The sequence below is a fragment of the Lygodium microphyllum genome, chromosome 17 (genome assembly GCF_053477565.2).
Source record: "Lygodium microphyllum isolate KBCC chromosome 17, Lygodium_microphyllum_v1.1.10, whole genome shotgun sequence".
NCBI lineage: Eukaryota > Viridiplantae > Streptophyta > Polypodiopsida > Schizaeales > Lygodiaceae > Lygodium > Lygodium microphyllum.
Genome location: NC_141151.1, coordinates 59868907 through 59940995, shown reverse-complemented (window position 1 = coordinate 59940995; position 72089 = coordinate 59868907). Strand labels below are relative to the sequence as shown.

At 40.4% G+C, this 72089-nt stretch overlaps 2 pseudogenes; both read left to right on the top strand.

Annotated features, from left to right (window-relative positions):
* The first annotated feature begins 37230 nt into the window (after positions 1-37230).
* Positions 37231-38505, top strand: LOC148021939 (uncharacterized; annotated as a pseudogene).
* A 522-nt stretch (positions 38506-39027) lies between these two features.
* On the top strand, positions 39028-53890 carry LOC148021938 (uncharacterized; annotated as a pseudogene).
* The last annotated feature ends 18199 nt before the right edge of the window (positions 53891-72089 follow it).

Genomic DNA, 72089 nt, shown 5'->3' with positions numbered 1-72089 from the left:
GCTGCAGTGGGAGTCCTGTTCATTATGTAGACTGCTGTAGCAACTGCTTCAGCCCAATAAAAATCTGGCAAGTCTTTTTCATTGAGCATGGCACGAGATACCTCTTGAATATGCCTGTTTTTCCTTTCTGCAATTCCATTTTGTTGTGGGGTATGACTGCATGAATATTGCTTCTTTATGCCATGCTCCTGCAGGAACCTTGCAAACTCATTTGAGAGGTACTCTCCCCCTCCATCTGACCTTAGGCATTTTATCTGTAGGCCTGTTTCTTTTTCAACCATCGCTTTAAGAGTTTTGAAATGCCCAAAAACTTCACTTTTCTTTTTCATAAAATACACCCAAACTTTTCTACTATAGTCATCAATAAAACTGACAAAATAATGATAGCCTCCAAGAGATGCAGCTTTAGTTATCCACATATCAGAGTGGATTAATTCCAATGGCTTCTTACTCTCTTGAACATGTCTAGGAAATGGTTTCCTTGCCTGTTTTCCAAATTGACAGGCTTCACATACCTTATGCATTTCTGCAACCTTGAATTTCGGCAAACCTGCAACAATATTTTGGGCCTGCATTGATTTAAGTCGTTGTACATTAACATGACCAATGCGTTTATGCCAGATATCAATATCTGCAACTACACCGGTCCCATGTGCAAACATTGCTGCACTCAATTCAGATATGTCTGCATCCAATGTAAACATTCTGCCATTCTTCTTTCCTTTTGCTATCAAGCGACCTTTATTTTTCATATCCTCAACAAAGCATCCATGAGGATTAAATCTGACCTGCAAGCCCTGTTCAACCATTTGACCAACAGAAACCAGATTCTTGGTGATATTCGGGACATGAAATACATCGGACAGGTATTTCTTTTTCCCATCCTGCATAGACAAAGGAATTTTTACAATCTGCACAATAGGATGTGCAGTATCATCACCAGTCTCCACAAATCCTAGTTTTTACATTTTCCTTGCATCCTCCATCCATTCTGCATGACCTGTCATATGGTTTGATGCACCTGAGTCAACATACCATACATCGTTGCTTTCTTCTGCACTTGTCACAGAATTGTTCATGTGCTGCACCCTAAACAAATGCTCATTTCTGTCATCACCCTGTCTACTAGAAGATGCATAGTTCCCTTGTTGCAGTTTTCCATTCATGATGTCATTCTGCTTTTTATAGCAGTCTTTAGCCATATGACCCATTTTACCACAGTAATAGCATTCAACATTACTGTTTGCATTTTGGCCTCTTTGCCATCCACCACGACCTCTTTGGCTCCCCCTGCCTCTAGAGTTACCATGTCCTCCTCCATAGGACTGGTTTTCTTGAGTTTGCTGCATATTTTGATTTCTGCCACGGCCTCCAAATCGGCCTCCTCTACCTCTGCCTCTACCTCTTCCAGCATTTGAGTAGAAGACAGCTTCTTTTGAAGTTCCTCCTGAAGAAGATGCACCACCATTTCTTTGCTCCTTAGAAATTAGAAGAGCAATCAGCTCCTCAAAATCAGGAAATCTTTCACGAACTGAAATGGATGTCCGAAACTGTGCATAATCCTTTCCTAGACCATTCAAGGTCACAGAAACTAAATCATCATCTTCCACTGGTGACCCAATGGAAGCAAGTGCATCTGCAATCTTCTTCACCTTCATGTGGTAGTCGTTGATGCTCATATTTTCTCTTTGCACATTGTGCAACTCTTGCTTGAGCTGCATTTTCCTGGCTTGCGTATTTGTGCTATACATTTTTGACAAAGTATCCCATGCCTCCTTTGGCGTACTTGCATCCTGAATATGCACAATCATAGAGTCTGAAATGCTGATAGACAGCCAATACATAACTTTCTTGGCTCTCTCATGCCATGCTTTAAATGCCTGCATTTGCTGTTGATTGGGAACATCAGGAAGAACTGGTTCTTCTTCATTTCCTGCAACAAATTCCCAATATCCTTTTCCCATAAGGAAATTCGTCATTCTAAACTTCCATGCTTGGAAGTTGTTCTTGTCAAGCTTTTCAGTGACAATCTGTGAAAGAGAATCAGATGCCATTACAGAAGACTGCAAAAAATTCTGTCACTGCAAAAAACACAGCTTCACCCTCACAAGGGAAAATCTGCAAAACTGGTAAAAGTGGTATTTGACCACACAGTCACTTCCTAGTGACGATTTTGCATCAACAGGCAACAGGGATGATTCTGTAACTCCCAATGTCTCTGCGCACAAGCATACGATGCAATTTCTACAGTAACTTTTCACCGACCTGTAAAACAGTGGCTGCACAGCATAAAACTGGGCCTTTTTCTGAGTGCGTGCAGAAAACTTCTGCCTCCAAAACAGGCCCCGAAATGGCCTCAAATCAAAAAAACAAGGTCGCCGAGAGCTAAAGCCATCACCCGCAGCATATACTGCCCTCTTGCTTCACCGCGAAGGGCGTCTCAACCTGAGACAATGCACTCCTGCACTTTCCGGCTGTGCTACCTGCAGAGATCTGCTCCCAAAATAGAAAATGAAAGCAACACTGCTCCTCTTACCAGAACACTGCGAGCTTGGCTTGCTTTCTTGAGCTCCTTACCATGAACAAGGCTCTGATACCATGTCAAGATTGTGGGAGAGAAGGAAGGAGTCTCGCTTGAATCTTTCTTGCTTGCACAATGGGGGAAGATACACAAGGGTGGAGGCTGAAAACAGTTTTCCTCTTCTTAGTTGTGTAAGCCAAAAAAAAACTCTAGTACAAAGAAATAGAAGAACCCTCTATATGGGTCTCAAACCAAACTCAACTAACTAAGGTGGCATACTAACTGAGCCACGAACTAGAGTAGATAAGGATAGCTATCATGTAGCTATTATTCATAGGCGGTGTACCAACCGCGCCTGCAACTGACAAGTCGGTGACATAAATACACAACGGTCACCCTGGCGTATCACGAGTGGAGCTCGATATCTCAATATTCATAACCTTCTTCTTCTATATCATCTCCATCTTCTTCTGTCTCTGTCTCTGTCTCTGTCTCTGTCTCTGTAGGAGCTCTGTAAGAGAAGAACAGGTTCTCTGTTTCATCTGCTACCTCTGTCTCTGGCTCTGCTATGGCCATGTAACAGGGAGAGCAGTACATCCATGCTTCTATTTCACTGTCAGAAGTGATTTCGGAAATCATTCCTGGTTCAGGCAGGAAGTATTGACCCATTGTCAGGGACTTTGCATCTTGAGGGAGTTGGCTTACAGTATCCACTGTTAATGAACGTGCCATTGTTTTCTTGGGAAGGATCTGTTTGACAACATCTTCGTGTGCTGATGTTCCATTTGTAGCCTCGTTGGGGGAGTCAGAGGTCCTCTACCCAAGGTCAAGGTTCCTTTGAACCAATCCGTCCTTGCTCTGGCTTCAAAAAGCCATGGTCTGCCCAGTAAAACTGAGGGTAGGATGTACCATAAGAGTTTGGCTTCACCACCAGATAGGTTAGCCAATAATCTTTTCCAGCCACTGTAGTCTTCACATATGGGAGAATGCCCGAAGGCTTGATTCTACTCTGATCCACCAGTCTGATGAGCCATTGGGTTGGTCGCACACCTTGTAGGCCTAGATCCTTCATTGTCACATCCGTCATAATGTTCACTGATGAACCACCATCAATCAGTGTATTTGCAATGAAGCAGCCTTCTATCCACACGCCAGTCTCCAGGATCTAGGAAGGCGTTAGCCACATCCACTTCTTTGACAGGCTCTGGAGCTTTGTTGGACTTTGTTGCTGTTGAGGGAGCAATCCTTAAGCCACGTCTTATTGTCAGTATACTTTTGAACCTTTTTCGGCAACTGGGAGACAACACCAATAATTGTCGGAATGTGAGGTTTGGTTTAAAGGTATCTAGATCTCTGACCAGATCGTATTCCTTAATAGGATCCACTGGCTTCTCTAACCGGTTAGGGAATGGGGCAACACCCATTTTCATTTTCCTTGTTTCTTCCAACAGGGGCATCATGGGACATTCTTCTGTCACTTGGGGCACTTCCTCCTCTTCTATCTCCCGGACCTCTGGTCCTGTCTCTGGAATTGTCTCTGTGACTCTCTATGGCACTGTGGTGCTCTGTACGGCACTGTGCCAAGAGAAAAGGAGAGTTAGGTATTTGCCTGGAAGCAAATGACCAATCAATAAATTGAAGCGACATGGTCGCCAGGACTTACTATTAATAAAACCTAAGGTATTGGTTAAGTTGGGTTAACAGGGTATGGCCCTAACCCAAGGACAAAAGATGAACAAACAAACCCTTGGGGATCTTGCCAAGTCGCAATTTGATCCCAGATCGAATGCTGGATGCATTCGGAGAGAAGATTCACTTTTTAACAGTTGGCCAAATAAACGACCACTGAAATTGATTGTGCTTGTAATAGTTTAGAAAGCATTGTTTGCATTGTCTGCTCAAGGAACTAAAGGATGAAAAGATATCTAAATGCTTCAGGTTGAAGGCCTGAAGGGAGAGGCAGCTTCAGTTACCCCCGACTGCCTGCCTGACCCTAACCAAGGGGGTTGTTGACCGCGCCGGGAACGTGGACCGAACCCGCCGCGAGAGGTTTCTCCGTTGAGCTCTACTTGGAGCAGGAGGACGCTTGGGTGCCAGGGGGGGCTCTGGCCGTAAATCCCTCGCCTTCCGGGTCCTGCACAAGAGGCTAACGTGACTCGGGATTGGATTTCGAGGCCCGCATACTAGTCTACGGGCAGAAGCTTGGAATAGTGATCCCTGGCGGATTACTGGATAGTCTTCGGGCAGATTATGGACAAGCCTACGGGCGAAACTCCTTGTATTTCAAAGATAAAATGATGAAATGCTAATAAAGAAGTTGTTTGATACTGTTTTTCTATGTCACGTGATAAAATTATGTGAAGGAACCAGTACCTAACAGGGTTAATTAAAGAAGCTGATTGTTATATGTCAAATTAATTTGTTAGATAATTACATAACTAAAACAAACCGAGGAAAGTGCGAGGATGGACCATGGGTCCATCCCACGGATGGGTGGTCCTGGTTAGCCGGGAACTTTTCTCAAAAATCTCGAAGAACAGCGGGATGATCATCATTACCAAAGCGAATAATGAGAGCAATAACCTAGAGTTACGTCTTACCCGATTTACGCTGTTTTAGGGGAACGGAATGGGACTATGCCTTATGGCAGAGAGGTTGAGCCTTGCATCCCTCTCGTTTCCCATTCTCCTTGAACCAAGTGCAGCGTGAATCCGCTTCGGACTTGGCGTTTCTGCGTAAAGTAATTCGCTCGGGTCTGACGCTAGTTCCTGCTAGCTAATGACCAAACAAGAAAACCCAAATTCAGGTCGATCCTAAGTGGGAACGGCCAGGATACTTCCGCTACGGGGCAGACACGGGAAGACCTAGATTGCAAAACCCGTAACATTCCATGGGAGTGCCGTGCGGAGTTTTCTAGACATCCTTTCCGATGGACTGCTAAGACGTGTCCTGGATGATCCTAGTGGACACGTTACAGTTGGTATCAGAGCAAACCAACAAAGGACTTGTTTTTATGAAATTTTAATAAGACGAAGAAAAGCAAATGCCACTGTCCCAAACATTTCCTTACTTTCAATGCTGTCTTGCAGAATTATGAAGCATGGAACAAGTTCTTAGTGTTCCGAGTCATGTTTATGACCGCGATGCATTCCACGGATTATCGAAAAAGGGTTGAGATGATGAACATCCTAGACCGCATTTACAATCCATCGCCTGTGTACGTGGAACGGAGATGGATGGGTGTTACAGGGATCTATTACATAACTGCCTATCAACCTGCGTACCTTCAAATTAACTTGAAGAGAATCAAGTGGATGGAGGATTTGAAGATCGTAAAGCTGTTCGTCTTTGTTGAGGCTCATGCAAACGCGACCCTACAGGTCGGAGGTCGAAGGGTTAACCAGAATAAGTATGTGTACGGGGAAGTGATTTAAAGAATCCTTGCCGACCGAATCAAGGTTTTGGGACGTCATGAGAAGAATGGATATCAAAGGAAAAGATACCCTAATCTTCCAATGAACTATCGATTCCTGAAAATCGATGACCCCAATCCGTACTACTACTCAGTTCCTGTAGCTGAATGCAACAATATCTTATTCTCTTCGAATTAATGTATCAACTTGTTCCATCGCCCCAAGAAATAATTGTACCTCGAAAGGGCTATGTTGATATGAACGGAATAAATTTTTGTTAAAAAAATCAACGATTGTCTTGACTGTGAATATTGATAGAGAAGTAAAGTGATTTGGTCACTTGGCTAAAGGAATATGCGGACGTAGTTCCTGAAGAGTTAACAGAACTCTCGCTTCAAAGTGAAGTAGATCATGAGATCAAGCTAGTAATAGGAGCTGTGCCAATTAAGAAGAGACCCTATAGAATGTCTACATCGGAAGCAATTGAGTTGAAGGAACAACTCAAGCAACTGCTAGATCTGGGCTACATTCATCCTAGCAGTTCACCATGGGAAGCACCAGTACTGTTCCAGAAAAAGAAAGATGGAACACTTCAACTATATATTGATTACAGTGGGTTGAATCAATCAACAGTCAAGAACAAATATCATATTTCTAGAATAGATGAGCTTCTTGATAGTCTTCAGGGTGCCAAAATCTTCTCCAAGATTATCTTAGGTCTGGTTACTATCAGATAAGAATCAAGGAAGAAGATATTCCAAAGACGACCTTCAACACTAGATATGGACACTTTGAGTTCTAGCTATGTCATTAGGGCTTACGAATGTGCCTGCCACATTCAATAGGTTAATGAAGGATATCTTTAGACCATATCTTGATAAAATTTGTGCTTGTCTTCTTTGATGACACTCTAGACTATTCCAAACAGAAGGAGATCATGAACCCCAACTTAGGATTTTCCTTGAGACAAGGAGGTCATAAAAGCTGTATGCTAAGATGACGAAATGTGCATTCCCCAAACATCAAATTGGTTATCTGGGATTCATCATATCGGTAGAAGGAATCTCAGTGGAGCCAGCCTAAGTTAGAAATGTTCTAGGATGGCCAAATACCAACAACTGTCAAAGAAATACTCAGCTTTCTTGGATTGACAAGATGGTATGGGGTCTTCACCAAAAACTATGCTTTGATTGCAGCACCTTTGACAGAATTATGGAAGAAGCAAACGTCCATTGCATGGTCAACTACAGAAAAAACTAGCTTTGATAGGTTGAAGCAAAGTTTGGTATTAGCACCAATCCTAAAACTTCTAGACCACAGTAAGGAATAGAGGTAGTAACTGATACTAGCATGCTTATGTAGAAAAGTCATCCTATAGCATAATCTTCAAGAAATTGAAGAGCCATGAAAAGAATTATGCTACCCATGATCTTGAACTTTTTAGTTGTCAAGCTTGGAGACACTGCCTGCTCGGTAACAAGATTACACTAGAGACTGATCATAAAAAGTCTCAAGTGGAACTTTACCTAGAACAAGCTAAACATGAGGCAATGTCAGTTGATTGAAGTGCTGGAGGAGTATGACCTTAAGATCAAGTACCGAACTGGAAAGGAGTATGTAGTTGCTGATGCACTCAGTCGCAAGGCATTCCTTAATTCACTAATCTTGCAAAATCCATCAATAGCTAGATCTCTAGCCACAAAGGTATAAATGCCGAACAACCCCATACTTGAGCTAGCTAGAGAGGAAGGATGCCATGATCTAGCCTATCAAAGGATGCCAAGGAAAATCTCTATCGAGGACCAGGAACAAAAGCTAGAGGCTAAGTATCATGAATTCTCTATCAATAGTGGACTTGCCTACTATGGGACGAGAGTATGTATACCAGCAAGCCAGTCACTTAAGTAGAAGATATTGTGGGAAGCTCATGATTCCCCTTTCTCAGGACATCCTGGCTATGCCAAGACTCTCACTACAGTTAGGAAAACCTAAAGTTCATAATGTATTCCCTATCAGTCTATTGAAGAATGAAGTATGTACCTAACCCTAACCATGTACTTGATGACCAACAAATTGTAATATTTAGTCAAGGAGTCCTTGAGCTACGGCCTGATGGGATCTTAGATGCTAGGGGAAAAATGACTAAGATCTAGAACCTTGAAAGAATGCCTCGTCCAGTGGAAAGATTATCCCGAGGAGGATACCACTTGGGTGGATGATAAGCACTCTCAACCATAAATATCCCCAGTTCATCTCGAGATGAGGACATCTCGATTCCTCCAAGGGGGAGAGAATGTAATATTTCCGTTTGAAATATTACTAGACCAACCTCCCGCACATCGTAAATTTGTGAAAAGGTTATCTCCATTTTCGGTAGCTGATTTATGATCGTACGCGAGAAAAGGAGTACTCCGCATTGGTAAATCGGGACCGAAGAATCATGATCTCTCCACTGGCAAAACAGGACCGAGGGTTAAATAACCCGCATAACCATAGGTAAACAGCCTCTTGGGAAGAGGTCAAGAGGATAAGTTAATTGCAATTTTTTTTTTTTTAAATTACTTCCCCCAGCCAAGCGTGGGTGAGGGAAGGGGATGGACTGAAATAGGGGAAATAGGAGAGGTGGAGGAAGAGGAGCCATGCAGGCATCACTGGGGGAGGGAGACCTTACCCCCCTTCCTATAAATACCCCCCTCTAAGGGGTGAGAAGGGGGGGGGTGGTAGAAAAAGCTGAGAGGCCGCGGAGGGGCCGTGAGGAGGCTGCCGCTGAAGGGCCGTGAGGAGGCTGCCGAGGAGAAGGCCAAAGGCTGCGAGGAGGAAGGAAGGAGAGGGTCGTGCTGCCTAGAGGGAGAGGGAAGTTGAGGATGCCGTGCATGGGAGTAGAGAGTCTGGAGAGTCTGCCGTCCAGCAAGAAGCTGCCGCCACGCTGCAAAAGGGGCCAGCGCCAATCGTGGAGGGTCGCCGCCTGTCAGGAAGAAATGCAATGACGTCATGCTACAGCCGTTGGAAGACGCCACCTCACAGGCTGAAGCCGCCATCGCCAGTCGTCATATTCTTCCCCCTTAATCATCTCGTTGATCCGCATACTCCTGGGAAGTAAAAGATTCCTAAAGCTTTAGAAGCTTCATAGGAGCTTCTTTAGGAAGCTTCTAAGGGGGCTTCCCTAAGCCCCCTTCCCACCAATCACCTATAAGCCTCCTAGGCTCGGGATATTAAGCCCCCTTCCCACTACATTTCCCCCATAACCCCATCCCTATCAACCCCCCCGAGGTCTTCGTAGAGAACAAGAGGGTTCCTTAATGCCCTTTCACACAGATCCTCCATAAGTCCATTTTTTTCCCTGGCTCTGAAGAGGAAGCCTATAAGGGCCTTCCTACCAAATCTCCCATAAGGCCTCTAGGGCCAGATTTAAAGTCTCCACTCCTGCAAGGTCCATCACAAGATCCCTTTCACAAACCCTCTCTTTTTTCGAAAGAAAGAAGGCCCAAGCTCCGAATCCTAAGGCCTTCCATAAGCTCCAAATCCCATATACCCAAATCCTATAGGCCCAGGTCTCACAGGCCGGCCTTTTAAAGATCCGAAGTTCCATGAAGGTATCTCCTGCGTACGAGGGAGAAGGGCAAGATCTTGAGGCTGCATACCAAGGCGAGGAAATTTATAGGCCGCGAAGGCAATCCGGAAGCCAAAATCACGCCTACAATGGGCCCCAAAAAGTCACAAGACGCGCCTGCGGAAGGATCTTCTCCTAGTATTTACGTGGATATTTCCCGGAGTCCACAAGTCCAGGTTTTATCTATTTGGATTCCACACAAAAGTATTGAATTAATCACGATAACTTCATGGATTAGGAAGCACTCATGCATGTTCAAATTCAACTAGTCAAGTTAAATGTAATTGGAAAATGAATTGGCTATTTGAACATTTATTAGAAATAGCTTAAGATATGAAAATTGATCATTGGTACGTTCAATGGAATGAATGAAAAGAGCATAAGGTGTCTATGCATTTGTAGGACCTTATTAGTAAGTTTCCTTTTGTGCATTCAAAAGTGACGAGCCTAGGACGACTGTTACCTCATTACAAGGTTGAAATTATTGAGGTACACCTTTTTACTAGGCATGGAAAGATTAATGGCATGTCACATTTTTAGATAAATCTTCCTTGTAATGATTCATGAGGAAAAGTTAACACCCATAAGATGTTATTCGAAAAGAAATGGAAGAGCACGAAAATGATCTATGGACTTGCAAGTGGCATGTAAAATGGAATAAGTTAACACTAGTTTTAGTTTTGTATGAGCTTCATTGAATACATTGGGCTAGGAGAAAGTTGCGTATTGCATAGTCGTCATGCAGAAATGTCATTCATCAGGAGCCGCATTTAGGAAAGGTTGCATGGTTTATCAAAGCATAAGATTCTAAAGTGTAGACAACAAGGTTGTAGGCATGATTATTTGATGTAAGTCCTAGTAGGACCTAGGAAAGTTAGTGTCCAGATTATCAGGCATTTTTTTACTTTACCAAGGAAAGATAGGGTTATTGTGAACCACGTGATGCGTAGAAGCAATGAATCGCATGTTTTCATATATTGGCGTAGTTGTTACTATTTTTCCCCCTTTAGATCTAGTTTATTATCTCTAGGAAAGGCTCATCCTTGTCGCAAGACAAGTATATTGAATTGTCTAAATCTCCTAACCCACAAGGGATTCATATGGGCATGGTTCAGTCGATATGACAAATATCCCAAGTGCTAACTAGGGTTTAGCGCGATAAGGATTCGACCTAGTTTTACACTTGTTGCCAAGTCAAAACCCTCAAACCCAAAGATCATACCCACATTCACGAAATGTTGAGTCAATTGGATGCTCATGCATAAAATGATCTAAGGTTTCTATCCTAAGGATCACTCGTTCAAATGATGAAACTCCGACTGAGTTGGAAATTCCTAGAACCGTGGCCCAATATAATTAGGAATGGGTTGGGTAAGAAGACACCCTAAACCCTGCTACTCGGCTGAAGGTAATTCCGTGACCAGAAAACGCCATTCAATGGGTGAAATGATCCCGTGGAATAGATGCAACACATGTGCAAAAAGTTGCAGCATCGCATAGACTTGTGATTTGTTCACAAGAGAGTTTTGCCATTTCTTGAAATGAGGTTGGCAAGTTATTACGCAAATTTAACTTACAAGAGGATGAGTAATCATCATGTTTCATCACCTTTCTTGGGGAATAATTGCCAAGAGAAAAGGAGAGTTAGGTATTTGCCTGGAAGCAAATGACCAATCAATAAATTGAAGCGACATGGTCGCCAGGACTTACTATCAATAAAACCTAAGGTATTGGTTAAGTTGGGTTAACAGGGTATGGCCCTAACCCAAGGACAAAAGATGAACAAACAAACCCTTGGGGATCTTGCCAAGTCGCAATTTGATCCCAGATCGAATGCTGGATGCATTCGGAGAGAAGATTCACTTTTTAACAGTTGGCCAAATAAACGACCACTGAAATTGATTGTGCTTGTAATAGTTTAGAAAGCACTGTTTGCATTGTCTGCTCAAGGAACTAAAGGATGAAAAGATATCTAAATGCTTCAGGTTGAAGGCCTGAAGGGAGAGGCAGCTTCAGTTACCCCCGACTGCTTGCCTGACCCTAACCAAGGGGGTTGTTGACCGCGCCGGGAACGTGGACCGAACCCGCCGCGAGAGGTCTCTCCGTTGAGCTCTACTTGGAGCAGGAGGACGCTTGGGTGCCAGGGGGGGCTCTGGCCGTAAATCCCTCACCTTCCGGGTCCTGCACAAGAGGCTAACGTGACTCGGGATTGGATCTCGAGGCCCGCATACTAGTCTACGGGCAGAAGCTTGGAATAGTGATCCCTGGCGGATTACTGGATAGCCTTCGGGCAGATTATGGACAAGCCTACGGGCGGAACTCCTTGTATTTCAAAGATAAAATGATGAAATGCTAATAAAGAAGTTGTTTGATACTGTTTTTCTATGTCACGTGATAAAATTACGTGAAGGAACCAGTACCTAACAGGGTTAATTAAAGAAGCTGATTGTTATATGTCAAATTAATGTGTTAGATAATTACATAACTAAAACAAACCAAGGAAAGTGCGGAGGATGGACCATGGGTCCGTCCCACGGATGGGTGGTCCCGGTTAGTCGGGAACTTTTCTCAAAAATCTCGAAGAACAGCGGGATGATCATCATTACCAAAGCGAATAATGAGAGCAATAACCTAGAGTTACGTCTTACCCGATTTACGCTGTTTTAGGGGAACGGAATGGGACTATGCCTTATGGCAGAGAGGTTGAGCCTTGCATCCCTCTCGTTTCCCATTCTCCTTGAACCAAGTGCAGTGTGAATCCGCTTCGGACTTGGCGTTTCTGCGTAAAGTAATTCGCTCGGGTCTGACGCTAGTTGCTGCTAGCTAATGACCAAACAAGAAAACCCAAATTCAGGTCGATCCTAAGTGGGAACGGCCAGGATACTTCCGCTACGGGGCAGACACGGGAAGACCTAGATTGCAAAACCCGTAACATTCCATGGGAGTGCCGGGCGGAGTTTTCTAGACATCCTTTCCGATGGACTGCGAAGACATGTCCTGGATGATCCTAGTGGACACGTTACATTGACCATGGCCTGTTCCTTAGAAAGACACTTAGCGATGTCCTCCACCAAGCTTGGGACATTGCCTCTTTAAGTGACCGAGTTCGTTGCAGTGGAAACAACGGAGGTTTCGGCCATTACTTTGAGTAGGAACAAAGTTGTTGACCTTATTCGTCCTTGCTTTCTTTCTTTGTCCCTGGTTATGACCTTGAACTCTCTTCACTTGAGGTCTGAATGCTCCTCTGTTCGGGTCATTGTAAGACCAAGCTTTGTTACCCCTTGGTCTAGACTGCACCTCCTGAATTATAGGCGTCACTCGAATGAGTGCATCCTGAAGATCTGATGGACGCATAGATTCGAGACGGGTATTTATTGGTGGATTTAAACCCGCACAAAATTTGGACACCTGCTGTGTCATGTCCATCTGTGGCGCATACTTTAAAAGTGAGACAAATTTAGAGTAGTATGTGTCAAGAGTGAGTCCCAGCTGTTTTAGCTCGTAGAACTCATTCATCTTCTGAGTGCGATATGCAGGTGGCAAGTATCTTCCCTGCACGGCTTTCTTCAGCTTCTCCCAGGTAACAGATCCTTCTGCGGTCCCTTGATCCCTACACCATTGCTTCCACCAAAGTCTGGCTTCGCCGGTGAGCTTTAACTTGGCGAGCATAGCTTGATTGGCGGATGCAGTACCGACTGCTTCGAAGTAATCCTCCATGGATTCAATCCAAATTTCAGCATCAGCTTGGACGAATCTGCCTCTCTCGTCAAACTCGGGTGGCTTAATCTGCTTGAGAAGAAACTTCTTCTCCTGGATTACAGTAGTACTTGATGTAGGAGGTGAATCAGGAACCTGTACCTGGGATTGTGCCTGGATAAAGGTTTCTTAACGTTATTATACGATAATCATTATTGGTTTACATTATATCTTTAATTCAGCTATCTCGTAAACAATGTAGCTACTTAACTTTTTATCAACTCTTATGCACAACTAGACATTGATAAAAATAAGTCTTTATTTGTATTTATATGGGTATAGCCCTTTTGAATACAACGTTTCATGTGATGATAAGCCAACTGCTACATCTAGTTTGGGGAGAACAACGTTGTATTGCATTTATCTATAGGAACTGTGTAATAGTAAGGTTTTGGGTCATGGATCTTCAGGAATCGATAAGTCATTGGAAGTTCAGGATATCCTTTCCGTTGGAATCCATACTTCTCATGGCGGTCCAACACTTTAATCCTGTCGGTGGGGATTACATGGGTTACTTCCTCATATACATATGAGTTCATCTCAACCCTCCGACCCCGAATATGTAAAGTTTAATTTACGTGAGCTTCCACAAAAACGAACAGCTTCACGACTTTCAGGTCTTCCAACCATTTGATCCTCTTTAGGTTGGTTTGTAGATAAGCAAACTGGTGGGCGGCTATATAGTAGATTCCTGAAGCACCCGTCCATCTTCGTTCCATGTATAAAGGTGATGGATTATAGATCTGCTCCAGGATGTTCATCATCCCAATCCTTTGTCTATAAAGCGGAGAATGCATTGCAGTCATAAAAATAACTCAAAATACCAAGAACTTGTTCTATGCTTCGTAATTCTGCAAGACAGCATTGAAGGTAAGGAAATGTTTGGACAGCAACATTTGCTTCACTTCATCTTATTATAATTTCATAAAAACAATTTCGTTGTTGATCTGCTCTGATACCAACTGTAACATGTCCACTAGTATCATCCAGGACACGTCTTAGCAGTCCATCGGAAAGGAAGTCTAGAAAGCTCAGCTCGGCACTCCCATGGAATGTTACGGGATTTGCGATCTAGGGCTTTCCGCGTTTGCCACGTAGCAGAAGTATTCTGGCCGTTCCCACTTAGGATCGACTTGAATTAGAGTTTTCATGATTGGTCATTTTCTAACAGCAACTAGCGTTGGACCCAAGCGAACTACTTTACGTAGAAACGCCAGGTCCCAAGCGGATTCACATTGCACTTGGTTCAAGGAGAATGGGAAACGAGAGGGATGCAAAGCTCAACCTCTCTGCCATAAGGCATAGTCCCATTCCGTTTCCCTAAAACAGCGTAAATCGGGTTAAGACAACTCTAGGTCAACGCTTTTGTTGTTCGTGTCCTTTGACGATCATCCCACTATTCTTCGTGATTTGAGAAAAGTTCCCGGTCAACCAGGACCACCCAACCATAGGACGGACCCATGGCTGATCCTCCTCACTTTCCTTAAGCTGTTTTAGTTATGTAATTATCTAACACATTAGTTAGACATGTAACAACCAGCTTCTTTAATTATCCGTTAAGCACTGGTTCCTTCACGTAATCTTATCACATGACATAGAAAAACAATATCAGACAAGTTATTTATTAATAGATCAACATATTTAACTTTGAAATACAAGAGTTCTGCCTGTAGGTTTATCCACAATCCGCCCGAAGGCTATCCAGCAATCCACAGGGACCACTATTCCATGTTTCCACCCAAAAACTAGTATGGCGGCCTCAAGATCCAATCCCAAGTCACGTTAGCCTCTTGTACAGGACCCGGAAGGCGAGGGATTTATGGCTAGAGCCCCCCCTAGCACCCAAGCGTCCTCCTGCTCCAAGTAGCGCTCAACGAAGAGACCTCTCACGCCGGGTTCAATCCATGTTCCCGGCGCGATCAACAACCCCCTTGGTTAGGGTCAGGCAGGCAGTCGAGGGTAACTGAAACTACCTCTCCCTTCAGGCCTTCAACCTGAAGTATAGATATTCATTTATTTTGTAATTCATTGGTCAAACAGTGCTCTAAAATATCTAGCAAGCACAAACAATTCCATTGATCGTTTTTGTTGTTGGCAAAGTGCTAAGGAAGGAATCCTTCCTTTCGAATGCATCCAGCACTCGATCCGGGGTGTCTTGCAACTTGGCAAGATCCTTTATATTCTAGGTTAGGGCGTACCCTATTAACCCAACTTGGTCAAACCCTAAAGTTCATTGGATACTTCAGCTTGTGGTTTTTAACCTTCCTTACTCAGAAGGATATCAAAGTATACATCCTCTTGCAAGATAACTTGCGTAAGGATCCGCCATCCTTGTTGCGAGAATTTAGCCTTTCTTCTTGTGATTCAATCACAAGACCATATGATTCCGTATTTGTTGTGCAAGTCCTGCATCGTACTATGCGATAATGGAGTTACGAAACAATCCGTTTCAGTTCCTTTAAGCTGACATTGTTAGACCTAGGGTTTCCTAGCTTTATTATTTTCTTTTAAGAAACTCAGGGACAAACCCTAGTTCCTATTACGTTTACAATTTACTGACCCTACAATCAGGGAATGTGGGCAAGTATTTAAGGTATAAACGTTTCTTGGATTTTAATTCATTCCCAATGAATATTTTGCACCATAGGTATTTCTAAGTCTATATTAATTTGGTTAACTTTAGAAGGTAATATCGAGATTACCTCCGCATGATTTGTTATCTATGTGTCAATTGATTTTTCAATCCTATACTTTATCGATTTGAGGTAAGGTTAAATCCAACTAATCTTCCCTTTTCTTTGCGAACAAACTCATGCTAAATAAGCAACCTTTTCCTTGCTAAATTATGTAGTTATAGAGTTTATGCATCGTAAGAGTCCTTTCATGATTTGCATTTTCCATGCATAAAGCTATTTGAAAAAAAATTACATTTATGCTTTATTTCTTTTGCATGTTCCATTAAACTAAATTCCTTCATCATGAATAACTAGGACAAAATATATCCTATCCCTAACAATTCATCTTGCATGATTGTATTACAACGATATAAAATTAAGAAGGAAAAAACCTGGGTTTGGGGTGAGATGTCCACATGCATACCGGGAGATGACCCTTCCGCAGCTACTCCTTGGACTTTCTTAGGAGGCATCACAATTGTACTCCTTCGAACGTGGAAGCAGCTTTACACTCTTTTTCAGAATTCCACCTTCGCTCCCTTGCACGTCAATACTCTTCTTCTCTTTTTCGAGTAGGGGAAAAAACCAAGTCCCAAGGGTATTTTGGAAAGGCAAGGAATAGTTAAGGTTTTAACACGAGGAGGGGGGTAATAAGACCTTTAAGGTCTTAGTTCTTTTGGGAGGGAAAGGCTTACAAAGCCCAAGGAAAAGGCCCTATAGGGGTTTACACACGGGGGGTGGGGGGGGTGGGGGGGGGGAGTAACAAGCCCAAAAGAAAGGGGCTTAAGGGTTAAATACGGGGGAAGAAAGGTTTAAATTACGGGGTTCCAATACCCATGGGATGAAGGGGCTTAAAACACGGGGGGGAGGGGGAGGGAAGGTGTGTGTGTATGGTTCCAAAAGGCATAAGAAGGGGCCTTGGGAGATTTTTGGACACGGGAGTGAAAGGTATAGGAAGGGGGTCTTGGAGGGATTTTAGGACACGGGGGAGGGGTGTGTGGACACAGGGGTGAAAAGGGCTTAGGGGGTTTTTAAAACCCGAGGGGGGGGAAGAGAGTAGGGAGAATTTTGTGGACACACAGGGGGGGTGAAAAGGGGCTTAAGGGCCCCTTGGAAGGTTTTTACGACACGGGGGGCTGAAAGGGGTTTCAAGAGGCATATGAAGGGGGCTTATGAGCTTCAAAAGGGACATTCGGGGGGGGGATAGTAATCCCAAGCCCACAGGAAAGGGGGCATAGGGAGGATTAAGCACGGGTTGAAAGGGGGCTTATGAAGCCCTTTAGAAGCTTCTAGTAGCATCCACACGTGGGCAGGGAGGGAAAGGACAGATGGACTTTGCCGGTCGTGCTGACGAATTCGGCGCGAACTGTGATGATGATGGCCTGGCGATACTCGGCGCCTCCTCTCCCCTCTTGCAACAGCAGTGGAAACAATTAAAAATGGCAGCCCCTCCTCCTTCTACAGCACTACGGCAGTCCTCCCCTCCCTCCCCTACGTGGCAGCATGCATGGCTAAGGCTCCACATGAGCCCCAGCGTGCTGCTTGAACGTGGCTTCCCTCCCTCCCCTCCAGCGCGACGTCGGCTAGGGGAGAATGAGGGGATTTAAAAAATTGCTTTTATTTTATTAAAAGGGTTTATCCATTCAGAATTGTTACAGTGGCAAGAAGTATACAGCTGATCATGCCTCAAAATGTGCTTTTAGCAATGCTAAGGCACGGGTTCACAGCATGTTGGTATTTGAGGACTCATAGCATGTTGGTATTTTAGAAATGCTAAGGCACGGGTTCACAGCATGTTGGTATTTGAGGACTTAGAGGAGGACCCTGAAGATACACATGATTTTATGATGACTGCTGAAACAGATGATGTTGATGAAGAGTTTACTCAAGAAGAGTACTTTGACCCTGCTGACTCGTTTCCTTTTGACCTCGGTGGCCATTTATCATGGGGTATGGGTAGAAAGATTGAACCACATGATGAAACACATGCTGCCATTGCTTATACCATATCAATGGATGCTTGGACAGGATCCAAAAGCCCTAATACATTGCGTATTAAGGGCCAAATTCATGGGAAGGATGTGTTTATACTTGTGGACAGTGGTAGCACTCATAGTTTCATTAACAGAGCAGTCATGGACATGCTGAAGTGTTTTCCCATTGATTTACAGCAGCCACCATTGAAGGTGCAAGTTGCCAATGGGGATGAAGAAATTAGCACACAAGTATGCCCTGCTATTCATATTCAGCTTGCTGAAAATTTTGGACAGTGATTGGATTTAATTGCATTAGAAATGGGGCCTATAGATGTTGTCTTGGGTTGTGATTGGCTGAAAACTTTGGGCACTATAACCATGGAATTTTCCTTACTGTATATGGAGTTTGTCAGTGCGGGACAGCTCATTCACTTGCAAGGAATTCAAAATGATAGTGAATTTCAGCTCATTACTAGCAAACAACTCAAGAAAGAGTTCAAGAAACGGTCCCAAATCTTTGTATTACAGTTAAATAAAGAAAATTCAAATCAGTCCACTAAAACAGTAAATAATTCAGCATTGAAAACTCTTTTAGAAGAGTACAAGGACCTCTTCCAAGTACCTACAACACTATCCCCTAATAGGGCGGTTGATCATCCCATAGATCTGGAGCCTCATTCAAAGCCTGTGAACAAGCCACCTTACAAATTGTCTAGGTGCGAAAGAGAAGAAGTTGCCAGACAAGTTAAAGAATTACTGGACATGGGATTCATTGAGCCCAATTCTTCACCGTATGCTTCCCTTGTGCTATTGGTCAAAAAGAAGGATGGATCTTTCAGGATGTGCATAGACTAGAGGGATCTTAATAAGATCACCATGAAGAACATGTACCCTATTCCACGCATAGATGACTTCCTGGATGAGCTCAAGGGGGCTAAGTACTTTACGAACATAGATTTGAGGTCAGGCTATCACCAGATCCAAATGAGGGTAGGGGATGAGGTCAAAATAGCATTTCAGACTGATAGGGGGCTTTATCATTTCTTGGTTATGCCTTATGGGTTAACTAATACACCAGCCACCTTTCAAAGCTTAATGAACAAAATACTTGAGCCCTTTCTTTTCAGATTTGTGTTGGTCTTCTTTGATGACATCCTCATCTATAGTAGATCACTGAAGGATCACCTTTGGCACATGAGGCAGGTGTTTGATGTATTGAGGCAGCACAGGCTCTTTGCCAAGGAAACAAAATGTTATTTCATACAGACAGAGGTGGAATACTTTGGGCACATTGTTAGTGAAGATGGAATTAGGGCTGATCCTAAGAAAGTGCAATGTATAAAAGACTGGCCCACACCTGCAAATACCACTTCACTTGGAGGATTTATTGGTCTCTCATCATTCTATCGCAGATTCATTAGGCATTATGCCACTATTGCAGCTCCCCTAATGGATAGGCTTAAGAAAGAGGCCTTTTCCTAGGATGCCATAGTTGATAAGAGCTTTAATCAGCTCAAAGAATTGCTTACCTCGGCACCCATCCTTGTTTGCCTAGATTTTTTGAAAGAATTGACCATTCAGTATGATGCCAGTGGCAGAGGCATAGGGGCTGTATTGTTACAAGAGCATGGGGTTATAGCATTTGAGAGCCACAAACTTGCTGAAAATGAGATAACCATGAATGTATATGACCAAGAAATACTGTCCATCCTTCATGCCATTAAGAAATGGCACCACTACTTGTATGGCAACAGATGTAGGGTCAAGAGCAACCATAGGGTCCTTAAATACTTCCTCTCTCAGTCTAATCTTACCCCCAAACAACGCAGATGGGTAGCTACATTGCAAAACTATGACTTTGACATCACACATACACGGGGAAAAGACAATGTAGTTGCTGATTCATTATCAAGAATGTGGGCTTGTAAAGTTTCAGCCATTATGGAACTTCATAGTGATTGGATAGAAGAGCTTCAGGAGGCCTATTTGTTAGATGTTGATTTCAACCACATTTTCTAGAAATTACAGCAAGGGCATGTAGAAGAAAACTCTCCATATTAGCTCAAGAACGGTCTCTTATGGTTTGAGGGCAAGACTGCCATCCCATACACTTCCCCATTCAAGCAAAAGATCATGCAAGAGATGCATTCTTCACCTACAGCTGGTCACTTGGGCATTTTTAAAACTTATGAAAAATTTGCTAAAAGCTTCCATTGGGAAGTGCCTATGGAAGGATGTAAAAGATTTTGTTTTGAGCCGCATGCCATGTCAACAAAACAAAGACAACACCTTAAAACCAGCTGGTTTACTACAGCCATTGCCTATGCTTGAAGGCAAATGAACACATATCACTATGGACTTCATAACTGGCCTATCGGTGACCAAGAAGGGGTGGAACAACATCTATGTAATTGTGGGCAGACTCATCAAGGTAGCCCATTTCATTCTTACAACAATTCAATATAGTGCTTCTCAAGTAGCTAGCCAATTCATGAAACATGTTTTCAAATTACATGGCTTACCACAGGTCATTGTGCATGATCGGGATGCTAAATTCATGAGCAATTTTTGGCAGGCAGTTTTCAGCTTTATGGGCACTCAGTTAGCCCCTTCCACTACTTATCATCCACAGACTGATGGCCAAACAGAGAGGGTTAACAAGTGGCTAGAAACTTACTTGAGGCATTTCTGTTATGATGTGCAAAATACTTGGGACTCGTGGTTGCATCTGACCGAGTTTGCCTATAACAACTCTATACACTCTAGCATTGGAGTTTCACCATTTGAGGCATTGTATGGCTATAAGGTGCCCCTCCCCACGGTTATCTTCAATGATAAAGTAAACCCATAAAGCAAGGAGGAATTGGATAAAATGCAGGCCTTACTTCAGCAATGCAAAGTCAACTTGAAGAAAGCTTAGGATCAAATGAAGCTTTATGCTGATGACAAAAGAAGGGATGTTGAATTCCAAGAAGGGGATTTGGTGCTTTTGAAGGTGCCCAAGTCTAGATATGCCACCCTTAAGGATGGATCCAGCAATAAGTTGGCACATAGGTTCTATGGACCATATCGGATTATCAAAAGAGTAGGAGACTTGGCATATCAGTTAGCACTACCGCCATCCACGAAAATTCATAATGTCTTCCATGTGAGCCAATTGAAGCCCTTCATTGGATCATCAGTGGATTATGTTGAGGAGTTACCACCGATAAATGAAGAAGGCATCATTCAATACATACCCGAGCAAATCATTGGACAAGGGGAAAAGAAGCTTCGCTCTCACTCCATCATGGAATACTTGATTAAGTGGCAATGTTTACCACTTGAGGAAGCTTCTTCGAGGCCAGCTTCAGCTTTGGAAGAGTTTCCATATCTATTAGAAGCAGATTTGGCTGAAATCTAGCTAGCTACGGCCTTGTTTTCTCTTAGAATGATTGCACACAACTCTCTATTTTAAATCAAATTTTACCCTGCACTATGGACAGCAACGGACACCATACATGGGCTAAAAGTACTCCTTGAGAGCTCGGTTTTGATATATGGCCCACCCCGATCGGAGTCTCCTACAGAAAGTTATGACAAATTTACTACAGCAGGGTCCTCTAGTAAACAACTTGTTGTCCACTGTCTGCAACTCACATTCACTCAAGATACTTGGGTCAAAATTCATTTTTTATAATTCCTCAATAAGACCCATGTAAAATACATACCCCAATGACCTCACATACGCAATAATACCTCTTCATTCATTTGTATACCCCTGTAATAATGCAGCAGAGTAGTACTCTAATCTGCTCCTACCCAGTTAGCATAAGTGCCCAAATTGTTTTTGAGGGCAAAAACCTTCGGGTGGGGATGGAATGTAAGAGAGGGGGATTTAATAATAGGGAAATACTAGCTACACTGGCTAGTATATAAGGTGTTAGGGACTTGATTTTTCAGCATCAGATTTTAGTACAAGTCTCCTTTCATCTTCATCTCCTTCTCCAAGCTCTCATGGCTTCTTTCTCTCTCTTTCTGTCTTTCTCTCTCATTTTCTAGTCTTTCTCTCTCCTCTTCACTCTTTTTCTCTCTCTTCCTACAGTTTTTATCTCTCTTCTGCACCCTCTCTATCTCCTCTCCTTCTCTCTCTACTGCCTCCTTCATTACACTAGTATAAAATATAGGGAATGGAACCTCTTAGTTGTGTAGCATGTTATTTCCTATTATCATATGTGGAGAATGCGATTCCCTAGCTGTATGTCCTATAATTTCCTAATATATGGTGTGGGGAATGGAAATACCTAGTTGTATGTAGGGGATTGATAAAGGCACACCTAAGATTAATCGCTACTATAAGATGTGGGGAATGTAATTTCCTAGTTATATGTTGAGAATGCATTTGTCTAAACCTAGGAAATATTAGAGAATTTCTTAAATTCCACAAGTTTTCCTATATAGGAGCTATTCAAAAGCTCCTTGTGTAGTAGTAAGATTCAAAAATTTAAAAAATCCATCAAATTACAATTTTCAAGGTAGACGATCCAACTAAGATTGATAAAACCAAATGATTTTTTAATAAATCAAAATAATTATAAGTATAATCCTATCCTAATAAGAATGTGTAGAATGATTTCTTTTCAATGTTATCATGAATTAGACACTCTTATTAATCTAACAAAAAATATCAAATCCTAACTACTTGTTACAAAATTGTTTCGGGGTCAGCATCACCATGCCCCTTATTCTCTATGGCAATATGTGTGAGAGCTCACATGGTTGACATGAACTTCGTCTGAATAATGGGACCAAAATGTTAGGTAACATGCGCTTAATGCACAAAAATCAATAACAACTCCAAATTAATTAATACATAATGCATTATAAAAAAATTAATGATTGAAAACAAAAAAACAACATGACTTATTGGGCTACTGTGAGCAAATAATCTATTGATGAGTGTAGTGAGACTTTGTCTCTCTATATATCAAGTCTCTAAACCTGTAAGATTGTAGTTTGTGATCGAGTGTTGTAAGGAAAAAAAAAGTAACATTATTAGAAATAAGGTTATTAGTACAAGTAGTATTCCAAATAAGAAAGTGAATACAACTAAAAGAAAACTTATAAAATCCTCCAACTAAGTTCTATGTCTATCACTGTCTCTAGATGATGCATGATCCTTGCCTCAATCCTACCCTTGTTGTATTCTGTTGTGCTACTATCATCTTGGAGAGTGCACAGCCTTCTCCTTGAGTTTGTGCCAATCCTCTTTGTCTAACCACTTAGGATTTGGAGTGCCACTCTTCATCGCCTTACATTCTTCTGATAGTATATCTATACCACATGTATACATTCATACAGTCCATTATCCATCTTGTGGAAAACCTCTTTGCCATCGTAGGTATTGAGACCACCTCATATTAGAATGCTATCATATAGTAGTCCTTTCTCCCTCCAATATATTTTTCGAGTGGTCTAGAACGATGTGCCTAAATACTTATTGTCACAACTCTATCATGTATGCCATCACAATCCTCTCGTCATCATTCACGAGCACCATACCTATTTTCTCATCCACTAGTGATTTGTACCCTAGCGGGATACATCTAAGATGTATCCTCTTCAATCGAAAACTACACTCCTCGGCATAACCAAGAGACACATGTCCATTTGGAATACTTGTGGGGGTGGTATATCTCAAAGTAAAACCCATAGGGATACCATCTGTGGACGACTGAGTTAAACCTAGAGTCACAAGAGGAGATGTACCTACATGTGTGATAACCCTGGAGGTGATAAATGTCCAATTGATTGACGAGATGGGGATACTACATTGGTGCCTCCATAGCACCCACCTGAGACGCTCTCTCTAGAACTGGTATGAGATTAAGGAGTAGTAATCAACTATAGGGTCACAACATCTGTAATTTTACAACATCCCTCCTAAAACCACCACAACCATCCTCTTTGGCTGAGTCGAGCAAGGCGTCCTTGAGCCTTACTTAACAGCTAGTCTAGAGGTTGACTCTACTTATTGGATATCAAAGTGTTAGAAGATACTAAAGTAGAACGTGCAAAATGCACAATCAAGACGACAACCACTGGTCTGATATATCTTTGAAGCGTGCCATTTGAAATTTGGAGGCATATATGTGAAGATTTCCTACAACTCATAATCTCTCATCCCTTGGCTTATGTTTCTCTCTTGATATCACCAACAACAACCTACATAGTTAATTTTTTTAAACATAATAAACATATGGTTTAGGTAAAGCATGAAAACATAACTTTACAAAAAAGGATGTTAGTTAAAAAGCATATATGTAAGTACCAGTAAAAGGGGATCATCAATAAATTTGACAAGTGGATGCAAATACGACTAGTCATACAGCTTCATTTCAAGCTTTTGGAATAGCTCAACGTACACCAAAAGGTATACACATATGTCTCCATAGAAAGAGGAGTCCACTTCATTCTTAAAAAATTATTGTACTCCTGTCTCTTCATCTACATTATCCATGCATCTCTTCTCGTAATGCTCCAAGCCCTCCTTGTCCTCCACAGCCCATAATATCAACTCCTCCACTTACATACTCTCTTGATCTATACTGGGGATATTACTTTCATCATAACTCAAGCACTCTAAGATGTTGATGGCACAACATACAACCAACGAGGTTGTAGGGGGTTTGGATATAAGATTTCATGTTTAATATCACATATAAGTGTGTCACCAAGAATGAAACAAAATTTATGACTATTTCGTGTTGTGAAAAAACTAACAAACAAGGTCATACATATGTTCATATGAGTTGGCAAGACAAATGTGTCATGTAGATCGCTCCATCTTTTCTGTAAATCTACCTCCAAGAATCTAGATGGATCTATTTGAATGGTTACCACTGCTCCTTCCAATACCACTTTACACCACTCACTTTACACCACTGTACATCAAATATGATCATGGAGAAGCTACAATCATCTATTGAAATAACACATTGTAAGTTGCCAAAATACTCCATATTATCTATAATAGTATTTGAATCTATGGCTTCCCGTCCACTTTCTTGTTCAAACTTTAACATGACATCACAATCCATCATGGAATATATTTTGTTGATATGCTCAACTTGAAAATATCACCCGTGTGACCACGTGTTGCATTGAAGATTTTGTACTACTTTTTAAATGGCTAGGTTAATTGTAAGAATGTAAGAATGTAACTAAACATTAATATTAGCCTTCAAACCGCTTCTCTTTTATCAAATTTTCTCTCTTTTGTGCATCAAATTAGCGGTTTGGGAAGTAGAGAGTAAGCTATTGTTTCATGCACTTTTTTTTGTCTATTGCTTCACCTAGACTATGAATATTCTTCTACATCTTCTATTTCTTCAAACCGCTTAGTTGGATGGTCCTACCTTGAAAATTGTAATTTTATCAATCTTAGTTGGATCGTCCTACCTTGAAAATTGTAATTTTATGGTTTTTTAAAAATTTTAAATCTTACTACCACACAAGGAGCTTTTGAATAGGTCCTATATAGGAAAACTTGTGGAATTTAGGAAATTCTCTAATATTTCCTAGGTTCAGACAAATGCATTCTCTACATATAACTAGGAAATTACATTCCCCGCATCTTATAGTAGGGATTAATCTTAGGTATGCCTATATATTGAATGCCCTACATACAACTAGGGATTTCCATTCCCCACACCTTATATTAGGAAATTATAGGACATATAGCAAGGGAATCACATTCTCCACATATCATAGTAGAGGAAATAACATGCTACACAACTAAGAGGTTCTCCTATATTTTATACTAGGGAATTATAGATGGCCATATCAAGGTCTATTTTGTTTGTTTGTTTTTCTAGAACTATGGGAAATAGTCAGCATACAAATTAGGCTTTAAACCAAGTAGTCACTTTGATGCACTTTCATTGCCAAAGAGATCAAAATGACCCTCTTTTTAAACATTGCACAAAGTGCAATGTCATAAAAGTGGCATCAACCTTGAGGAAGTTACTATATGTATATCCTCTACATCACGTGCATTCAAATCCTATTTATAAATATCCTTATCTATAAATTTTCGCGCGTGAATAGAATGTAACCCTTTTCTATTTAATCTGTAAATAACCCGTTTATATTACACCCCTCTGTATGTAAAAAATGTATAAAAATAGTATTTAAAAATTACCTTATTTTGAACCCACGTGATGCACACATATATTTATGAGTAACTTACTGAAGGCATCAACTCACTAAATTTATCTCTATGGGAAACTTCAACAAAACTAGTCTTCCAAAAAAATATGTTAAACTTACTAAAAGTTCTGGCATTCCACGTTGCTAAAATTAGACTTTTGCATTTACTCACACACATAAATTTTTGTGTTTATTTCAAAATGCATGTGCCTTGAGAAACTAGCTTATCTTCCTTGGAACATTGATTTTTATCACACTATGTCTGCATAGCTGCACGACATCCACCCCCTCTGAATCTGCACATCCTCTATAGTATGTGCCAAAATTCTAGTTGCCACCAAATTATGAGCTGTCCTCCTTATCCTCTACAACCATATCCTTTGCTTTTTCATCTTCCATATTTTCCTTGCTAGCCCCTATATCATGGCCACTATTTTGTTCCAATTCTGGCAACTCATAGGTAGAAGATTCCCACCTCTTGGATAATTTGATTATTTTTCCTACTACTAGAAGTTTTATTGGCTATCCTATCTAGCCCATTTAATGCATAAGTAGCATTACCAAACACTTGTCTTACCACATAGAGTCCATACCATATTTTGGAGACTTTATGCATGGAATTATACTGGTTGTCAAAACTTCTATCATAAACCAGTATCGAATCCCCATCTAGGATGGTTCTTGGCCTCAATTTGTGTCTTTTGTCAAACCATTTTTTTTGTTATGTATCCTTGTTGCCCTTAACTTTACAACTGTTGCCTCTATGTCTTCTGACTTTCTTTCTAATTATCTAACACATAAGGCCAAGAACTCCTCTGGATTCAACTCCTCTTGGTAACACACTCCACGTGACTGTCATCTCTTCTATCATCATAATAGGTTTTTTACCATACATCAATTCAGCTAGCCTAGTACAAGATACAGGCCTCATACCGACATTCAAAGCAACAAAAATGTTAAAAAAAAAAAAAACCCTCATCATAGCTAAACATGCCAATATTAGCATTTCCATAGAACAATCGCGTATAGTCAATTTGTGATGCTAATAGCGACAGTTACAAAGAAAAAAAATATTTGTGGCAGGGTAATAAGCTGCCCTACCACATTTAGCACTATGTGCTGTATTTACATTCTACAAATGAATTACATGTAAAGTATACAATGGTCGTCAAAATGTACTTGAACCCAAAATACTGATACATAAAATAAATACAAGATCGCTTAATGGAAGCACTCATGGAATCATAGCAACATATAAAGGATGATAATAACATAGTGCATAAAAATTGCCTACATAAGTCATAGGAACAAAAAAGAAGAGGATGTGCGCTCCACGAATCCAAGTACGAGCTATAGATCCTCGCCATCCAAAAGCTTGTCTTGATGAAAAGGAGCATAACTACACATGAGTCCACCATACAATAATGCATTTTAATTAAAAATAGTAACTATGGACAAAAAATATGAGTGACTTATTGAGTTGTTGTGTGCATAGAGTCTATCGATCAATGCAGTGTGACCGTGTCTCTTTGCATATCGAATGTCTAGGCCGGTGGCATCGCGATTTGTAATGGAGTACTAAAAACAAAACAATATACAACTGCTAGAAACATGATTATCAGTACAAGCGATATTGCAAAAAAATAAGAGAGAAGAACAAAAGAAAATCTTACAAAGTCCTCCAGATAAGTCATGTGGCCACCACTCCCAAGATGATGGACCACTCTTGCCTCCAATCATGCCCTCGCTGCCTCTCATTGCTATCTCCAACGTGCCAGATAATCTGTAGCCTCCTCCTTGAGTCAGTGCCAGTCATCTATGTCTAGCCACTTAGGCTTTGAGACCCCACTCTTAAGTGCCTTGGGCGCGTTTGATTATCTGGGTGACATGTAAGCATGCATGAACTCCATCATCTAGCGTGTGGAAAACCTATCCGCCGCTGTGGGTACTGAAATCTTCTCATTCAAGGATGCCACTATGTGGGTATGTTCTTCAAATGATCCAAGATGTTGTATCGAAAAGCTTGTTGGTACAACTCTCTCATACGAGCCATCACCCTTCTTCCCTCATCATTCATGATGATGGCTCTTGTCCTATCATCTACAAGGTATCCATACCCTTGTGGTGTATGTCTAAGATGTGTCCTCTCCCACCTGCGACGGCACTCTTGGGCATGTCCTAGAGACCCTTGTACATTTAGTGTACCCACGAGGGTAGTATCTCTTGAAGCAGCACCCATATGGGTGCTACTTATGTACGGTTGAGCAAAAATTGGAGTCACTGGAGTAGACATCTCTACAGGTGTGACAAATCCTATAGGTGATGCAACTCCACCAGAATGGCGAGATGGAGACATTGGCTTGGTACCTACACAACAACCACGTGAGGCACCCTCTCTAGAACCTACATGAGAGCGAGGAGTAGCACCTGTATCTCGAGCCATCCGCAGGCTCCAGTGTATCCACGTCTCTATAGCATCCCCCAGAACCACCCCCTCCATCTGGCCCAAGTCTAGAGCGTTGGCCTCGTCTACTGGAAATCAAAGCATCACACCGTATTGAAGTAGATATTACGTAATAGCCTGATAGTGTCCAAGACAGCTCCTCATCTGCTATATCTCTGAATCAAATCATATGATCTGGAGACATACGTGTGAAGATCTCATGCAGCTCTTCATCACTCATCCCTGGACTCATCGTGCTTTCCAAATATCGCCAAAGGTTACCTAAACATACAAAATTTGATGTTAGCATAATTAATATAAAGATTCAAGCAAAGCACGGTAATATAACTATGACTCTGTGTGGACCATTTGTAGCTCATACCTACTTTCGGTGTTCATTTGTGTCGCTAGAGGTCATCCAAGAAAACGTTCCCTCAGTTCATGACCCTCCAGTAATAAAGCGGCGTATCCTTGATATACCATCTTCTTCATGGCTCATTACCTTCGGTAGTCTAACTATGGCTCACAAAATGGATATGCATGATAGTCTGAGGTAGCCAAACTTGTCCCAACACCTCTATCTTGTGAATACAAACTTCAACCAATTATGATAGATATGACCAATGAGAATGGAAGTCTACTTGCTTAAACGCTCCTTGAATCTCGGAAAGTCATGCATGGTCCACATGAAAATGGCTCATATATTGGCGGACTGTTGACCATCGCGCTTGCTCATATTTTCCACGATGAGCCCCTTCTCCCACAAAAACTTAAGCTCATCGACTAATGGACAGAGATAGACATCCATATTCTTGACTTTGTAGTGGCTAGTAATGAGAAGCTAAGGATAATGTGTCCTTTCTTCGTAGAAAGCCATGGTAGTATGTATAGTTAACAAAAACTATAGGGCACACACTGTAAGAAGTTGAGGGGAGACGGAATGGGTTCACGCCATCCATAGCAAGACCAAGCCGAAGATTCCTTGGCTCTCGTGCAAAGCTAGAAAAGGTAGAGTCAATGTGGCTCCATGTGTGTGGATTTACTGATATTAACTGGACTCCATTTATGGATTTATTCTGCACATGCCACATTGTCAAGCTCGCCAAGCTTGACATACAAAACATGTGATGTATACGAGGAATAAGTGAAAAGTGTCTAAGAATTTTTTGAGGGGGATGGTTGCCCTTGCAAGTCCTATTGATATCTATGAGCACCACACTTTGGACATGTCTCCATAGTCTCTTACTCTCCTTAAAACAGAACGCAATCATTGACACATACACTACAACAAAAAGGCTCCATAGACGCACTTGTAGACGCAATATTTGAACTGTGAAAAAAAATGTCGGGCGCATTTATTACCGCATATATTTCTACGTCTACTGTATCGCGTCTAAAAGCGCGCTTATAGTCAGAGTTACACGCCCACATAGATGCGCATATAGACGCCCGTATTGATGCGCTATGTAAATATATAATCATATTTATAAAAAAGTGGATATATTCATATTGTGCATCTATACACGCATGTATCTACACATCTAAAAACGTGTTTACTCTGCAAGTTTTTGACGAGAATAGATGCGCATTTATCCTGCAATTTAGACGCGCAAAACAGAGGTATGAAAAAAAAACCAGAGAGCATGTAGCTTTGACATGTGGCTTTGCAAGCCACATGCTCTCTGGTTTTTTTCCCCCCATCAACATCAAATTGTATGCTTAGGGAAAATAAAGAAAGATTATTTCGAAGATTGGATACTGAAAACAAAACAATGTATGTAGAACACGAAATTTCATATATATAGATGAAACGATTTTACATTATGAGTTCTAGTGCTTGTGACATCATGGTCGCAAGCACTAATTAAAAGTAATGTATATCAAAAATGAAAATTACAAGCCAAGGGGAGGCATGCATGCATGGGGCTCCTCTATATCTCCTCAAAAGAGGCATCATCATCGCTACCACCACCGCTGCCTGTGTCGCTGCCGTTGCCGCCACCACTACTTCTAGTCTCCCCTTCGCTATCCTCAACTGCATCAAGGTTTGCCTACACAAAGGATTAAGATATATAAATACCATTACAAACAATAAATTAGAGTTATCTATACTTTTCATGTAAAAAATAAAACATACCTCTTCTTGTGGTGGAATCCTCATGGTGCGATTATATTGCTCCTCCGTGATGAGTCCCTCCTCGTAGAAATGCTGCCAAGTGGATGCCTGGTTATGACCTCGATGGTAGCCTACCTCTCTAGGAGTAGGCATTTTACCAACAATATGATACTACAAAACAATTTAAACATACAACGTATTAAAACACACTACATAATGAAGTGAAACAAATTACAAAATTTAATTTAAAAAAAGAAATCAAATAATACTTACAAACTCAGCCTCCCATGACTCCCTACCACCCGATCCATAATGCGACGATCCCATGGTTGCCATCTGGATACGTTGCGCCTCTGCATGCTGGCGACTTGTCATTTTCTCTGCTGCTCTCTTCTTGGCCTCTTTCCACTCCTTGCGGTGGCAATTGGGTGGTTGGCCATATCCAGGGCGCCTGTGCTCTTGTCTCCACAATGACTCCTTGGCACCCGTCATAAGGTGAGACCTCTTGTTATGAAGCAGGTCTCTCACCTTTAACCGTCCCCAATCATCTGAGAATCGTGAATTCTCGGGATTAGGGTACCTTCTATGTACTGCTCGCAGCACCTCTTGCCACAAACCATTTTTTTGGTGCTTGAAGGGAATCATGCAATCTTTGTATGTGGCATGCACGACACTCCTCAAGTAGGCTATCACTTCCCTCCCCTCAAAGACGCTCACCTCTCTCATTTTCCGGTGAGGGTGATCGAGAGCCACCACCTAGGCAACCCCCACAAAGCCCTCGACCTCCTCGTCCTCCCGCACATCTCTCCCTCCTCTCTCGACGTGCACTACCCTCTACCTCACTCGATACACGTGCTTCTGCAGATGCACGTGCTTCGGCCGATCCATGTACCTCAGCTGATCCCTGTGTAGGCAAAGATGTGATAGGTGTCCCAGACATCACACTGAAAACCTCGTCTGCAGTGGGAGGGAGACCAAGATAATTGGTCATCTCCCCCATGAATTGCTCCCTGTTGAATGGGGTGCTGGAGGATCCAGGATTCCACATCTACACAAGAAAAATCATATTACCTTGTGCAGATAAAACATATTACATGTTGCATCTATATCTGCGTCTTTGTGCGCGTCTATATCTGTGTCTCTGTGGGCATCTGTTAGCATGTCTATTTCCACGTCTATATCTGTGTCTACACTGTCATCTCGATGCACTGATAGACGCGCATAGTCGGACCATTTCTTTTCAAACTTGCTTAAAAAACGTGCAAAAAAACCTCCATAGATGATAAGATCCAGCATGTGAAGAGAGAGAAGAGAGAGACAAATAGACAGAGAAAGCAAACAAGATTGAGAGAGAGAAGAAGAACTCACCTTCTTTGCTTGTTCCAACGGGTGGCGGCTAGGTTGCAAGCTCCTTGTCCTCCTTCTCCCTTCCCTTGGTAAGTTGCTTGAATCTTCTTCTCTTCCTTGCTATTTGGCTCTTGTTCTTTACTCTTTGGCTCTTCTTTCCTCCTGTCCTCTTTTTACTCTTATTTCCTTGCCTCATTGTCTTCATGAAGTGATAGATAGACACGAGTAGTGATGTCGAGCTCAAACTGCAGAAAACGTGCAAAAAACGCAGGAAAGCACAGGTTTGAAAAGAAAGCCACAACTTTTTTAAACTTTTTATATACCTGCGTGGCGCGTCTGTAAGTGCGTGTATATGCGTAGATAATGCCTATTACACGCGCTTACAGATGCGCAGGAACAATTTAGGGAATCAATGCATGCATTTAGGGAATCAATTGACCTATGTGGTGACATATATAACAAAGCTTGAGGATAAGAGATAACACATTGGCAAGTCAATTGGCACATATATAGTGACTTACTAGACCATCCCACTTACAATTGCATGCAAGTATCAATAGGTGGATAAAGCACGAATGGTTTTTAGCTAGAGAGAGATAATGCAATGAAGGTGTATACGAAAGAGATAGAGAAAGGCATATTATCCATCAATCAATCAAAGATTATATGTACATGAAGTGACTTGATATAGTAATTAGAGTATCACCATTTTTAGGATGCTCCATTGACTTCTGTAAGTTCTTATAACCTTGAAGTAGAGTATAGCCAACCACACTGTCCATGGAAGGAAAACTTAGCCTCATCAAATTAACCAAGTTAATTTACTTATATATTTCATAGATAAGAGATTTGTATTTGGCTTGTTGGTATTGCAAAGTATCCTTATAGTGATCTATTTTAGTCACCAACAAGTGGATACACTGGCTAAAGATGATGAAAAGAGGACATGTGCACATTGGCTACATGTGGTCCACCTTATCTAAAATTATATGTGAGCTATAAGTGCACCTTGACATGATTGGAATAGCTTGCACATGCACAAGCCAACTAATTTACATCAATCTACTCATGCTATGAATTGGCATGCATGGCTAGGTTAAGTGCACAACAAATGAGACATGTGAGTGTATTGATCAGTACTCTCTCTCTCTCTCTCTCTCTCTCTCTATATATATATATATATATATATATATATATATATATAGCAAATGCACAAGTCAACCTTTGATCTATAAATACATCCAATCATCATGCCCTATCCAATCACATTTGTATAGGGCATAATTGGATGTATATAGGGCATGAAATCACATATATATAATTAGCTTTGAATGATTGGATGTATATTTGTAATACTCAGAAAGAAGTAAAGTTGGTAATGTATATCATGTCCTATGCATGTATATGCCCTATACATGTATATCATGTCGTATATACATGTATATCATGTCCGTATGATCCTATACATGTATATCATATCCTAGCTTATGATCCAGGTGTAATTATGTCGTATATACATCCAATCATGCCCATTACCTAAAAAAAGAGGTTCATGCGTGAATTGCAATGTTTGATATATTACACTCTCTTGATGCCCATAGGTAATGCCAGTTATTAGGTAGTAGCTTATGGTACTGCTTCTCTCTTGATGCCCATAGGTAATGCCAGTTATTAGGTAGTAGCTTATGGCCTTTTCATTTTATTTGCAATGTGCAGGCAAACATCAGTCAAGGTGGTCAGAAAAAAGTGACCATCAAACAATAGGCCATCTTTCTATGGATGGTGTAAACATTTATTGCTCACCACAGGCCCAAGGTGTAATATTTTTGTTGGAAATATTATGAGCCGTGTGAGTCTCATGCAATGACTCCTCGTTTCTGTTGTAGTGATATTGGATATAAGATTTGGTAAAACATGTCGCACATCATCAAGAGACTCAAGTATGGTATTTTCAAGTGGTAATGTATGATACGTTAGCAACCTAAAAGGAAATCATAAAACAAATTGCAAAAACATAATTGTTTTTTATAATGGTACCGATGAAAAGAAATCAAAGAAGCATACGTAGAAGGTACCTGAATAACTCGGTCACACTCGCATTGTTCCACCTGTATTTTGCTTGCACACTTAGGAGTGCAAGCAGCATCTTGAGGCGAGATAATCGATACCCATTAGGTAATGGTATGGATGCTTTCTCTCTAACCGAATTAGATATCTTAGCATCCATGGGCATCAATTGAAGGTAATCACATTCTTTCTTTATTTTTATATTTAGATATATATAGAACTACTAACCTAGCCATTTTAAAAGTAGTACAAAATCTACAATGCAATATGTGGTCACACAAGTGATATTTTCAAGTTGAGCATATCGACAAAATGTGTTCCATGATGGATTGTGATGTCATGTTGAGTTTCAACAAGAAAGTGGACATGAAGCCACATATCCAAATACTATTGTAGATAATATGGAGTATTTTGGCAACTTACAATGTGTTATTTTTGTAGATTATTGTAGCTTCTCCATGATCATATTTGATGTACACTGTTGTAAAGTGGTATTGGAAGGAGCAGTAGTAACCATTCAAATAGATCCATCTAGATTCTGGGAGGTAGATTTACAGAAAAGATGGAACGATTTACACGGTACATTTGTCTTGCCAAGTCATATGGACAAATGTATATGACCTTGTTTGTTAATTTTTTCACAACACGAAATAGTCATAAATGTTGTTTCATTCCTTGTGACAGACTTATATGTGATTTTAAGCATGTAATCTTCTATCCAAACCCCCTACAACCTCATTGGTGGTATGTTGTGCCATCAACATCTTATAATGCTTGAGCTATGATGAAAGTAATATCCCCAGTATAGACCAAGAGAGTATGTAAGGAGAGGAGTTGATATTATGGGATGTGGAGGACAAGGAGGGCTTGGAGCGTTACAAGAAGAGATGCATGGATAATGTAGATGAAGAGATAGGAGTACAATAATTTTTTGAGAATGAAATGGACTCCTCTTTCTATGGAGACGTATGCATATACCTTTTGGTGTACGTTGAGCTATTCCAAAAGCTTGAAATGAAGCTATAGGACTAGTTGTATTTCTGTCCACTTGTCAAATTTTTTTATGATTCCCTTTTACTGGTACGAACATATATGCTTTTTAACTAACATCTTTTTTTGTAAAGTTATGTTTTCATGCTTCACCTAAACCATATATTGATTATGATAACATTGTTTTTTAATTGTGTAGGTTGTTGTTGGTGATATCAAGAGAGCAAGATAAGCCAAGAGATAAGACATCATGAGTTGCAGAAAATCTTCGCATATATGCCTCCAAATTTCAAATGGAAGGCTTCAAAGATATAGGGGACCAGTAATTGTTGTCTTGGTTGTGCATTTTGCACGTTCTACCTTAGTATGTTCTAACGCTTTGATATCCAATAAGTAGAGCTGAGCTCTACACTAGCTGTAAAGGAAGGCTCAAGGACACCTTGCTCCATAAAATACGAGTTGTGACTCGTCACTTTGATGCAGCGAGCTACGACAGAGGCATTGAAGTTGCGGGCACAGGGGCACTCTATAGAGGCATATGAAGGAGGAGTTGCAAAAGGAGGAGAAGGCTGATGGTTTTTGAGCAGTAGGCCACTTCAGCTGTGCAGATTTGTGCAAGTGCAAGCAGCGAAACAAGTCATCTTGCATACTGGTACCGGTGAAACGAGTGTCGAGTCGTCACTCCAAGGCGAAGGCATTGAAGCTGCGAGCGCAGGGGCATAGGCATATGAAGGAGGATTTACAAAAGGAGGAGAATGATGATGGTGTCTGGGAGGTGAGCCACTTCGACTACACAGATTTGTGCAGGCGACAACGAAAGAAGCCTTCGTGCATAGTAGGGGGCCGACTCGCCGAGGCACAGAGGCAGTGGCACGACCTTTTGAGCCTTGAGGCTGTCTCTTGAAGCACCCGAGGTCAACTTCTATAACTTGTAAGCCTTTCTAAATTCTCATAATCCTTGGATTTTACTTTTTTTCACCTCTCTTGAGTCACTTTACGTGTCTAGGCTTTTGATGATGTGAGTATATCTATCCTCTATGAGGATTCTAGGCAACTTACAAGCCATCCAAAAAAAATCAAGGTATGAGTTCTAATTCTTCTAAGTATGCATCTAGTCAAACTATTTGAGAAAAAGTAAATTTTGTGAAAACCATTATTGAAATACCTCATTTTTACTATTTAACAGATGAGTCGACAAGCTTCTTGGATATGCTTAGCAAGGGAAAACAAAAGGGAAAAGTTAATCCAAATGTCAACCTCGAAGTGAATCCAAATATAGATCTTAATGTCTATCTAGAAGACAATCCATATGTCGATCTAGATCTTCATCCTCAACTCTTTGGCGATACTCCAGAGCATGATGAAGATGAAGACAATGAGATTGAAAATGAAGATGAGGATAATGAAATGGACGGTGATGTAGAAATGTTTGATATGCGAGGTAGCACTTCAGAAAATGTAGCTAACACAGAAGACTCCATAACAACATCAAAATAGTATTCTAGAAAATTTCGAATAGAATGGACGAGAAAATATCCTTTTTTAAAACATGTGGTGGAGGGAAAGAATGAGTATATGAAATGTGAGTGGTGTGAAAAGTTTAGGATCAAAGGACCATGGGGAAAAGGAAAGGGATGTAAAACCATGCAGCTTAGTGCAATTTGAAAACATGTCATCTCTAAGGAGCATCAATGGGCACAAGCTAGACATGATGCTAATGTAAAGGGAATCAAAGTATTCACACAAGTGAAAACAATTAATGATAGAAATAAGGAGAGAGTAACTACAGTAATGAAACTCATGTACTTTGTGGCAAAAGAAGACTTGGCAATCCAAAAGTTTGTTAAGATTTGTGAGTTGGCTTATGCAGTGGCAATGGAATCAATGCCTTCTTATCATGATTATTCATCTTATACTAACATTATGGCTGGTAAGGAGTTTGCTTTCTCTATATAAGAACATCTATATACATTGCAACTTTAAGAGATATTGTCAAGTCCTTACTATGCCTTAATGGTAGATGAAACAACTGATAGGGGTTTAGAAAAGCACTTAATCATTTATTTTTCATTCTTATCCTCTGAGGGAAGAGGTACATGCAAAGTAGAATTCCATGACTAATCTTGGTTGTTGATGGCACTGCTCAAACAAAGTTTGATGCTATCATGCTAGTTTTGAAGGACATTGGTTTCAGCATACAACGTCTTGTTGGCATCGCCACTGATGGAGACAGCTCAATGTTAGGTTGTTATGAAGGCTTGGTTGCAAAACTACAAAGGGAAGTACCTCATCTTATTAGCACACAATGTATTCCTCATAGAGAAGCCCTTGCCATTGTTGATGCAGCTAAGTGTTTTCCTTACCTTTCTTATGTTGACAAAATCGCAAACAAGGTGTACTCTTGGATAAATGCATCAAGTTTATGTCATACAACTTTCCAAAGTCTTTTACAAGAAATGAATATACAAGTTTTGGAAGTACTTCAAATCCATGATGTTAGATAGTTGACAATGGGTAACATAATGGAAAGGTTATGCAAGCTAATGTCTGCAATTTTGACATTTTGGAAAGACAGCGCACGAGCATGGTATCAAAAGTTAAGGATCTACAAAGTGTTGTTTTGTATTTGTATGCTTGCTGATGTCCTAAAGGTCTTAAACCTCCTAAATAAAAAGTTTCAAGAAGATGCTTTGGATATCACAACAATCACTCCTACCATCGAAGTGAGAATAAGATCTCTTACCAGGAAGTTCTTAGAACGGCCATTCGGAGCAGGTACATCATATCTTCTCAAGTTTATGAATGACACAAGAGATGGTTTAGTATGGCATGTAAATGAGAATGGAGAAGAATATATACATCAACTTCTCTTCACAAAAATGCCTGGACAAGATAAAGCACGTATTGCTATTAATAATGGAAGGGGTGATGTTGATAGTTGTGTTCAACTTGCAAAATAATTTGTTGGAAAGATCATAGATTGTGTGAATGAGCGATTTCTAGATATGTATGTTTTTGGTGCAACAAGACTATTCTCTCCATAATATCTTCCACATGACCCAAAAGAAAGAGAAAATAAGGTCAATCTATGGTTGGACAGGTTACTACAAAAGTTTAGTGCTTCTATTTTAGATACTCAAGGATGCAAAAATGAAATCTACGCATTCACTGACACACTATATTTTGGATGTGAGGGAATGAGTATGAAGGATCCATGGCATGTTTTCTCCAACAATTTTGATTGGCAAGCAACATATCCAAACTTGATGAGATTATCGCAAATTCTTTTAGTTCTTCCTACTTCATCAATAGCATGTGAACGAGGCTTCTCTAAGCACAATATAATCAAAAGTGATCGTCACCAACTATTGAAGGTGGTGACTCTTGAGGCATTAATGTGAATTTCTCTTATTGGCCCTGACATCAAAAACATTGATTGGGGGCATTTGTCTATGAGAAATGGGAGCTAGTAAAGGCATGGAGACTACTTGATTTGTAGTTCTTACTTGTTGCTCACCTTGTTTTCTATCATGATGAACTTTATCAATTAACTATGATGTACAAGAGAATAGACCTTGGAAACTCTTTTGGTCTAAAGAATATGAAACCAAAGTTTTTATTGTGATTTTCCACACTAGTTTATACTTGTTTTGTTAATCGTGTATTATGGGACGTTACCATCTTCTATTAAGAGTTGTTATCTCTTAAGTTTCATCTAAGAATGATCTCTTGTGAGCTTCTTGGAAGTTGATGCCTAAATTTAAAGCAAAGGCACCAAAATGAAGCTCACAAAAAAGAATAAAAGCGTCATTGATTTTGTCTTGAAGCCCAACCTTGGGCATAAAGTTTAAAGCATGTTGCCTTGTCCGCATGGCCCTGCTCATGTCGATTTGGTGGTGCGCACGTGCTTCCAACTTCCTACGATGACGGTTGTTGTTTTTGAAAGGTAAAGTTTCTACATGGTTGCTTTCTGCCCTAATCATTTTCAAAATTTGGCATTCAAGCATTTACAATGTGCATCATTGGTCAAGGCCCTAATGATTTAGGTTAAGGGTGCCAGTTTACTGGTAGCTACCAGCCCCTCTAGCGAAAAATATCAAGAATGGAAAAATTGGCCTTTTCATATTTATTTGGAAAAAAATTATGATTTTTTAGAATTATGGATTTTTCTTGATCAAGTATGCTCAACATTATTTTCATATTCATATTCATCTCATATGAACCCTACAATCTCATATGCTCAACATTATATCCATATTCATTTTCTCGATATATAGAGAGAGAAAGTCTCACTACACTCATCAATAGATTATTTGCTCACAATAGCCCAATCAGTCATGTTGCTTTTTTTTCAATCATTAGTTTTTCTATAATGCATTATGTATTAATTAATCTCTAGTTGTTGTTGATTTTTGTGCATTAAAGCTCTTTAAGGAAAAAGAGTATATCAAATGGTCCCAATACCTTAAGCACGTGTTACCCAACATTTTGGTCCCATTATTTAGATCAAGGTCATGTCAACCATGTGAGATCTCATACATATTGCCATGGAGAATAAGGGGCGTGGTGATGCTGACCCTGAAACACGTTTGCAACAAGTAGTTAGGATTTGATATTTTTTGTTAGATTAATAAGATTGTCTAATTCATGATAACATTAAAAAGAAATCATTTTACACATTCTTACTAGGATAGTATTATACTATTCATTAGTTTTATTTATTTAAAAAATCATTTGGTTTTATCAATCTTAGTTGGATGGTCCTACCTTGAAAATTGTAATTTTATGACTTTTTTAAAATTTTAAATCTTACTACTACAAAAGGAGCTTTTGAATAGCTCCTATATAGGAAAACTTGTGGAATTTAGGAAATTCTCTAATATTTTGTACGTTCAAACTAATGCATTCCCTACGTATAACTAGGAAATTACATTCCCCACATCTTATAGTAGGGATTAATCTTAGGTATGCCTTTATGAATTCCCTACATACAACTAGGGATTTCCATTCCCCACACCTTACATTATGAAATTATAGGATATATAGCTAGGGAATCACATTCTTCACATATCATAGAAGGAAATAACATGCTATACAACTAAGAGGTTCCATTCCCTATATTTTGTACTAGGGAATTATAGATGGCCATATCAAGGTATATTTTGTTTGCTTGTTTTTCTAGAACTATGGGAAATAGTCACGATACAAATTAGGCTTGAAAGCAAGCAGTCACTTTGATGCACTTGCATTGCCAAAGAGATCAAAATGACTCTTTTTTTAAAAATTGCACAAAGTGTAATGTCATAAAAGTGGCATTAACCTCGAGGAAGTTACTATATGTATATCCTCTACATCACGTGCATTCAAAGCCTATTTATAAATATCCTTATCTATACATTTTTTATGAATAGAACATAACCCTTTTCTATTCAATCTATAAAGAATCCCTTTATATTACACCCTTCTGTATGTAAAAATTGTATAAAAATAGTATTTTAAAATTACCTTATTTTGAACCCACATGATACACACATATATTCATGAGTAACTTACCCGAGGCTGACTTACTAAATTTATCTTTATGGGAAACTTCAACATAACTAGTCTCCCAAAAAAATATGTTAAACTTACTAAAAGTTATGGCATTTCATGTTGCTAAAATTAGACTTTTGCATTTACTCGTACACATAAATTTTTGTGCTTTTTTCAAAATGCATGTGCCTTGAGAAACTAGCTTATTTGCCTTGGGACATTGATTTTTATCACACTTTCTAATCTTGGTATCGTAAATTATTTAGACTAAATTGATCTTTGCCAGCAATCTAATGCATGCAGGCATCCAAAGAAATTTGAAAGCAAGACACCCAAATCATGTTTGATCTGCCTTTCATTTATTTTGATTTATGCATTCTAATGTGTTTGCTCGTTTGGACATCTATGAAACCTTCCTAAGCCAACAATGTTTCTCAAGGTGATCAAGTCCACAAGTCAACTTTGGCTATTTACATGCGTAGCCTAGTATGTCTAACCAACAAAGCACCATTCCAAGTCTATTTCATAGCCTAGTACATCTAGCAATGACTAGACAGAGCACCATTACAAGTCTATTCATAAATCACACTTGTTGGCTTGTGGGGGCTAAAATCTTGTCTAACTTATGATTATCAGAAGTACAATCCAACTTGGCGATGAGGATACATCTAACGCAATATAGTTATAGTTGCTATTGATCTGCGTCTAATATATTGAACAATTAATTTTTTGCATGTCTTTACTGATATGTAGATAGTTGAGGTATATCTTTCTTATTTGAACCTTCAACAAATTTTCAACCTCTTGCTAGTTGTATGATAATTCCACTATGCATCATCACGCTAGAGGCGACTCTAAAAGATAAACAAGGGGGACCTATTCTTGGATAAGACACGAAGGAACAGATTGTGGTGGGTCCATGATAACCTTGAGTAGGGGCTACTACTATCTTTCAAGGGAGGCAAATGATATTCTAAACTTGCATTGAAAAGAAGACCATCGTGAAGAAGGTGACCAAACTATGAAAAGAGGTTGATACAAAAAGAACTAGTAATTGTAGCAAATCATTAACAGAATAATGGACAATGTCTTCTGAAAGCAAGACAAATAGAGTGTTTCAGTAGGTTGAACCTGGTTGGGCTTCTCTTGCATTGTACAACCTCACATGCAAGTATCTATTTCTACCATAAGGGAATCTCTTTAAAAATACATGCAAATCATCATCCACAAGTAGAGAGCAAACACAATGTAAGCATAAAGATGATCTATTCTACCTTGCTCCATGTCATGTTTGGTGATAGCCACATGAAATCTAACCATGAACTCGGTTTACATGTTTCAAGATTTGTTAAGAGTGGTTGTCTTACCCACCACTAGTTTATCCATGACTATTAGACTTTGTAGACTACTTGCTAGTCTCATGCTTTAAACCTGGTAGTGTTTGAAGAAGCCATTAGGTTAACATGGTAGGGCCTTCTCAAGGAGGGTTCAGCATAAAGAAACATGCATATGTGGATATGGAGTGAGCATTACCAAAAAACAAGAAAAAATATGCAAGTGATTTTGTATTATATTGTTCAAATGACATGACAAGTCCATCATCAATTTATGTTTTATAATAAACACATTGGAGAGATATGGAGGGGATAAAGACTAGACAAGATGTATGCGCCATGTGCTGATGGATAAGTGGGTATCACTTGGCATCAGATATGCAATATTGGGGGAGTACTATGCCTTGGATTATGTCTCAATACTAATTACCCCCTAGGGTTAGTATGTGAGAGAAAGACTTATAAATCTCTAAGTCCTTTTAAACTTAACATGTCTTTTTCTTCAAACAAAATTTTGTAAAGGAATTGCAGAGTGCATAGAAAGTAATGGCTTTAGTACAACTTGATCCCTTTCAGAAGTGGAGAGCAAGCGTAAAATCTATAATGTAGCTTTGCAAAAGCCATAGGGATATTATAAATATAATGGATAGAAAGTCACACTATATATTTAACAATTTAGAGGTATTGCTCTCAAGTCCTAAAGATTCTTATTTTCCTTTTGTGGAGTTATATTAATAATCAACAAAGTGATAAATTTCAACTACAGAGACATAATTGAAGGCTCATGAGATGATGGTAGGAGCATCCATGCACCAATCCATCACAAAAATGAAGAAGGCATTTCAGGAAGATTTCTTCATCAACTATACTCCATTGTTGAAATATAACTTAAATAAGTAGAGGGTTATAAAGCTACACTTGTCACCTTTTTTATCCTAAAAGAAAAGGTAAAGAGTGATATTTCCCTCTCTATTGAAAGAACTTTGGGTGTGGAAGAGACATTTTTTCTTGAGAAGGATGAATTTTTTGGGGAGAAATTTAGTGGTGTGTATTTCTTGGCTAGTAGGTAGATGTAGCAGCTAGGGTTAGCAACGTTGACTATTGGCACCAAGCTTGGACACGAGAGAGAGAGAGCACAAACGGTGCACCTTGTTGCCTAGTACTATAGGTGAATATGGCCGCTTATATAGTATATTGAAATGTGATTTTTTCAATTTATTGTAATTGCTTGTCTAGTGCTTATAATTGTTCTATCTAGATTCATGACATCAGGACCTAGGGTGCGATTGATAGTAAGGGCTTTGTGGAATCCTCACCTTGGTTTTGAAAGAGGAACATGTCTTGGTTTTGCATGAGGTATGCTCTGAATCAAGATCGCTTTTCTCTTATCAGAACACCATATTGGGGAATATGGGAATTCCCATAAGTTTGGGACAAGTGGTCAAATCTTTGGATTTGTCATAACTTGAACACGATAACTCCAAATTGAGTGCTCTATAGCTCAATAGATTCCATTTTTCAAGTACTTTTCGATGATCAGTCACATCATATGGTTCCGAGAAACTTATGGGCATGTTATCCGGGTACCACCTTTTTAGTATTCAAAAAATGAGAATTGAAAAATTCCCAAATTCACTAATATTGTGTTTATGTGCAAGGTATGCTCTAAATATTCGGCCTTTCTGGCGAGATATGCTCTAAATATTCAACCTGAAATATTTCGCCCTTTCTCATCCGTTGCGAAAGATCACTTTCACCATATCTCGCCCTTTTTGTTATGCCAATCTATGTTTTGCATGGCATCTCTCATCTAAGATAAGTTTTGATAGTAAGTTCTTATCATAAGTTTTTATGTATTTATGATAAGTTTTGTGTATTTAAAATTGAGATCTTAGAATAATTAATACGCCAGCTTGAAGTTTTTATATAAACATATGAATAACAAATTTGATGTTGTCATGAATTAGGTTTAATCATGTTGTCCTCATCACCTAGTGCGGTGCATGCTGATGAGTCAAAGAGCACATCTTCAAGTGAGGATGAAACATTACGTATTCATAATCGAGATGCATGGCTACGATGAAAAATAAAATGCATGTGTAATCGTTGTCGAGGGTATATTTTTCGAGCATGTCGAGTTGCAATGTCACACCTCAGCATGTATGGAGAATGGGACCGAGAAAAATCACCAGTATTCATTGTTTTTTTTAACACTAAGATTGCTAGTCTATGTTACTCAATATATATCAATGTACATGAAACTCCCTTTTGTGGTTGAGCAGGATGTGGTGCCACATCCTCAGATGCTCCCTCTCGGGCGTGGAGAGGCTGCAAAACGTCGACGCGAGGAGGCATAGTCTTCAAGAAGAGTGGAGACTGACGACCATGATAGTAGCCCTCATGAAATGCCCCATCAAGTTGTAGAGGATGAGATTTTGGACAACATGGTACACCATCTATTTTCGTAACCGGTTCAGGGAGAAGGTCACTCTACGAAGCCAGATGATATGCAAAAGCTAAATTTTTTATATGTATACATGTGATACATATACACAATATAATAAGTATTTAAGTTTCTTGCTTTTATTTTGTTACAACTATATATATCATCTCTCACTTAACTTGGGTCTCACCTATATATACTAACTCTACATCAATATGAATCATTCTTTGAGAGCATGTCTTGTGTATCTCTCTCGTACTCTCTCTCTCTCTCAACATGGTATCAGAGCTATGGATGCGTAGCAACAATAAGGAAGATAAGTTGTTTCATTGTTTATACTTGATTGAATTCTTTGCACAAGTGATGATTTGATACATGAACTTGTTCAAATTAGAAGTATTAGTTAATTTTGTCTTTAAAAACAAAACCATTCTCATCGTGCTCTCGAATCCTGTCAAAACCGCTTGTCAATTGGAGTTCCGCATCAAAAGTTATGACAGTTCAGGATTCAAGACAGCAATTCTGCTCGAATCTGCGATTCTTTATTTAAAACTGTAATTGTAATTACAGTTCGTTAATCCCCAATTACAGTTTGTTAATTACTCGTCTTCGTTAATGATGTTGATTATGACAAGCAAACATCTTGCTAATTTTAGTGATGTTTTATTATCGTTCACGTTATTTGCTCGATCGAAATAGTATTTTTCTTATATGCGTCATCTCGTTTTGCACGTTACGCCTCTCTATTTCGGGCTTTCTTTTTAGTCACTCAATATTTTTCGTCGTTCTTACGTGCATATCCCTATTTTCATTGTCATGCGTCTCAACTACGCTCGTCTTGATCATGGTTTGCAGATTCTGCGATCTCATCTTATTTGTTTTCTCTCAACATACAGGCATGGCCAATTGCGTAATTGTTAACGGATATCCGTATGGCCAACGTTCAGTTCCCTTCTTCCAAGGACAAGGCTTTCCTGGGTGGAAAGCAAAGATGATGCTAATTCTTGAAGGTGACGAATTATTTGATATTGTTTTGGGCGACTGTCTTGCCCAGTTCAACCTATTGATGTGATGAATAACAATTCTGTGATTACTGATGGTCCATTATTTGAAGAATTGAAAATTGATCATACTGATTGGATTCGTCGTGACAAAGCGGCTCGTCCTTATATATTGTCTGCACTTCCTCACTCACTTATGTTGGATGTCTTTCATCTGGAAACCTCTCATGCTATTTGGGAGTATCTTATCTCAACGTTTGAGAAGAATTTGGTTACCGAAATTTTATATCTCCAAACTTGTTTGAAGAATTTTCAATATAAGGTTGGTACTTGTATGCACTCTCATATCGAGGCTTTTAAAGACATTATCAATCAACTTGGTGCTGCCGGCGCTCCTGTTGCTAAAAATCAGATTGTTACTCAACTTCTTCATACCATCAAAGATCCTTTATATGACAATATCATCAATATTTTGTCTAACAAGGATGATATCCACTTTGACAAAGCATGTATATCTCTTATTGAATATTCTCAACATCATGAGCATCATTTGAAAAAATCTGATGCTGTTTTGGTCACTCGCGAACAAAGGGATTTTGATGCTGCTTTTGTTGCTCGCAAGCATCCCGCTTCACGTTTTCAGCAGGGTGGACGCCCTAATCAAGGTAGTAAATCTTCTCATCTTGCTTATCCTAACAAACATTGTTCTTATTGTGATAAGAAAGGCCATGTGGCTTCTGATTGCTGGGCATGTCAATATGATGAGGAGCATGGAGTTACTACAAAGCAACCTCGCTCGTCCAAAAATTTTCCTCCTTGTGATTATTGTGCACATACAGATTATCCATCTCATCGTTGTTATAAACATAGATATGATGAAGAACGTTCTCGAGCTTATATTGTTCAACAAACTACAACTGATGATTATCATACTCATCAGGAGCTCAATTTCGTCCATCATGATATCTCTCCAGAAAAGGTACTTCATGTTCATGATGGTTCTCTATTCATCGTTGATTCAGGTGCCACTGGAAACATGACATACCAATCGCAGTGGCTTCACAATTATCATTCTCTTCCTATCAAGAAGTTTGTTTATCTTGCAGATGATAGGACTTGTCAAGTCAAAGGAGTGGGTGATTTATATCTGGGGACTGTTTCATCCACCAGAATATTAAGAGGAGTTCTTCATGTTTCAGATTTGCAAAGAAATCTTCTTTCTGTTGCTCGTCTAGTTGATCTTGGTTTGTTTATTGGCTTTGATTATAATCAATGTCGTATAGAGAAAGATGGGCATACTATAGTAGTGGCTCCTCGACATGGTAATCTATTTGAGCTATCATTGAATGATACAGTTGCAAATGTTGTTACTGCCCCTAGAGATGCAGATTGCAAATTATGGCATCAACGATTTGCACACTCCGATTTTGCCAAAATTCTTGATCTTCATTGTCATGGTCTTGTGCAAGATATGGATCTTAAATCTCATCCATGTATGGGAATATGTGAGTACTGTGCACTTGAAAAACACCATCATTCGCCTTTCCACACTTCTATTTCATCACATTCTTGTGCTCTCTTGGATTTGGTTCATACTGATATTTGCGGTCCTTTTCCTGCCTCAAAGTCTCAATATTGATATTTTATAACTTTCATTGATGATTTCTCACGGTACACACATGTCTATCTTCTTCGACATAAGTCTGAGGCTTTATCTATATTTAAACAATACAAGATAAGTGTGGAGCTTCAAACTGGATTTTCTATAAAGATGCTTCGCAGTGACAATGGCAGTGAATATGTATCCAATCTATTTGATGACTTTTGTAAGAATCAAGGTATTCATCATGAGTTTACAGTTCCTTATTCTCCTCAGCAAAATGGTGTTGCTGAGCGCAAAAATCGCACTATTCTTAATGCTATATGTTGCATGCTTATACACTCTGGTTTGTCTCAAAAGTCTTGGACTGAAGCACTTCTAACAGCCGTTTTTATTCAAAATCATCTTCCAACTACTGCACTTGCTGGTAAAATTCCTATAACAATCTGGACAGGGAAGACACCTTCAATATCTCACTTTCGCACATTTGGCTGCATTGCTTATATTCATGTGCCCAAGGACAATCCTCCAGGTTTGAAGGTTATTTTTCTTGGTTATTCAGATCATTCCAAAGGTTACAAATTTTATGATCCTTCTACTCAAAAGGTTATCATTAGTCGTGATGCTATATTTGATGAGAAGACTACGGGTGGCACATGGTCGTCAGATGTTTCAGATGATACACAGTCTTTGCTTAGTGCATTTCCTTACTTGCTTTGTGATTCTACTAATTCTGATGATCATAAACCTCCTTCACCTCCAAAGAAGATTGATGAAAATTTGGAGATCTATGTCGATCTTCCTATTGAGATAGAGCATGGATTCTATTCTATTGAATATGATGTCTTTGATGATGCTATGTCTGACCAAGAGGATCCAATATCGTATATGGAAGCTATCAATTCATCTCAAAGGGATCAATGGCAAGAAGCTATGCAAGCTGAGTATGATTCTTTAATCTCCAAAGGTACATGGATTCTTACTAAACTCCCCCCAAATCGTGTTCCTATCAAATGTAAATGGGTTTATAAAACCAAGACCAAAGCTGATGGCTCATTTGATAAGTTCAAAGCACGACTTGTTGCAAAAGGTTACTCATAGATTGCAGGAGTAGATTATCAAGAAACATTTTCTCCCGTTGTGCGCTCCACAACTGTTCGTATGATTTTGGCTTTTGCAACACTATTTGATCTAGAAATTCACCAAATGGATGTTAAAACGGATTTTCTCAATGGAGATCTTGAAGAAGAAATCTATATGGAGCAAGCTGAAGGTTTTATGATTGCAGGAAAGACTCTCGTGCTTGGTATATTAAGATTGATCAGTTCCTCACATCTAAAGGTTTTGTGGCATGTTTTTCTGACCCAAATCTTTACATCAAAAGGGATGACAAATATTTTAATATTCTTGCTCTATATGTTGATGATACTATTCTTGTGTCAAATAATATTGCTTCCTTGGATGCTATGAATAAGCTTTTATCGACTGCATTTGAAATAGTGGATCTTGATGAGATACATTCTTGTTTGGGTATTCAAGTTCAACGACACCGACAACAAGGCATTCTTCTTCTTCACCAGACGAAGTTTATTAATGATATTGTTGAGAAGTTTGGGTTGAAAAATGTGCACTCTGCCAACACTCCCATTCTTTCAAGCTCTACCAAGGGTACATCTACAACACGCAATGAAGAATCAGCCATTCATCAACCTTTTGCTAATCTTGTTGGTTGTCTTCAATTTATTGGTTTAAACACAAGACCAAATATTTTATTTGCAGCTAATTTTTTGGTACAGTATCTTTCTTCCCCTTCCACTATTCATTGGAGTGCTGCAAAACGTATTCTTAAGTACCTCAAGGGTACTAAGGAATTTGGTCTTATTTATCGTCCTCGAGAGGATTCTTCTTTATCTTCTTCAACTTCTCTTGACCTTATTGGATATACAGATGCTGATTGGGCAAGTTCACACTTATCCATGCGATCTACAAGTGGGAATTGCTTCTTTGTAAATGGATGTTTGGTTTCTTGGTCCAGCAAGAAACAACGATGTGTTGCGGTTTCTACAACTGAGGCCGATATGTTGCTGCATCATTAGCAGCTCGCGAGCTAGTTTGGCTTCAACAACTACTTGCAGATTTGGGACATCCTTCATCATCTAGTACACCTCTTCGATGCGATAACCAAAGTGCTATTAGTCTTACCAAAGACTATATACAACATAGTAAATCAAAGCATATTGCTATTCATTATCATTATGTTCGACATGAAGTCAAGAAAGGTTCCATTATGGTGGAGTATTGTCCTAGTGATCAAATGGTTGCAGACATCTTCACAAAAGCTCTTAGTGAAGCTCGCTTTAGTTCATTAAGACATGCACTTGGTATTGTTCCAAGTTCTTGTCTCACTGATTGAGGCATGTATCATTGTATTCAAGAAAACTTTATAGTAAATCATTTTTGTATCGTAGGTATGTGTAGGGGCTCGAGTTTTTCCCTTGTTCTCCCCAAGGGTTTTTTCACTCACAGCCAGAGACCTTTGTTTGAGTGGGGATGTTACAACTATATATATAATCTCTCACTTAACTTGGGTCTCGCCTATATATACTAACTCTACATCAATATGAATCATTGTTTGGGGGCATGTCTTGTGTATCTCTCTCGTACTCTCTCTCTCTCTCAACATGTTTTTCAAATACAGGTTGTGTATCATCCAATGGTAAATAATAACCGATGGTGGTATGTCATCCCTATATCTAATCGTTCAAAACCAATATATGGTAATATTACCGACATAGAGATAGTAGATGACAATCCAACAATTAATGATGATGTACATGATGACACCATAATGGATGATATGCGTGATATAGTACAAGATGAACCTCGCAAGGATGTTCAAGGAAACGCAGAAGAGGACAATAATGTGATTGATGATATTGATGTTGTTATTGAGAAATATAGCAACACATTTGATAGTGGGATAGACTTATTTGTTTCGTTACCTCTTGGTAACATAGACCTAGAAGTAGATAGTTTAGCAAGGGCTGATGTCATTGAAGATGAGATGGATCATTCACTGTAACATACTTAATTTGCTTAATGATTCAATGTGTATTCTTAATTCTATGGAAAATATCATGCGCACACGTGCATACTCAAGAATCAATAGTCAAGTTTAAAGCTAAATTGAATTTTCCATAATAAAAAGGAAGTATTTTTTATCATCTTCAAGTAGAGAAATTACGAGATACATACAATTCTTGCTACTAATTGTATAATAAGGTTTCTGTCGCTTGCCGCTAATTACTTATATCAGGCTTGTCAACTGGAGGAACTGCCATTCATTAGAGAGCAATGCAAAAATAATTATTAACTCTGGATTTTTTATTATATTAAGTCCAATTTCAAGTGGTTAAATAATTACACGTTTGAAGACGCGTCTATATTCACGTCTATTTGCGCGGATATATAGATGCAAAATTCGCATCTATTTACACATGCATATAGATGCACCCCACTTTGCGCATCTAACATGCGCGTCTATGCCTCGTTTTTGTTGTGGTGCATATGAAGGAGGAGTTGTGAAAGGAGGAGAAGGCTGATGGTTCTTGAGCAGTAGGCCACTTCAACTGTGTAGATTTGTGAAAGTGTAAGCAGTGAAACGAGCCGTCTTGCATATTGGTACTGGTGAAATGAGTGTTGAGTCGTCACTCCCAGGCAGAGGCATTGAAGCTATGAGTGCAGGGGCATAGGCATATGAAGGAGGATTTGCAAAAGGAGGAGAAGGATGATGGTGTCTGGGTGGTGAGCCACTTCGAGTACACAGATTTGTGCAGGCGACAATGAAAAAAGCCTTCCTGCATAGTAGGGGGCCGACTCGCCGAGGCACAGAGACACTGGCACATAGCGTTTGCATGAGGGAGGAGGCACAGAGGTAGTGCCTTGTAAGTTGTGACCATCTTCTTCAAGAGAGGAGGCTAGCGCTATCTACTGGTGAATCGCATTAAAAAATAGAATAAAGCAATACACAAAGGTTTGATTTGCATTAGAAAATCGGTAAGAAAACATTTGATTCGCATTAGGAAAAAAACAAAGCATTTTTCTTTTCACCATCACAGCTTGCTGGTCCTTGGAGTTATTGATGAGTGTGAATGCCGAACGGTCAAAGCCTAAAGGCCACTGAGATGTTGACCATTGGGCCTTGGCACCACATCCCGTGACACGCGTCAAGTAGATGGAGGTGTGGTGATGATTGAGCTATTTGGTGTTTAGACAAGGACCTTTTGAGCCTTGAGCCTATCTCTTGAAGCACCCCAGGTCAACTTCTATAACTTGTAAGCCTTTCTAAATTCTCATAATCCTTGGATTTTGCCTTTTTTCACCCCTCTTGAGTCACTTTAGGTGTCTAGGCTCTTGATGAAGTGAGTATATCTACCCTCTATGAGGATTCTAGGCAACCTACAAGCCATCCAAAAGGCATCGAGGTATGAGTTCTGATTCTTCTAAGTATGCATCTAGTCGAACTATTTGAGAAAAAGTAAATTTTGTGAAATTCCATTATTGAAATACCTCATTTTTACTACTTAACAGATGAGTCAACAAACTTTATTGGATATGCTTGGCAGGGGAAAAGAAAAGGAAAAAGTTAATCCAAATGTCAACCTAGAAGTGAATCCAAATATAGATCTTAATGTCTATCTAGAAGACAATCCATATGTCGATCTAGATCTTCATTCTCAACTCTTTGGCGATACTCCAAAGCATGATGAAGATGAAGAGAATGAGATTGAAAATGAATATGAGGATAATGAAATGGACGGTGATGTAGAAATGTTTGATATGCCGAGTAGCACATCAGAAAATGTAGCCAACACAGAAGACTCCACAACAACATCAAAATAGTATTCTAGAAATTTTCGAATAGAATGGACGAGAAAATATCATTTTTTAAAGCGTGTGGTGGAGGGAAAGAATGAGTATATGAAATGTGAGTGGTGTGAAAAGTTTAGGATCAAAGGACCATGGGGAAAAGGAAAGGGATGTAAAACCATGCAGCTTAGTGCAATTTGAAAACATGTCATCTCTAAGGAGCATCAATGGGCACAAGCTAGACATGATGCTGATGTAAAGGGAATCAAAGTAACCACACAAGTGAAAGCAATTAATGATAGAAATAAGGAGAGAGTAACTACAGTAATGAAACTCATGTACTTTGTGGCAAAAGAAGACTTGGCAATCCAAAAGTTTGTTAAGATTTGTGAGATGGCTTATGCAGTGGCATTGGACTCAATGCCTTCTTATCATGATTATTCATCTTATACTAGCATTATGGCTGGTAAGGAGTTTGCTTTCTCTATATTGGAACATCTATATACATTGCAACTTCAAGAGATATTGTCAAGTCCTTACTATGCCTTAATGGTAGATGAAACAACTAATAGGGGTTTAGAAAAGCACTTAATCATTTACTTTTCATTCTTATCCTCTGAGGGAAGAGGTATATGCAAAGTAGAATTTGCACGACTAATCTTGGTTGTTGATGGCACTGTCAAACGAAGTTTGATGCTATCATGCTAGTTTTGAAGGACATTAGTTTCAGCATACAACGTCTTGTTGGCATTGCCACTGATGGAGACAGCTCAATGTTAGGTTGTCATGAAGGCTTGGTTGCAAAACTACAAAGGGAAGTACCTCATCTTATTAGCACACAATGTATTGCTCATAGAGAAGCCCTTGCCATTGTTGATTCAGCTAAGTGTTTTCCTTACCTTTCTTATGTCGACAAAATCGCAAACAAGGAGTACTCTTGCATAAATGCCTCAAGTTTACATCATATAGCTCTACAAAGTCTTTTACAAGAAATGAAAATTACAAGTTTTTGAAGTACTTCAAATCCATGATGTTAGATAGTTGGCAATGGGTAACATAATGGAAAGGTTATGCAAGCTAATGCCTGCAATTTTGACATTTTGGAAAGACAACGCACGAGGATGGTATCAAAAGTTAAGGATCTACAAAGTGTTGTTTTTTATTTGTATGCTTGCTGATGTCCTAAAGGTCTTAAACCTCCTAAATAAAAAGTTTCAAGAAGATGCTTTGGATATCAGAACAATCACTCCCACCATTGAAGTGACAATAAGATCTCTTACAAGGAAGTTCTTAGAATGGCCATTTGGAGTAGGTACATCATATCTTCTCAAGTTTATGAATGACACAAGAGATGGTTTATTATGGCATGTAAATGAGAATGGAGAAGAATATATACATCAACTTCTCTTCGCAAAAATGCGTGGACAAGATAAAGCAGGTATTACTATTGATAATGGAAGGGGTGATGTTGATAGTTGTGTTCAACTTGCAAAATAATTTGTTGGAAAGATCATAGATTGTGTGAATGAGCGGTTTCTAGATATGTATGTTTTTGGTGCAACAAGAATATTCTCTCCACAATATCTTCCACATGACCCAAAAGAAAGAGAAAATAAGGTCAATCTATGGTTGGCCAAGTTACTGCAAAAGTTTAGTGCTTCTATTTTAGATACTCAAGGATGTAAAAATGAAATCTATGCATACACTGACACACTATATTTTGGATGTGAGGGAATGAGTATGAAGGATGCATGGCATGTTTTCTCCAACAATTTTGATTGGCAAGCAACATATCCAAACTTGATGAGATTATGGCAAATTCTTTTAGTTCTTCCTACTTCATCAGTAGCATGTGAACGAGGCTTCTCTAATCACAATATAATCAAAAGTGATCGTCACCAACTATTGAAGGTGGCGACTCTTGAGGCATTAATGCGAATTTCTCTTATTGGCCCTGACATCAAAAGCATTGATTGGGGGCATTTGTCTATGAGAAACGGAAGCTAGTAAAGGCACGGAGACTACTTGATTTGTAGTTCTTACTTGTTGCTCACCTTGTTTTCTATCATGATGAACTTTATTAATTAACTATGATGTACAAGTGTCTAGACCTTGGAAATTCTTCTGGTCTAAAGAATATGAAACCAAAGTTTTTATTGTGATTTTCCACACTAGTTTATACTTTTTTTAAAATCGAGTATTATGGGACATTACCATCTACTATTTAGAGTTGTTATCTCTTAAGTTTCATCTAAGAATGATCTCTTGTAAGCTTCTTGGAAGTTGATGCCTAAATTTAAAGCAAAGGTGCCAAAATGAAGCTCACAAAAAAGAATAAAAGCGTCATTGATTTTGTCTTGAAGCCCAACCTTGGGCATCAAATTTGAAGCATGTTGCCTTGTCTGCCTGGTCCTGCTCATGTCGATCTGGCGGGCGCGCACGTGCTCCCAACTTCCTACGATGACGGTTGTTGTTTTTGAAAGGTAAAGTTTCTACATGGTCGCTTTCTACCCTAATCATTTTCAAAATTTGGCATTCAAGCATTTACAATGTACATCATTGGTCAAGGCCCTAATGATTTAGGTTAAGGGTGCCAGTTTACTGGTAGCTACCAGCCCCTCTAGCGGAAAATATCAAGAATGGCAAAATTGGCCTTTTCATATTTATTTGGCAAAAAATTATGGTATTTTAGAATTATTGGTTTTTCTTGATCAAGTATGCTCAACATTATTTCCATATTCATTTTCATCTCATATGAACCCAAAAAACCCTATAAAACCCCTAAATGTCATAATTTCCATGAAAATCGTAATTTGTGGGTTTTGTGTATTTAGGAGAAAATTATTATACTACTAAATTTTTTGATTTGCTTTATTATTTTTGATAAAACACAACATGGGGAATCAAAAGCAACCATTCTTAAGGATTTTCTTCAACCATTCATCATAAAACAAAATGAAAAATCACTTACGCATAAAAATCGCGGTTTTGAGGCTCGTATTTCATGGTTGGAAAGCCGCTCACGCTCTTTCTTGGCCGTTAGCATCCTTCATCACACCCCACCCCCTTCTCTCATGAATTGATCCATATGAACGAACATCAAGGAGGAGAGAGAGGAGAGAGAAAGACTAGATTTTTAGAATTTCATTCCCTTCATCATATTTCGTAAGACTACAGCCAAAATCTTGCTCTTCTTCCATAGATCAAGGATCCATCATCATCTCTCATGATTGCTGATGTTTCACACCTCTTTGCAAGGGATGGAGCCTCCCAACAACAAAATATAAGCAAAGATAAAGGTATGGCGAGGCCTTTCTAGTGCTGCGCAAGAAAATCAGTGATGCAAAAAAAGACCTGTTGTTTTGTGATATGGGTGTGCCTTTCTAAGAAAGTGTATTAGCAGCTCTCCATTGGACACCTATTACAAATAGCAAGCAATTATTCATTTGGTTTGCTCTAAAATCGATGTTGGTTTATCTCAATCATTCTTACAAAATAGGGGGGACCGTCTTAAAATTGGGCACCTTACCCTAGAGGCTGTATTTTTGTTTGAGTTGCGAGAGAGCTCTCTGTTGAAGATTTGCCTCCTATACCTCCAACCCAATCTCTTTTTCTATATGGGTCCTTAGTTTCTTTGGCTCCCAACTTTTTTCCTTATCCTCTTGCTTATTATTATTATTATTCTTCTTCTTCTTATGTTCTTGCGCAATCTTTGGTTTCACAATCATCATGACTTGCAACAAACAATCTAAGCTGAAACCACGATTTCTGTCGAAGACCACCTTCTTCCAATGGATCCACACTTGCCATAGATTAATAGTCCTTAACAAGTTGCATATTATGAGTGGGATTCCATATATTCTCCCTAATAATTTGCATGCCAAAGTGGAGGTATCATGCACATTAGCACCTTCAATTGTGCATTGAACAACACATGAGGCTTGTAATTTAGCACCATTAGTTACACATGTAAAAAGAAGAGCGAGTACCTTCATTTTTGCATGCACTAGTCTTTGCACAAAAATTTCGGTAACAAGAACTTGAGGGTCATGTGGGTCTCCTTGAGATGGGTGTTTCCCTTGGCCACCATCAATTGGCCTATTTCTTTTAAGCAATTACAAGATTTCTGGGTCAAAATAGGATAATTTTCAATTTGATCTATGAGAAATGAGGGAAAAGGCTTAGGAATTCTTGATAAGAAAGTAAATTTGCATATTACATAACACTTACATAGATGGATTCGCTAGGCAAATGTTTCAATGCATGCATATTCTTCGAGGCTAGCATAGATTGTTTGATATGCATCACATCACTGTTCAATTGCATTGATTAATAAAGCATGAGTGTTTGAGCACAAATATTTTCAAAAAGTTCTTGTCTCAAGGTGCACTACATCTTTGATTGAACTACTTTGACATAGATTTTTGGAAAGACCGAAGAACCTTGGGGGTTTTGTACTAGCACAAGAATTGAAGATCACTTGTATACCCTACAAGCACGATTGAAAGGCACAAGAACACATGTCCTTTTAAGCAAGAAGAAATTTATTTGCATCTTATGCGATTCTTAAGTTTAGAGAGGTGTTAGCTGGCATAAAGAGGGGAAACCTTCCTAGTTAGTGGTTGTGCCATACTTTCCCACCTACCACCTTACTATTGGGTGGATCCATCTTATCACCCTACTATTAGGTGGTTGGACCCTATAGTTTACTCTACCACTTGTAGTTTAGATGTTGTTGCCCTACCCTAGAGGATCATTGTGAGCTACTTCCTTGCTCTCACCATTAGATTCAAAGTTATTTAGCCTACATTTTCACCAATATAGCCCACATTTTTCCACTCCTGAGGGCTAACAACTAACATGATCATCAACTACTCTTTTTTTAATTCATGGTATTTTTATTCAACCAGCATAGCTTGCACTTTTGCAATCTTAAGTTATCATTGGTATCCTATGTTTCAATGGACTATGTTTCACTTCCCCCATTGCTAGATACATCATTGTCATTCTTAATGGATTGTTGCTACTATGATTTGGGATCCATCTTGAGTGTGGCATATTCTAAGAGCTATTCTTAGCATCTCTAACACCACTTTCAACTCACTTGTACCTTGGTCACTAAGACATAGAGATTCGATGTCTCATTGTATAGTATTCATCTATAGACACCTTCAACTTCATTTAGAACTCATTTGATTGTGTTATTTCTTTTTCATGCTGTTAGATTTCTTTGCATTTTCCCTAGGAGTTCTTTATATCGTAATATAATTGCTCTTAACCAATGCCTGAGATTTAATCGAAAAATTGGTGCATACTCAAGAGCACATAGGAATACTTTCTTACATGTCTCAACCAACACTATCAAAGCAATATCCCCAAAAGACTATTCCTTTGGCACTTATTTATCCCTAATTATAGGCTCCAAGGGATTGGTAGCCTAGATCTCCAAATAGAGAGATGGAGGGAAAGAGAAAGAGAGAGAGAGAGGGGGGGGAGGGAGAAGGATATAGAGAGATTGAAGGATAGAGGAAAAGAGAGGTGGAGGGAAAGAGAAAAATAGAGAGAGAGAGAGAGAGGGAGGGGATAAAAATAGAGAGGGAGAGAGAGAAATAGAGAAACAAAGAGAGAATGAGAGAGACAAAACAGATAGAAAAGTACAGAGAGACAAGGAAGAGATAGATAAAGAGAGGGAGAGAGACATTGCCTCTCATTGCTTTGTTTTTCAATTTTCTTCTTTTCTCTCTTTATTTTTATTTGTGGGGAGACGCATTGAGGGAGAGGGAAAGAGAGAGAGAGAGAGAGACGGAAATAGTGAGAGGGGAGGAAAAAAACAAAGAAGAAGAGAGATAAATAAAGAGAGGGAGAAACAAAGAGAGATAGAGAGGGAGGGAGGGAGAACCAGGGTGAGGGAGAGAAACAATGAGGAAAACAAAATCATATTATCTATCGTAGCATATATGAAATGGATAACAATGATGGCAGTGACATTAAGATCATGAGTTGTATCTCAATTAGTATGTCCAACGCCCTTGTACTTAGTCCCTCAAAAGGTTCTGAGACACTTTTCACTTATATTCAGATTTTATATCGAACTACTAACCTAGCCATTTCAAAAGTAGTACAAAATCTACAATGCAACACATGGTCACACGGGCGATATTTTCAAGTTGAGCATATCGATAAAATGTATTCCATGATGGATTGTGATGTCATGTTGAAGTTTGAACAAGGAAGTGGATGGGGAGCCACAGATCCAAATACTATTGTAGATAATACGGAGTATTTTGGCAACTTACAATGTGTAATTTCAATAGATTATTGTAGTTTCTCCATTATCATATTTGATGTACAGTGGTGCAAAATAGTATTGGAAGGAGCAGTGGTAACCATTCAATTAGATCCATCTAGATACTTGGAGGTAGATCTACAAAAAAGATGAAACGATCTACACAACACATTTGTCTTGCCAAGTCATATGAACATATGTATGACCTTGTTTGTTACTTTTTTCACAACAGGAAATAGCCATAAATGTTCTTTCATTCCTTGTGACAGACTTATATCTTATTTTAAACATGTAATATTCTATCCAAACCCCCTACAACCTCCTTGGTGGTATGTTGTGCCATCAACATATTACAGCGCTTGAGTTATGATGAAAGTAATATTCCCCGTATAGACCAAGAGAGTATGTAAGTAGTGTTAGCTATATATAGTCTGTCTATATATAGTGCCCTAGGTCCCCTTTATATATTCCTATCATGTGTGCTTAGTTGACACACTTCTGGGGTTCCACTTCCGATGTCTCATATCTCTCTTCTCTTCTCTCTTCCTTTCATCTCTCATCTTCCTCGCAGTTTCTAACATGGTATCAGAGTGCACAAATACGCCCGAGCTGGAGGAGAAGGAATGGATGCTCTCCATCAAGGGCATGCGCGATGCCTGCTTGTGCAAGCCATGATTCAAGTAGAGAACAACAGACCAAAAGGCCATCGCCAGTCATGTTTCATCGTATCAATTGAATCCCGGCTATGGCGGATTCCTCCTCACCTCATTGTTGTTCGTCTTCTTCTCCTCGTCACTGCTTGTTTTGCACCCGCCTCTCCCCGTACCTCCTCGTCTCCTTCTTGCTCCTGTCCTTTTGATAAGCGTCTATATTCTAGCTGATGATACATTGTTTCGTTTATATTCTTTCCAGCTGATGAGTGTCTATATTCTAGCTGATGACAAATTGTTTTATTTATATTCTGTTCATGGGGCCCCACATGTGTTATGTTGTCTATAGAGCGGCGTCGCGAACCGTCTCTATAGACATTGTGTTGTTCTAATGTCACTGTAACATTTTTCTTTAAGTTTTGATGTGACAGATATACTGCTTACATCCCAAGTTCAATTGAAGGAATTTCTTGGAGATTTTATCTTTTGCAGTGACGTCGCTTATCCTTTTTTTACATGTTGTATATTTAGGAGTGATAAAGCTCTTTTGATGCCTCTGAATAGGCTGTTGTAGTTGTATATTTAGGAGTGATAAAGCTCTTTTGATGCCTCTGAATAGGCTATTGTAATTCAGGACTGATGTAGCTCCTTCTCTGTTGATGTTATAATTCACGAGTGATGTAGCTCCTTTGATGCCTATGAATAGGCTCTTGTAAGTTCAACTTTGTAATTTTATATTTTGAATATTAATATAACGGTAGGCCTATATAGAGCTGTGGGTTTTTTCCCTTGAGCCCCCAAGGTTTTTTCATCCATAGTAAGGGACCTTTATTTGAGCGGGGGTGTTAGCTATATATAGTCTGTCTATATATAGCGTCCTAGGTCCCCTCTATATATTCCTATCATGTGTGCTCCGTTGACACACTTCTGGGGTTCCACTTCCGGTGTCTCATATCTCTCTTCTCTCCTCTCTTCCTTTCGTCTCTCGTCTTCCTCGCAGTTTCTAACAAGTAGGGAGTCGATATTATGGGATGTGGAGGACAAGGAGGGCTTGGAGCATTACGAGAAGAGATGCATGGATAATGTAGATGAAGAGACATGAGTATAATAATTTTTTAAGAATGAAGTGGACTCCTCTTTCTATGGAGATGTATGCATATACCTTTCCGTTTATGTTGAGCTATTCCAAAAGCTGGAAATGAAGCTATAGGGCTAGTCGTATTTGCATCCACTTGTCAAATTTGTTGATGATTCCCTTTTACTGGTACTTACGTATATGCTTTTTAACTAACATCCTTTTTTGTAAAGTTATGTTTTCATGCTTCATCTAAACCATATATTGATTATGTTAGTATTGCTTTTTAATTGTGTAGGCTGTTGTTGGTGATATCAAGAGAGCAACATAAGCCAAGGGATGAGAGATGATGAGTTGTAGGAGATCTTCACATATACGATTTGATATTGTAACGTGTCCACTAGAATCATCCCGGACACGTCTTAGCAGTCCATCGGGAAGGATGTCTAGAAAGCTCCGCCCGGCACTCCCATGGAATGTTACGGGACTTGCGATCTAGGTCTTCCCGCGTCTGCCACGTAGCGGAAGTATCCTGGCCGTTCCCGCTTAGGATCGACCTGAATTTGGATTTTCCTGTTTGGTCATTAGCTAGCAACAACTAGCTCAGACCCGAGCGAACTACTTTACGCAGAAACGCCAGGTCCGAAGCGGATTCACGCTGCACTTGGTTCAAGGAGAATGGGAAACGAGAGGGATGCAAGGCTCGACCTCTCTGCCATAAGGCATAGTCCCATTCCGTTCCCCTAAAACAGCGTGAATCGGGTAATAGTTAATTCTAAGTCATCGTTCTCGTTACTTGTTTCGGAGATGACGATCAACCTCTGTTCGTCGAGGACTTTGAGAAAAGTTCCCGGCTAACCGGGACCACCCATCCATAGGACGGACCCATGGTCCATCCTCCGCACTTTCCTCGGTTTGTTTTAGTTATGTAATTACCTACCACATTAGTTTGACATATACAAACAGCTTCTTTGATTAACCTTCTTATGCACTGGTTCCTTCACGTTATCTTATCACAGGACATAAAGAAAACAATGCCAAACAACTTCTTTATTATCATTTTATCCTTTTATCTTTGAAATACAAGGAGTTCCCGCCCGTAGGCGTATTCATAATCCGCCCGAAGGCTATCCAGTAATCCACCAGGGATCACTAATCCAATTTTCCGCCCGTAGACTAGTATGCGGGCCTCGAGATCCAATCCCGAGTCACGTTAGCCTCTTGTGCAGGGCCCGGAAGGCGAGGGATTTACGGCCAGAGCCCCCCTGGCACCCAAGCGTCCTCCTGCTCCAAGTAGAACTCAACGGAGAGACCTCTCACGGCGGGTTCGGTCCACGTTCCCGGCGCGGTTAACAACCCCCTTGGTTAGGGTCAGGCAGGCAGTCGGGGGTAACTGAAGTTGCCTCTCCCTTCAGGCTTCAACCTAAAGCTTTAGATATCTTTTCATCCTTTAGTTCCTTGAGCAAACAATGCAAACAGTGCTTTCTAAACTATTACAAGCACAATCAATTCCAGTGGTCGTTTAGCTGGCAAACTGTTAAGGAGTGACTCCTTTTCTCCGAATGCAACCCGCATTCGATCCGGAATCAATTGCAACTTGGCAAGATTCCTATCATTCTTGGGTTAGGGTCATACCCTACCAATACTTTAGGTTTTGTTGTGGTAGGTTCCAGCGACCATGTCGCTTTAGTTTATTGTCTGGTTATTTGCTTCAAGGCAAGTACCTAACTTTCCTTTTTCCTTGGCAATTATCCCCCAAGAAAAGTGAGTAACAGGATGATTACTCATCCTCTTGTAAGTTAAATTCTTTCAATAACTTGCCAACCCCATTTCGAGAGATGACAAAACTCTCTTGTGGACAAATCTCAAGTCTATACGATGTTGCAACCTTTTTGCACATGTGTTGCATCATTCCACGGGATCATTCCACCCATTGAATGGCGTCCTCCGGCCATGGAATTACCTCTAGCCGAGTAGCAGGGTTTAGGGTATCCTCCAACCCATTCCTAATTATGTTGGCCCATGGTCCTAGAAATTTGCAACTCCGTCGGAGTTTCATCATTAGAACGAATGATCCTTAGGATAAAACCTTAGATCATTTTATGCATGAACATCCAATTGATTCGACATTTCGTGAACGTGTGTAAGATCTTTGGGTTTGCGGGTTTAGACTTGGCAACAAGTGTAAAACTAGGTCGAAGTCTTTTTGCACTTGGCACTTGGGATACCCTTCATATCGACTGAGCCATGCCCATATGAATCCCTTGTGTTTTAGGTTACTTAGACAACTCAATATACTTGTATTGCGACAAGGATGAACCTTCTAAAGGTAATAACCTACATCTAATGGAGAACAATAGTTACAACTACACCAATACGCGTAAACATGCGATTTACTGCTTCTACGCATCACATGGTTCACAAAAACCCTATCTTTCCTTGGTAAGGTAAAAATGCCTGATAATATGGACACTAACTTTCCTAGGTCCTACTAGGACTTACATCAAATAATCATGCCACTTGCAAGTCCATAGATCATTTTCGTGCCTTCTGTTCCTTTTTGAATAACATCTTATGGGTGTTAACTTTTCCTCATAAATCATTACAAGGAAGATTCATCTAAAAATGGGACATGCCATTAATCTTTCCATGCCTAGTAAAAAGGTGTACCTCAATAATTTCAACCTTGTAATGAGGCAACAGTTGTCCTAGGCTCGTCACTTTTGAATACATAAAAGGAATCTTGCTGATAAGGTCCTACAAATGCATGGACACCTTATGCTCTTTTCATTAACTCCATTGAACGTACCGACGATCAATTTTCATATCTTAAGCTATTTCTAATAAATGTTCAAATAGCCAATTCATTTTCCAATTGCATTTAATCTTGACTAGTTGAACTCGGACATGCATGAGTGCTTCCTAATCCATGAAGTTATCGTGATTAATTCAATACTTCTGTGTGGAATCCAAATAGATAAAAACCTGGACTTGTGGACTCCGGGAAATATCCTCGTAAATACCAGGAGAAGATCCTTCCGCAGGCGCGTCTTGTGACTTTTTAGGGCCCATCATGACATAATTACGGACTTCCAGGTTGCCTTTTCCCTTACGCAATCGGTGAATTTGCTCGCCCTGGTACGCAGCCTCAAGATCTTGTTCTTTTCTCCCTGGTACGCAGGAGATCCCTTCCAAAATGTGGATCCTTGAGAATACCGGCTTGCGGAATTTGGCCTTATGGAAGGCCTCGCGGGGTTGGAGCTTGGTTTGTGGAAATGGGGCTCCTATAAAATTCTGGGAAACGGGGATTTTATAAACGGAGTTTCAACAATTGGGGCCTTACGAGGATGTTCGCGGAAAGGGCTCTTGCAAATTGGCCTTGCAAGAATGGAGGCTTTAGAGTTCTTCTTCTCCTTCCCTAAAATCCTAGGACCGGCCTTGTAGGTGATTAGTGGGAAGGGCCTTTATGGGCTTCCTCTCTTATTCTTCAAAGTCGCGGGGGGTGTGGATAGACCTATGGGGGAAATGTAGTGGGAAGGGACTTGTGTTGGGAATCCACGAGAAGGGGGGACTTACACCGGGCTAATATGGGCTGTGTGGGAATGCATTGGAAAAGGGGATTGAATCCCGGGGTAAAAATGGGCTTATAAAGGGACTCCACGGGAAGGGGGCTTTGAGAAGCCCCCTTAGAAGCTTCCTAGAGAAGCTTCTAAGAGCTTCTGTCAACACGTGGCCACGTCAGGGGAGGGTCCAATGATCATGGGAGGAAAGGGTGTGGTCGAGGCGAGGACGGCGGCGGCCTGGTGGTTTCCAGTGAGGTGGCGGCACCCTGTCGGCGGCTCCCCCAGCGGCCAGCGACTTTCCCCCCCTCTATTACCACACCGCCTGGTCTATGGCGATGGCGGCAGCCACGTCTCCTCTCACCTCCTTCAGCACGGCGACATGGCGACCCTTCCCTCACACGGCCGGCCTCCTCCCTTCACGTCCGGCCCCTCCCTTCACGTCCGGCCTCTCCCTCTCAACAGCCTTCTGCCGCCATGTCCCCCTTTCCCCCCCCCCCAAGAGGGGGTTCTTATAGGCCTTGGGAAAGAGGGCCTCCACACACGTGGAGGACTCCTCCTCATGCATATCCGTCCCACTCCTTCTTGGCCATTCCTCCCCACACTCCCTCTCCTCCAGCCATGCATCGGCTGGGGGAAGGGATAATAATTAAAAAAAATTTGCCTAAAAATCTCCAAATTGCCCCTTCAAAAAGGGTGTTCCCTCGCGGCTTTTTACGGTCTTCAACCTGAGCCTCGTATTTACAATGTGGCGGCCTCATTTTTGAGCATGCACGGTATGGATTAAGCTACCAATAATACGATGTAGGTGATACCCTTGCACAGGATTTACACGGCGTGCGGGAAGTCAATATTTACGGTTCGCAGTGTGCGGAAATATTACATTCTCTCCCCCTTAAAAGAATCGAGATGTCCTCATCTCGAGAAAAACTGGGGATATTGAAGACTGAGAGAGCTTTCATCCATCCAGGTAGCATCCTCTTCGGGATAATCTTTCCACTGGACGAGGCATTCTCTCAAGGTTCTGGATCTCAGTTGTCTCACCCTAGCATCTAAAATCTTGTCCAGCCTTAGTTCAAGGACTCCTTGACTAGGCATTACAACTTGTTGGTCATCAAGTACATGATTTGGGCTAGGTACATACTTCATTCTTCAATAGACTGTTATGGAATACATTATGAACCTTTAGGTTTTCAGGGAGTTGCAGTCTATAAACATTAGGTCTTAAGGACTTGAGGATCTTGTATCGTCCACAATACCTTGGACTTAGCTTCCTGCAATCTCCTAAGGATAGAGAACTCTTCTTTGGGCATACATGAATGAAGACCATGTCTCCTTCCTCAAATATTCTATCTTGACACTTCAAATCCGTGTATGCCTTCTGTCTATCCTTCGCAGCTTTGATGTACCGAGAAAGTGAAATCATGAGCTTCGCACAATAACTTCTATTTAAATAACTGGCTTGCTCGTATACATACTCTCGTCCTATAGTAGACAAGTCCACAACTGACAGAGAATTCACGATACTTAGCCTCTAACTTTTGTTCCTGGTCCTTGATAGAGACTTCCCTTAGCATCCTTTGATAGGCTAGATCATGGCATCCTTCCTCTCTAGCTAGCTCAAGTATTAGGTCGTTTGGCATGGACACCTCTGTAGCTAGAGATCTAGCTATTGATAGATTTTGCAATATTAATGAATTAAGGAATGCCTTGCGATTGAGTGCATCAACAACTACATTCTTCTTTCCAGGTCGGTACTTGATTTCAAAATCATATTCCTCCAATATTTCAATCCATCGACGTTGCCTCATGTTGAGCTCGTTCTGGGTAAAAATCCATTTGAGGCTCTTATGATCGGTTACTAGAGTGAACTTGTTTCCCAACAGATAGTGTCTCCAAAGCTTTAGAGCATGGATGACAGCTAATAACTCCAGATCATGAGCGGCATAATTCTTTTCGTGACTCTTCAATTTCCTTGAAGAATATGCTACTGGATGACCTTCCTGCAAAAGAACACACCCCAAGGCAAGAATGCTGGCATCAGTTACTACTTCGAACTCCTTATTGAGATCCGGAAGTTTCAGAATAGGTGCTGATACCAAACATTGCTTCAATTGGTCGAAGCTATTTTGCTCGGGAGTTGACCATGTAATAGAAGTCTGCTTCTTTAATAAGTCGGTAAGAGGTGCTGCAATCAAAGCATAGTTTTTGATAAAGATCCTATACCATCCTGTCAAGCCAAGAAAACTACGTATCTCTTTGACGGATACTGGTATTGGCCATTCAAGCACATCTCTGACTTTGGCTGGGTCTACTGATATTCCTTCTGATGATACTATGAATCCTAGATATTCAATCTGACGTTTGAAGAATGCACACTTCTTCATTTTTGCATACAGCTTATGAGACCTCATTGTCTCAAGGACAATCCGTAGTTGAGGTTCATGATCTTCTTCCTGTTTAGAATAGACTAAAATGTCATCGAAGAAGACAAGCACGAAGTCATCAAGATATGGTCTAAAAATATCATGCATTAATCTATTGAAGGTGGCACGTGCATTTGTAAGGCCGAATGACATAACCAAGAATTCAAAGTGCCCATATCTTGTATTGAAGGCTGTTTTTGGAATATCCTCATCCTTGATCCTGATTTGATAGTAACCTGACCTGAGATCAATTTTGGAAAAGATCTTTGCACCTTGAAGGCGATCGAGAAGCTCATCTATTCTAGGAATAGGATACTTGTTCTTGATCGTTGATTGATTCAACCCACGGTAATCAATACATAGTCGAAGTGTCCCATCTTTCTTCTTCTGGACCAGTATTGGTGCTTCCCATGGTGAACTGCTAGGACGGATGTAGCCCTAATCTAGTAGTTGCTTGAGTTGTTCCTTCAACTCAATTGCTTCCGATATAGACATTCTATAGGGTCTCCTCGCAATTGGCGCAGCTCCTATTACTAGCTTGATCTCATGATCTACTTCTCTTTAAAGCGGGAGTTCTGTTAACTCTTCAGAACTACGTCTGCATATTCCTTTAGACAAGTGACCAAATCACTTTACTTCTTTATCAATATTCATAGTCGAGACAATTGTTGATTTAAAAAAAGTTTTATTCCATTCATATCAACATAGCCCTTTCGAGGTACAATTATTTCTTGGGGTGATGGAACAAGTTGATACATTAATTCGAAGAGAGTAAGATATTATTGCATTCAGCTACAGGAACTGAGTAGTAGTACGGATTGGGGTCATCGATTTTCAGGAATCGATAGTTCATTGGAAGATTAGGGTATCTTTTCCTTTGATATCCCTTCTTCACATGACGTCCCAAAACCTTGATTCGGTCGGTAGGGATTCTTTGAATCACTTTCCCGGACACATACTTATTCTGGTTAACCCTTCGACCTCCAACTTGTAGGGTTGCGTTTGCGTGAGCCTCAATAAAGACGAACAGCTTTACGATCTTCAAATCCTCCATCCACTTGATTCTCTTCAAGTTAATTTGAAGGTACGCAGGTTGATAGGCAGTTATGTAATAGATCCCTAAAACACCCATCCATCTCCATTCCACGTACACAGGTGATGGATTGTAAATGCGGTCTAGGATGTTCATCATTTCAATTCTCTGCCTATAATGCGGAGAATGCATTGTAGTCATAAACATGATCCGGAACACCAAAAACTTGTTCCACGCCTCGTAATTCTGCAAGACAGTATTGAAGATGAGAAAATGTTTGGACAGAAACAATTTCTTTACTTCATTTTTCAATGAAATCTTTATGAAAACAATTCCATTGTTGGTCGGCTCTGATACCAACTGTAACGTGTCCACTAGAATCATCCCGGACACGTCTTAGCAGTCCATCGGGAAGGATGTCTAGAAAGCTCCGCCCGGCACTCCCATGGAATGTTACGGGACTTGCGATCTAGGTCTTCCCGCGCCTGCCACGTAGCGGAAGTATCCTGGCCGTTCCCGCTTAGGATCGACCTGAATTTGGGTTTTCCTGTTTGGTCATTAGCTAGCAACAACTAGCGTCAGACTCGAGCGAAATACTTTACGCAGAAACGCCAGGTCCGAAGTGGATTCACGCTGCACTTGGTTCAAGGAGAATGGGAAACGAGAGGGATGCAAGGCTCGACCTCTCTGCCATAAGGCATAGTCCCATTCCGTTCCCCTAAAACAGCGTGAATCGGGTAATAGTTAATTCTAAGTCATCGTTCTCGTTACTTGTTTCAGAGATGACGATCAACCTCTGTTCGTCGAGGACTTTGAGAAAAGTTCCTGGCTAACCGGGACCACCCATCCATAGGACGGACCCATGGTCCATCCTCCGCACTTTCCTCGGTTTGTTTTAGTTATGTAATTACCTACCACATTAGTTTGACATATACAAACAGCTTCTTTGATTAACCTTCTTATGCACTGGTTCCTTCACGTAATCTTATCACAGGACATAAAGAAAACAATGCCAAACAACTTCTTTATTATCATTTTATCCTTTTATCTTTGAAATACAAGGAGTTCCCGCCCGTAGGCGTATTCATAATCCGCCCGAAGGCTATCCAGTAATCCACCAGGGATCACTAATCCAAGTTTCCGCCCGTAGACTAGTATGCGGGCCTCGCGATCCAATCCCGAGTCACGTTAGCCTCTTGTGCAGGGCCCGGAAGGCGAGGGATTTACGGCCAGAGCCCCCCCTGGCACCCAAGCGTCCTCCTGCTCCAAGTAGAACTCAACGGAGAGACCTCTCACGGCGGGTTCGGTCCACGTTCCCGGCGCGGTTAACAACCCCCTTGGTTAGGGTCACGCAGGCAGTCGGGGGTAACTGAAGCTGCCTCTCCCTTCAGGCTTCAACCTGAAGCTTTAGATATCTTTTCATCCTTTAGTTCCTTGAGCAAACAATGCAAACAGTGCTTTCTAAACTATTACAAGCACAATCAATTCCAGTGGTCGTTTAGCTGGCAAACTGTTAAGGAGTGACTCCTTTTCTCCGAATGCAACCCGCATTCGATCCGGAATCAATTGCAACTTGGCAAGATTCCTATCATTCTTGGGTTAGGGTCATACCCTACCAATACTTTAGGTTTTGTTGTGGTAGGTTCCAGCGACCATGTCACTTTAGTTTATTGTCTGGTTATTTGCTTCAAGGCAAGTACCTAACTTTCCTTTTTCCTTGGCAATTATCCCCCAAGAAAAGTGAGTAACAGGATGATTACTCATCCTCTTGTAAGTTAAATTCTTTCAATAACTTGCCAACCCCATTTCGAGAGATGACAAAACTCTCTTGTGGACAAATCTCAAGTCTATACGATGTTGCAACCTTTTTGCACATGTGTTGCATCATTCCACGGGATCATTCCACCCATTGAATGGCGTCCTCCGGCCATGGAATTACCTCTAGCCGAGTAGCAGGGTTTAGGGTATCCTCCAACCCATTCCTAATTATGTTGGCCCATGGTCCTAGAAATTTGCAACTCCGTCGGAGTTTCATCATTAGAACGAATGATCCTTAGGATAAAACCTTAGATCATTTTATGCATGAACATCCAATTGATTCGACATTTCGTGAACGTGTGTAAGATCTTTGGGTTTGCGGGTTTAGACTTGGCAACAAGTGTAAAACTAGGTCGAAGTCTTATTGCACTTGGCACTTAGGATACCTTTCATATCGACTGAGCCATGCCCATATGAATCCCTTGTGTTTTAGGTTACTTAGACAACTCAATATACTTGTATTGCGACAAGGATGAACCTTCTAAAGGTAATAACCTACATCTAATGGAGAACAATAGTTACAACTACACCAATACGCGTAAACATGCGATTTACTGCTTCTACGCATCACATGGTTCACAAAAACCCTATCTTTCCTTGGTAAGGTAAAAATGCCTGATAATCTCGACACTAACTTTCCTAGGTCCTACTAGGACTTACATCAAATAATCATGCCACTTGCAAGTCCATAGATCATTTTCGTGCCTTCTGTTCCTTTTTGAATAACATCTTATGGGTGTTAACTTTTCCTCATAAATCATTACAAGGAAGATTCATCTAAAAATGGGACATGCCATTAATCTTTCCATGCCTAGTAAAAAGGTGTACCTCAATAATTTCAACCTTGTAATGAGGCAACAGTTGTCCTAGGCTCGTCACTTTTGAATACATAAAAGGAATCTTGCTGATAAGGTCCTACAAATGCATGGACACCTTATGCTCTTTTCATTAACTCCATTGAACGTACCGACGATCAATTTTCATATCTTAAGTTATTTCTAATAAATGTTCAAATAGCCAATTCATTTTCCAATTGCATTTAATCTTGACTAGTTGAACTCGGACATGCATGAGTGCTTCCTAATCCATGAAGTTATCGTGATTAATTCAATACTTCTGTGTGGAATCCAAATAGATAAAAACCTGGACTTGTGGACTCCGGGAAATATCCTCGTAAATACCAGGAGAAGATCCTTCCGCAGGCGCGTCTTGTGACTTTTTAGGGCCCATCATGACATAATTACGGACTTCCAGGTTGCCTTTTCCCTTACGCAATCGGTGAATTTGCTCGCCCTGGTACGCAGCCTCAAGATCTTGTTCTTTTCTCCCTGGTACGCAGGAGATCCCTTCCGAAATGTGGATCCTTGAGAATACCGGCTTGCGGAATTTGGCCTTATGGAAGGCCTCGCGGGGTTGGAGCTTGGTTTGTGGAAATGGGGCTCCTATAAAATTCTGGGAAATGGGGATTTTATAAACGGAGTTTCAACAATTGGGGCCTTACGAGGATGTTCGCGGAAAGGGCTCTTGCAAATTGGCCTTGCAAGAATGGAGGCTTTAGAGTTCTTCTTCTCCTTCCCTAAAATCCTAGGACCGGCCTTGTAGGTGATTAGTGGGAAGGGCCTTTATGGGCTTCCTCTCTTATTCTTCAAAGTCCCGGGGGGTGTGGATAGACCTATGGGGGAAATGTAGTGGGAAGGGACTTGTGTTGGGAATCCACGAGAAGGGGGGACTTACACCGGGCTAATATGGGCTGTGTGGGAATGCATTGGAAAAGGGGATTGAATCCCGGGGTAAAAATGGGCTTATAAAGGGACTCCACGGGAAGGGGGATTTGAGAAGCCCCCTTAGAAGCTTCCTAGAGAAGCTTCTAAGAGCTTCTGTCAGCACGTGGCCACGTCAGGGGAGGGTCCAATGATCATGGGAGGAAAGGGTGTGGTCGAGGCGAGGACGGCGGCGGCCTGGTGGTTTCCAGCGAGGTGGCGGCACCCTGTCGGCGGCTCCCCCAGCGGCCAGCGACTTTCCCCCCCTCTATTACCACACCGCCTGGTCTATGGCGATGGCGGCAGCCACGTCTCCTCTCACCTCCTTCAGCACGGCGACATGGCGACCCTTCCCTCACACGGCCGGCCTCCTCCCTTCACGTCCGGCCCCTCCCTTCACGTCCGGCCTCTCCCTCTCAACAGCCTTCTGCCGCCATGTCCCCCTTTCCCCCCCCCCCCAAGAGGGGGTTCTTATAGGCCTTGGGAAAGAGGGCCTCCACACACGTGGAGGACTCCTCCTCATGCATATCCGTCCCACTCCTTCTTGGCCATTCCTCCCCACACTCCCTCTCCTCCAGCCATGCATCGGCTGGGGGAAGGGATAATAATTAAAAAAAATTTGCCTAAAAATCTCCAAATTGCCCCTTCAAAAAGGGTGTTCCCTCGCGACTTTTTACGGTCTTCAACCTCAGCCTCGTATTTACAATGTGGCGGCCTCATTTTTGAGCATGCACGGTATGGATTAAGCTACCAATAATACGATGTAGGTGATACCCTTGCAAAGGATTTACACGGCGTGTGGGAAGTCAATATTTACGGTTCGCAGTGTGCGGAAATATTACAGATGTCCAATAAGTAGAGTCGAGGTCTAGACTAGCTGTTAAGTAAGGCTCAAGGATGCCTTGCTCGATGCAACCAAAGAGGATGGTTGTGGTTGTTTTAGGAGGGATGTTGTAAACATACAGATGTTGTGACCCTACAGTTGGTTACTACTCCTTACTCTCATACCAGTTCTAGGGAGAGTATCTCAGGTGGGTGCTATGGAGGCACCAATGCAGTATCCCCATCAAATAACTAGTGGATTAAAAAATAGGTATGGTGCTCATGAATGATGACGAGAGGAGCGTGATGGCATGCATGATAGAGTTGTGACAATAAGTATTTAGGCACATCGCTCTAGACCACTCGAAAAATATATTGGAGGGAGAAAGGACTATGTGATAGCATTCTAATATGAGGTGGTCCCAATACCTACAATGGCAAATAGCTTTTCCACAAGATGGATAATGGATTGTATGCATGTACACATGTCATATAGACTATTAGAAGAACGTAAGGTGATCAGTAGTGGCACTCAAAATCCTAAGTGGTTGGACAAAGAGGATTGGCATAGACTCAAGGAGAAGGTTGTACACTCTCCAAGATGATAGCAGCATAGCAGAATACAACAAGGGCAGGTTTGAGGCAGGGATAATGCATCATCTAGAGATAGTGATAGACATAGAACTTAGTTGGATGATTTTATAAGTTTTCTTTTAGTTGTATTCACTTTCTTATTTGGAATACTACTTGTACTAATAACCTTATTTCTAATAATA